Source organism: Ptychodera flava, chromosome 14 (genome assembly GCF_041260155.1).
Source record: "Ptychodera flava strain L36383 chromosome 14, AS_Pfla_20210202, whole genome shotgun sequence".
In the NCBI taxonomy this organism is placed as follows: domain Eukaryota; kingdom Metazoa; phylum Hemichordata; class Enteropneusta; family Ptychoderidae; genus Ptychodera; species Ptychodera flava.
The window spans coordinates 28,912,611-28,984,699 of NC_091941.1; the positions used below are offsets into that span (position 1 = coordinate 28,912,611).

The 72,089-nt window shown below is 38.0% G+C and overlaps 4 protein-coding genes across 6 annotated transcripts; all 4 read right to left on the minus strand.

The window, feature by feature from the left end:
- Positions 1-1,530: 1,530 nt before the first annotated feature.
- Positions 1,531-18,929, minus strand: LOC139150067 (cornifelin homolog A-like). Of its 2 annotated transcripts, XM_070722220.1 has the most exons (6): positions 18,537-18,929; positions 12,558-12,728; positions 8,666-8,764; positions 7,221-7,284; positions 6,305-6,444; positions 1,531-4,399 (listed from the first exon to the last, which is right to left on the minus strand). In XM_070722220.1, the coding sequence occupies exons 2-6, from the start codon at positions 12,657-12,659 to the stop codon at positions 4,295-4,297; spliced, it is 510 nt and encodes a 169-aa protein (XP_070578321.1). In that variant the 5' UTR covers positions 12,660-12,728; positions 18,537-18,929; the 3' UTR covers positions 1,531-4,294. The 2 variants fall into 2 exon arrangements, with proteins under 2 accessions (XP_070578321.1, XP_070578322.1); XM_070722221.1 differs by lacking the exon at positions 8,666-8,764 and having other exon boundaries at positions 18,537-18,662.
- Positions 18,930-22,146: 3,217 nt separating this feature from the next.
- LOC139150068 (cornifelin homolog A-like) lies at positions 22,147-29,632 on the minus strand. The gene is made up of 5 exons (XM_070722222.1): positions 29,549-29,632; positions 24,929-25,059; positions 24,684-24,744; positions 23,715-23,854; positions 22,147-22,713 (listed from the first exon to the last, which is right to left on the minus strand). Exons 2-5 carry the CDS (start codon positions 25,004-25,006, stop codon positions 22,600-22,602), a joined length of 393 nt encoding a protein of 130 aa, XP_070578323.1. The 5' UTR covers positions 25,007-25,059; positions 29,549-29,632; the 3' UTR covers positions 22,147-22,599.
- A 3,979-nt stretch (positions 29,633-33,611) lies between these two features.
- On the minus strand, positions 33,612-50,093 carry LOC139150069 (sodium-dependent multivitamin transporter-like). Of its 2 annotated transcripts, XM_070722224.1 has the most exons (17): positions 49,980-50,093; positions 48,900-49,100; positions 46,604-46,841; positions 45,109-45,328; positions 43,877-43,991; positions 43,238-43,305; positions 41,956-42,110; positions 41,443-41,580; positions 40,947-41,032; positions 40,727-40,774; positions 39,913-39,980; positions 39,257-39,345; positions 38,618-38,760; positions 36,917-37,070; positions 36,162-36,267; positions 35,019-35,158; positions 33,612-34,853 (listed from the first exon to the last, which is right to left on the minus strand). In XM_070722224.1, the coding sequence occupies exons 3-17, from the start codon at positions 46,738-46,740 to the stop codon at positions 34,688-34,690; spliced, it is 1,833 nt and encodes a 610-aa protein (XP_070578325.1). In that variant the 5' UTR covers positions 46,741-46,841; positions 48,900-49,100; positions 49,980-50,093; the 3' UTR covers positions 33,612-34,687. The 2 variants fall into 2 exon arrangements, with proteins under 2 accessions (XP_070578325.1, XP_070578326.1); XM_070722225.1 differs by lacking the exon at positions 49,980-50,093 and having other exon boundaries at positions 48,910-49,046.
- A 13,224-nt stretch (positions 50,094-63,317) lies between these two features.
- LOC139150070 (uncharacterized) lies at positions 63,318-70,068 on the minus strand. Its single transcript, XM_070722226.1, has 5 exons — positions 69,429-70,068; positions 68,786-68,898; positions 67,613-67,788; positions 66,453-66,573; positions 63,318-64,383 (listed from the first exon to the last, which is right to left on the minus strand). The coding sequence occupies exons 1-5, from the start codon at positions 69,922-69,924 to the stop codon at positions 63,994-63,996; spliced, it is 1,296 nt and encodes a 431-aa protein (XP_070578327.1). The 5' UTR covers positions 69,925-70,068; the 3' UTR covers positions 63,318-63,993.
- Positions 70,069-72,089: the final 2,021 nt, after the last annotated feature.

The following is a 72,089-nucleotide window of genomic DNA, read 5'->3' on the forward strand; positions in this document are numbered from 1 at the left end:
GGAGGGGGGATACCGCCTTCTAGACCTCCCCCCGCGACCGCTTGTGCGGTCGCATGTGGTGCTTTCGCACCACATCTTCGCCCTCTTGTAAAAAAATCCTACGGAGAACACTGCATGTCATCACAGTAATGGAACCTCTTTCCGACAGAGACCTGTACCACAGGGTTTAATCAGGGTCTGAACAGGGCCTGTCGCAGCAGCAATCCATTTTACTGAATAGATATTTAACTTTCCCAATTTTTATTTAGGAGGGAGGGTTCACTCAAAATTTCTGTAGTAGAGAGGCGGTTACTCAAACACGTCATGGTTGGCAGGGGGGTTACTCGAAATTTTGGAGTTTCTAAAGCAATTCCTCCGACCCCCCCCCCCCCCCCCCAGGCCGTAACTGCCGGATATCGTTCGATAATAAGCGCGGGGACATTTCCAAAAATATCTCACAAAGTCCCAAACGACATAGATGTATGATAAGGTCAATAACTTCCGGAAAATATTATAACGGTGGCATTTTACATAATACTTTCGGAAATGACCAGAGTTTAAATTTCTTGTCAATATCTCTAGTATTTTCGCGTAGTCGTCGAGGGACATGATAGTATCCTCTGTGTTGTGTGTTCCGACTGGCATGACTACTTTAAATTTGTTAGGCACCCGTTAAGATCACCAAAATTAGATTCTACCGGAATCCACAATCGAAGTAAAGTGTTTTCGACACACAGAAAATTGAAGTTTTCCTGGCACAGCATCTTCTGGAGCATGGAGAATGATGATAAACGAATCTCGAATCAAGTTTCGAAAACAATCGTCACAGACATTAGAAAAAGGACATGTTGCTTTTCTTTCAAGATCATGTATCCAACAGTCAAACATTGCCGATTGGTTCTCGTTTTCATATAACAGAAGGAGACACGACTTTCAAGAGTGTGTCACACAAAAGACTGTAAAATCTCACAGGTTACGGTCACGACGTAGACAGAAAGATTCTGTCGTGTGCGGGCGCCCCATAACCTGCACAAAAATTATGCAGATTATGCCCATGCACGACAAATCTTTCCCACGACGAGTCACCATCCAACGTTAATTTTCATTCACAGTGTGCTTTTGAAACGGTACTGTAATGTCTGTGTGCCCGATCGGGCCAAATCGCCATCCTGTAATTTTTTTTATCTAAACACGGCAGGTCTATAATTTTGTCTTGCAAGATCCGAAGTCGAAAGTTGGACATTCCGACGACTCGCGGAGAACTTTGGTTTATTGTTTTAACTTTACAATCAGGACTGGCAGCATTGTTTTCAATCCTTAATCATCTCATTGAATTTCCGCATTTTGTTTGTAAATCGAGTGCGCCATAAAGGATGATGAAATGATGTATGATGATATAGTATATTTGTTTTATACACACTTACTTCCCATCATTTTGATGAGCAAAATTCTCATCAATGACAAAACTCATCAATAACTTAGTGCTCAAGGGGTTTAGTTACTTTACAGTTCAAAGGAAAGCGAAAGAAACAATACACTTTTCAGACCCAGTTGTAGTTCATAATCCGACATTTTATTCAGTAAGGCATTCTTAACAAGTTGAAGAAGTAGTCAACAATTAATTGGATGAATACACCGACTGTGCGAACAAAGACACGCCTGTAGTTGAAACGATTGTAAACTCTCTCACTGGTGTATTTGTTCTGTCCATACACAGCATGAGACTACAGTTTTGTAACTTGTACAGTGGCCAGACTTTTGTTACAGTGTTTTTGAAGTTGGTCATCTGGAGGACGTGTATAATTTATCACAGCGCCCTCTGTAGGCACACACGTACACCAGCGGGCCTAACTGTATGTCTCCAAGTCAAGTTTGCCATCCTTCCCAGCGTACAGGAATTTCGACAAGAAAAGGTGCTGTGGACGCTCAAAGAACATCGTCCTCTTATCACTCAGCACATAATGTGTTTTTGTTATTCATATAAAATACACCCTTGCTTCGAACACGGAATTCTATCATATGCGAGTCATATTGCAGTTCATATCACAGACGTTTGTTTATTCAGCTTGTTTTGTTGTTTTATTTTCCTTTTTTAATCCAGCCTGGGGAAAAAAAACTTTCAACGTGCTCAAGTTAACTAATGGTGAGACACAATTCATTTCTTGCTTTAAACATGCTCAGTAAGTTGATGAGACAAAATCGAGTTCCGAATAATTTGTTTGAGATTTCTGCTCAATTTTTCCCGAACTTGTGTACTGCAAGTACTAGTGCGGTTCTACTCAGTCTCTGAGTACCAACAGTAGGTTCTCAAGCCCTCAGAATTAACAAAACAACCCGCCTATAAACACAACCATGGCCGAAAGAGCGTGATTTTAATTGACCGGTAGAGATTAGTCTTCGATTTAAATACGTCGTTAAGATAATTATTAAATTAATTTAAATTTGACATAGTTTCATTTTGCTAATTCGTGTGCAAGTAAGTAGGCCCGCAGATTTTACTATTGTGTGTCAAAGTCAAGGCAAAGCAGCCACTACCCTTGACGTGAACGCACACTCTGGCCCAATTTTGTTTCTAATAATGTCAGACTTATGATATCTTCTGTGAGAATGGCAAATATCAATTCTTTCTCGATTTGATAAAAAATCAATAAGTCAAATAACACAAAATTGCGATACACTTAATTATTAAGGAACTAAAAACGCCTGAGATGGGGAAAATTTTCACTCAATTTAACAGATTTAAAATTGACAAATCGTTAGACGGAATGCGAATTGTTATGTATGAATCGTTAATATTCTGAACTAGTCTTAAAATTCAGGAAATTCAAAATCAGTTTCACGATGACTGTACAACCACTGACATCCCAAAACTATAGCCCTGACTGCATCATATGGTTTATGACCAATAAGATATAACCTTCCGAGCACGCTGCACATCAACAGGGTTCGGGCCGAGTAGCCGATAAAGAGCGCCTCCATGCCCACGGTGGCAGCTGATGAGACATTTCATCACTCTCGTCTTTCTTCATATTTACAGAGATAAATACTTAACAAGTAAGGAGCTTATTTATGGTATAAAATCTGGACGTGAGCCTAGCAAACCCAATGGATTATATCGTATATACCATTCATGTACTTAAGACGAGTTAAATTCATACAAGTTTGTTCCTAATTGTCTTGAACTAGAGAAACACAAACCCCCTAGATCATACAATGGTGTATGTACGCAATCATCTGAGGATTATTTAACAAACTTTTTAAGTGAATACTACACGACTACTGGAAATATTTGTAAAGTGTAAATAGAGAGTTATGTGACGTCACGATTACCGATGAACTTTGACTTTGGTCAAGGACGCAATGAGGGCAGACAGCAGCCTGCCATTATCACGTTTTGGATTTTTTTGACAACGATGCATAGCAACGGTGACATTGATAACATCGAAAGAATGCATGGTGCGCTTGCCCAGGGAAGAAAAGAATGAGTGTTGACAAAGAACGAAAATGAGCAATCTTTAGTAAAACAGCTGCGGGTATGACTAATGGAAGGAGTTTTGGAATAAAACAAATTATTAGTTAATAAATTAATAATTGCCTCTATATGGTAGATTTGTATGTATGTATGTATGTATGTATGTATGTATGTATGTATGTATGTATGTATGTATGTATGTATGTATGTATGTATGTATGTATGTGTATGCGTATAAAGTATGCGACTGGGGTTACATCAAGATGTATATTAAATATCAAGATGGATGAACTCAAGACAAACTTTGCCGGAAAAAACACAGGTAACGCTATCGATATGACAAGCGGTGACATTGACATGCTTATTTTGCGTCTGACGATTGCTGCAGCTTGGTGATTTTACACTAGTGTCCACAAAACTGAGCCTCTGTGAAAGTCGCACTGATTGCTATCGCTGACTGTTATAATTGTTTGTATCTCAATCTTATGAAGAAATGTGTCCTTATAGGTTCTGTTCACAGTAATTGCACTACATTTAAATACTATGGAATAAAAATGACCATTATTTGTACCAAAGACTTAGAATAAATAAAGCTTGCATATCAAATGACGTAGAAATATAACTTATAGCTCATTCTTTTTAGCAAATTGTTTCCAAAGTCTTAAAATTAGAAATGCGCCACCAGCGGCAATATGGGCGTTTTTTGTAACGGTCACAAGCCCAACGTTGGTGGCGTCGACTGAAATTTGGCGAGAGGAGGTATATTGCATATTTATTTAATAACGTCTTAAAAGAGTTCTCGAAGTGGTGATAATACTAACAGCGATCACTTGTGGGACTAGTTCAATCCGTCAGTTGGTTTTCAATGTAATCCAGCTCACGGGCCATTTGACAGGCGGCGCAGGGACCACAACAAGTCGAGTAGAAGACATCCTGGAATACATCACCCTGGAAACAATCAGTAATATAATAACACAACATGTATGGTATACTATAACGGTTGCACAAGCATTGATGTCACTACAAATGCATGTTCCGTGGGCTGTTACGCAGCGTCTATCCTAGACTATTTTGGTTGTGATCGGAATGGGTTTCCGTGTCCGCTGTGCAAGGACACTGAAATGTGTATTTCCATGCAGGTAGTGTCGTCTGACTCATCTCAGGCAGTAAACGCACACTCTCTCCTCAAGTGATGTACGGTTAGGACCGGGGAGATGGTTGTAACTAAAGAAATAAACTCAACAGAAACAAAATAAAAAAAACAAACAGCAATAGTGATAACATATACAATGTTAACGACGTCGCCTGTGTGCTTCACAACACAACGACACGCAATGCATCCTGGTACTCTTTATATTATACATGCAAAATCACATATTTTAAACACTGACAGAAAATTTGGGAAAATTCGATGAACAATCGATATAAACAAGTTTATTATATATTTACGATTATTTGACTCTCCTAACTATTGATTGATGTGACTAAAAGAACTATTCTAAATTCAGTTTGTTGACCATTGTCTGAAGACTCGACTTAGTATTCAAAATGCACCGTGGTGGTTCTCGCCGAAGTCGTCACGCTAGAGAGATATGACGAATTCATTATCGTGGAGTTTGACACGTAAACATATTTCAGAGACTGGGAACTTTGCAATTGTTGTTTTTCCCCCCAAAATGTCGACCCGGACTTTCGATAGTAAAAATATAATTCCATATTAGACAAACAACAATGCGATGACAGAGGCATCGCCATCTGTCACAGACAGAGAGACATAATCAACGTCTACGCACATGTATAATTTATTGTTGTTGCACGTTGCGAAATCAGGTTGTCCAGATCGGTCTGAACACGAACGACGAAGCAGTACTGAGGTTCGTTTTCTCGGCGAAGTCAAAGACATAGACGTAGTACATAACATGTTGTCTTGGATTCAATGAGTCATCGTTCGAACGGCTCTCTTTTTACCGATAACGACCTCACTCTCACTTCGATATACCCTAAATATCGTCATATAATTTTTTTTAGGTCAACCTTGACGAATGACTGGCTTATGCCTGGATTATTTGTGAAATTTTAATGATTGGGTTTTATGTTGATGCTGGCAATTGTGCACCCGCCATCATTTCATCAATTTAACATGCACAGATGGGACGGTTTTGGTTATATTGAAGTCTTTTTGCTGGCTACAATGACAAAGTACTATCCCGTTCTAGTGAGGTCACTTTTTGCTTAATTTTCAGGCCAGGATATTTCACCCTGTATGCATCTTCGTTATATCAACATAAATTCTAGATGATATTCAACACTCGGTATTCCTTTCACATTCCTATTAATTGTAATCCTGAGAGACATTCAAGTGAACACGTTATATTACTCATCCATCATAATAATCATTAAAATGCCCATGTTGGGCCGGATCAGTAAGTCTGTCTACAACGGCTGCTTGCTTGCTACTCGTAAAGGTTACGTATTTAAAGATCTGGAATATCCAAAGGGGAGGGAATATATGCCTTCCAATACACACGTTTTTGAATTGCAGTGTGCATCAGTTTCCGTGTAGCGATGGATTAACGTCTTATTCTCTGCTGTCCCGGCTAGCACAACCACAAAACATATCACTCTTTATTTCGATCTGTTGTGTCACTGCTTTGACAAATTTTCAGCATTTTTTACTGTACGTCTATATAGGCGTGGTTTCTCAATTTACCCTTCACATTGCACGGCAAAGAATCCGAGACATGCATTTAATGTACAATCTTCCGTGAAAACACGCATACAAAGACATGACATTTCACAATGACAAATGCTTCGGGGAAACTATAATGCAGACAGACAGACTGACAAACTTGCCTGTATCTTATGCTGCAATCTCATCTTTGTTCTGAGTCCCGTCAGCCCACAGGGCCACCAGAAACCTGCGCAGAAGGGTTCATCCAGCCTGGCTGACACTTCGCACAGGAAACAGGGCAAGAAACAACAGCCGCACATACCTGTTGCAAAAGTATTCACACAGTCAAATATACATAATTCATGTTCTTGCCGCATAGACTGTGTATCGAGGATTGGCAGCTGAACTATCAGGATAATAATACTTAGAAAACTCTCCGTTGAACAAGACCTTTACAAGCTGTAGTATACTATTTCTCTTGCACTTGCGAGAAGCATTCTTAAATATTTAGTCTATGTAAGTAGGTATGCATGTAAGTATGTATGTATGTTTGTATGTATGTATGTATGTATGTATGTATGTATGTATGTATGTATGTATGTATGTATGTATGTATGTATCTACGCATCTATCTATCTATCTATCTATCTATCTATCTATCTATCTATCTATCTATCTATCTATCTATCTATCATCTATCTATCTATCTATCTATCTATCTATCTATCTATCTATCTATCTATCTATCTATCTATCTATCTATCTATCTATCTATGTACGTATGTATGTATCTGTGCGTATGTCTTATTGGTGGAATACTTCAATGTGTTCATAGTGAAAGGAGAACAGAAAACTGCTATAGCACGATTGACAAGCGCTTGAAACTAATAATGTAAGTACTGTAATGTCTGTGAATATTAATGAACCGGGCGGCCATATGGGCGTACATCAAAAAGCAAAAGAGTGAGCGACAGATATTATATGACATTCTAACATGCATGCAACAAAACACAGACATCACTCGTGAGAGAAAACACACTTAATATTTAAGATTACAAGAGGAAAAAAAATCTATAGCTATGCCTCTTAAATGCTTACAACTTCTTGGCTCTCCAGCACAGTGCCAAATGTCGGTTGTCCATTCTCGCGGATGTTTGTGTTTCTGCAAGACAACGATGGAAGTACATTTGAATATCTTACGTAGGTAGGTTACACAGACCCTGGAGTTTCACGGCAGGGTCTATGGTAGAAGTTGTATCATTTCTGAGATACAGGGCATACTTTGATATTTTTGTACATTATGTGGATGTTCGTCATTTTTAAACATTGCTTTGCGCAGCAATTGTTTCTAGTATTAAGTAGATAGGACTGCGATTAAACTGAAGAAGCAGATATGTCACTATTCAGCTTTCAAGTATATGCGAGCGTTTCTTATTCAGGCTTATATTTTAGGCTTATGAGCAACGTTGTCTTTTATGTAAATGATTAAGTCAGTGATAATGCATAAAGTTAAGCACACGGCATATGAGAAGTTGTGTAGGGGAATTATTTGAAGCAGACTATATGTTGCTCTAGAATGATGCCAAATCAACAGAAACCTTGATGGAGAATCAAGAAATCATGAAATTAATCATGTAAATCTAGATCGATGAACAAGTTTTATCAGATCATATCTTCTTTGTTCGATTTCTCATTGAAAGGGACAGAATGGCAGAGATGATGATCGAATTAAACGAAGAGAAAATGGTGATAGGTTTTGTTATAAGGTCAAGATTAGTTTCAGGCGGGCATTAAATGGTTTCGCCAAAGAAGGCAGGCGTCGCGCTTGACAAGCTGATCATACATAGTACCACATGGTTGACAACATGCCCAAGTTACGATGACGTCACCACCTATTATGATGACGTTCTGCTCTAAGCGACAAACGTCCACAGCACCTGACATTCTACTCTACGTTTACAGCAAATGAACAGAAAAAAAATAACCGATGCCACTTAACTACGGAAGAGAGAAAACGAGAAATTAAAAAATATTCATGTACTGACCGGGTATTTTGACGTATCGTACACAGTCACTCACACCCGACCCGGCTGAAATGCTGTTCCGTGTTCATATATCCATGCTATCATGATTGCCAGGTCACACAATGTACATGCATGCAAATTAATATGATGTGCTACATGATCATGTGAAAACACAAGAAACTTCACGATTCGAGTCAAACTCCATGCAGATCAAACCAGTGAATGAAAAAAGCAAAGGAAAGTACAAAATAAATGGAGGAAAGTCACACCGTTACGAACAGAATATGTTTGTGAAAAAAACCAATACTTTAATGATACTTGTGTCAATACTTTATTGAAAGATATTTACTTACGACCTTTTAAGACAATGCATGAGTGGAATGATATACTTGACAAATGAAAAATGAAACAAAAAAATCATTTTTCTACTCAACTATTTTCACAACAAAAACAAAATTTCAACTATTGGTGTACGTCTAAACGGCACGGTCAAGTGACTCGATGCAACAAAAAACCTACACAGATCACTTTGCTTTCCTTTGCATTTTTCGTCCCGTGTAAAAGTTTGGCAATATTTCTGGTCTCTGCTTTTGAATCACCTTCAAACTTCAACAGCAGCTGGAATTGACCGGAAAAAAAGAAAAAAACGGAAACAAAATTGAAATATTTTTCTATTTTCTCGATTGTTCGTAATTTTCTAATCAGTTGTTCATTTCACGGTTGTCAACCATGTGATATGTGTTCTCCGTACTACAGGTCACACCAAGGTCTTAACAACAATGGGCTCCAACTGATTAGGTTTATTGTAAGCACTTTTGTCACGGAACGACATATTATTAAGAATTTTTGTAAGACTCTCATTCGCGAAATAAAGGCCAAGAACATGAAAGGCAATCGGTTTAAAATGTATTGAGTCATAATTCTATTCTACCTGTTAGTGAATACGCACATCTATGGTTTAAATTGGGAAATGGGAACGTTTTTTAAATATTATTATTTGATGGATATTTTCGTGCTGTTAAATTATTTGATGGATATTTTCGTGCTGTTAAATTATTTGATGGATATTTTCGTGCTGTTAAATTATTATTTGATGGATATTTTCGTGCTGTTAAATGATTGGTTAGTTGTGGACTACTCAGTCTGACAAGGTTATTCTTGCACGTCGTTAGATTGTTAGTTATTTCAAGTTAGCGGATATTGGTAGGAGTGAATAATGTTCACAGGGGTTGATTAGGGGCATCGGTAGGGATAGGTGTTCACAGGGTTGAAAGACCAAGCCTAAGTACTCATTAAAAGACGATGTTATCGTCTACAAAAAAGACAGATTCCCTTAGTTACATATGCACACGTCAGTCAGCGTCTTAAAAGGGTGACACAGTGCTGAAAAATACAGAACGTGGATTGCACAGTTCAAATCTTCCAATCATCATGCAGATTGCTCGTCTGTGTGAATTTAGACAATGGTCCAGCTTAGCCCAGAAAACTGAAGAAAGGTATACAGGCGTGAAACACAAGTTCTGATCACACAGCTCTGTATGTCACGCCTACGCCGAATCCGTGAAATAGCGAAACGGTAAAGATGACGACAGAACGTTGATTCCTCGTGCCAGAAAACACGCTAAAATAAAACCAAGTTCAAAGTAGAAAATAGAAGAAGTACAAGAGTGATGTGTTATTGTACAGCTTGCCTTATAATGGCTCCACGCTGTACATGTAAGTATACTATGCTGTATAACAGACAACCATTCGGTGTGTGGGATACACAAAGAGGAAAACATTTGTATGGTGTTCAATATACAGATCAATGAAAAATACAAACTCAAACAATAATCCATCTCGTTCTACATCTATTTTGTATCCAGTGACACCATTTTGGTAAAAGTGCCTTTCACCAAGGGTACTGAATGAAATGCTGCTTTTTAACTTAATTTGTCGACAAAATATAACTTTAAAAGGTAAAATATGATTGGATGTAAATTTCAAATTCATCTTTAAACTCCAAGTCCTTCAGAGGTCAGGGAGCATCCGTGAAAAATACTTGTTGCCCTCGTGAACGCCGACGACATCGCGTCTTCATCGTAAACGCCGTTGTCATCGCAACGGTTTATGGTCATCTCTGACTCCGATCTGAATGGAATGGCAATGGACGCACACAGCAGCTGCCATCGTGATCAGGCATTTCGTTGCGGCTTATTCCCCCGTTATGTAGGCGTAACCATTCAAGCGAGCTCTGGATACACCCAATCGACGAAGGAGATTTTAATGGGCAGTACATTAAAAAGACGTGACAGAAATATGGAAATCGAAACCCGCATTAGTCATCTTCAGTAGACCTTCAGGGTCACAAGCAATGCTTTAAAATTGACTGACCCCGGGTCGGCTTTTATTTGATAATTGAAATCCAGATAAATAGCAAATATGAAACTGTATTCTCCCGACGCGATCACGGGATGTTTGTCACGCGGGCTGAAAACGTCTTTAGGACCGCTTTACCAATTCGGTCTTGGAAACCCATAGCGGCACTAGCTTACCCTCGTTATTCGTTCTGTAAATGTAGTGAACGCACGTAGTGATAAAATCGTTTATTACTATACAGTAATCCACTCAATATATAATCCTACACATGTTGGTAAAACGTGCACTTTATGAGACATACCGTATCTATGCATACGTGTTTTTGACGTAATACCATTTAATGTTTGTGAGTTTATATCCGGATTTCAAAATGTTAATAATTTTGCGATTTCATAAGAAAGATACATCGTGTTGCAGAAACTGAAGCGAAATTTTGTAGTACAAAGAATACTCGTCATTGACAGCATCGCCAGATTTACAATTTGGTCTCAAGTTCCGGAAGTTTCGCAATATTTTTACCAGGTATTAAATAAACAAAGAATGCAGCTTGTCAGTTCACCTGTATAGCTTTCGCATATATACATACATAATTAATTGACTGATCGGATTGTGGCGGAGAGCAAGGCGATTATATCCGATGCATACAAATGGTGGATTGATCCTGAGAGCGAGAGCCAAGGATTTTATTATTTTGGAAGATCATATTTCTATCTCTCTGTTATGTTTACACCAGTAGTATCCTTTTTATCCCTTTGCATAATTTATGTTGTCAATCGCACCAGGTTTACAATCATCATGTAATTATGCCATCGAGTAAAAATGCTGTTTGGTCTAAATCGTGCTTCCGATACAGCTTTGTCGACGGGCCTCTCAACGTACCCGAAGAACATTCAAATAGGAAGCGAAAAATCGATCCGTCTTCTGAATGGCGCTGACGGACAACTGCGAAGCTGTGACTCATCCATTAACGTCGATTTCATTTCCACTGGGGAAGGGGGGGGGCGCTTATGGGTCTCTTGTGCACTCGATGATTAATTAGGTAGGTGCAATGTTTCAAGGAAGTCAGAGATTCGTAACGATGCAGTGTTTTTGATATTCCACTCGGTGAAATACCTCTTGGGGTAAAAGCGCGACCTTTGACTCTATGCTGTCACTTTTTTTCTTGTTTTTGTGCCCGAACACCCATGCATCATCATGTTTTTATGTCCCAACTGGTTTAAAACTTATGCATCATATTCGGGCTGGCATTGTTATCACGGAAAATTCTAGGCTGGCGTGATGCAAGATATGATCTATTGACTTGAGATTTCAGAATTGACTCGGAGATTATGCGACCGTGTTTTAGGTAGTAGAACCTCGGAATATCAGTGTATAGTTGATTGAGTGCCTATCTTGAATAGATGATCAGAATCTGATTGAATATAGTATCTATTTGAGAACGCCAATCAAAATTGATACGTGTGAAATCTATTTTTTCACCATTTACGCGAGACTATACTGTTGAGTTAAAATCAACAAAGGGAAGAACAAATAAACTATATTCTTCATTGAGACCTATATTTACTGAAAGTAACCAAGAAACGTGAGGCCGGTCAGTAAATATCAAAAAGATGAACTGCGTGAAAAATTCAATCGACGCTTCTACATCGCCCTAACTAGGCCCCGCGTCTCAATCGACAAAAACTAGACTATCGCCGTTTAATTTCATTCATTTCCATCACGCATGCGATGGGCCTGCCTGTCAGCAGACAACCCATGCGGACCGGTCATATCACATGCAGCTAGGATGCCGTCTTTCCCACCAACCGGACTGTCCTGCAAACTTGCATCTTAGTATATGCAGTCAGTAAGCATTCCTGATTGCAGCAGGGATATGCATTTTTCATAACACCATCACCGTCCAAAACAAGGATTTTACGAGAAGTGCATGTGTTTCACACAGTTCCCTGCCGAACCTCCATGCACTCTGACGTTGAAAGATAGGGCAGCTCCCATGGATTATTAAGATAAATGCAGCGTGCATTTCACAAGCCCATGCGATTATTTGACTCACCTCTGCTTCGCTCCCTACCGGACTCTCCGGGATAGGGCTGTGGCTGGCCCGTCTTGGTTGCTCCGTTTGGGGCGTAGGGGTCTTGTCGGTGTATTTCTCCATTGTAAATATGAATTGAAGGCTTTTTATCGTCGCACTGTGCCTAATCTACAGCCACCAACACAGAGTATCCTAGAAGATTGAACAGAATGTAAAGAAAGGAACACGAATACATTCTGTTTGAAATGATGTAGGATTTTGATGACGTCGACGTACGTCCCAACCCTATGAAAAGACTAGCATCTTACGGGTAAAAGTGGTCTTTTGATCGCTAGATGCATGAAACTTAAGTAACAGATGTCATTAATTTGTACGCTGACTAATTTGTGATATATATATATATATATATATATATATATATATATATATATATATATATATATATATATATATATATATATATATATATAATGTGTTGTGTACTATCTGTGTAAATATGTGTGAGCAATGTTCGGATTAGTAAACTGTAAATTGTCACGTTTCGTTGTTCCTCAAGATTGTGGCGTGATAGCAAGACTGCTCACAAGTGACGTTTCTTAATACGTCATTTTCTGCATGCGCAATTAAAATGAGTTCTGTCACGATCTTGTATTGGCTGTTATTTCGAGTCCCCGTAGATGCTGTTTTGATTTCGGAACCATCAACAAAAAATTCATCTCACATACAAATTAAAATCTAATGAGATGGCCTACGTGTCAACGTTTTGCAAACTGCCTGTCCTTGATAACGATTGTTTTTGTTGGTCTGTTGCGAAGTCAGGAACAGCGATGGGAGAGTGCACTCGCTCGTATCTCCGATATTAAATATGCAAAGCTAACGATAGCTGCCGCCATTTATTTCCTGACCTTTTCCTTGAAATGTTAACGAAAATTAATTATACAGTGATCAAATATCCACCGATTTTCTTTGACCTTATGCGTGATAGTCGTGTCGCCATGACAACGCACAATATCCCAGAATCCTGATCCTTAGCTGTCCCATGTCCATACATTTCTTGTCCAAGCGATCCATATCAACGCATTCCAATAAATTTAAATTCTACCGCTGAACCTGAGTTTGATTTTAAAGACTTTGACCGAAATTAAACACTTTTAAAATCCTACCTGTGATGCACAGTGAAACAAAAAAAACCCCCAAACTTTCTATTGTTCTTTTTCTGTTAATGAATTAATTAATTAACCGATAAATTTAATTTAATTTGTTTATATATCTATCTTTCTATGTATTCATATGATATTAAATGACGCAGAAACACTTTTTTAGTGTTGGTAAATACGGGGAAGTATCATATGATCTACCTACCAACACACACATACATACATACATACATATATACATACATACATACATACTCAGGGGACGTTGGAAAATTAATACTTCCGTTCATCAAAGCCTTCCTGTTTGAAGAAGTGAAGAAATTCGCTTCGTTGTTTTCGTTATTTGACATTTGCCAACCGTACATATATCTGTGAACATGAACTAGGGGACTTACTGATGTTACAAGTCCAAGGCCGTTGACTGGACGATATTTCGTTTGAATTGAATTGCTAGTGAATGCGAGCTACACATGAAAGGTCACAACGTGTGTGACAAAATTCATGCGAAATTTACGCTTCGAAATTTACAGCACAGTGGCGATGTGACCTCTCGATGACTTCTCTCTATCCAAATTAAATAACCCCGGTGCAGATGAGTGGTGTAATCCTATCAAAACACGTCGAGGATTGACAACAAACTATATTTATAATTTTGGTTCAAATGGTACAAGCTCGGACACGAAAATGAAACCACGCTACACACCAATCCGGCGACTACACGTTTGTGTGTGCAACGGTAGTGCGAACGTATCTCAAGAAATCGCCTCAGCAATTTATCATATTCCGTGGTCGGATTTTCTCTGCGCCGTAATTTATGCCAGAATGAGTCAAGAAGCTGGCCTCTCTTGCTTCGCATTACGCTAAGATCTACGAGTCCCCTGACAAAAGAAAGCAGTAGGGAACGCCTCCGTCAGCCCACGTTTCTGTCGTGCTCATCATGATTGCACAGTCAATATAGAAGAGATGTTATACATCATCAGCGTAATGGTGGGAACAGCAAGACTTCACAATATACTCAACCGTCGTTGCATAATGGCCCTTCAACTTACTGATTTAGATCATATCAACCGATAACTGCCCATCGGCAGCGGGGACAAGCACAGATTATCTCTCGGAAAACGCACATATTTCTGTTTGGGGAAGAGAATTGTGAGGAAGCGCGTTTATTTTTTTTTCTAGGTTACACTAAGAGGGAGTGACATCCGTAGCAGACACGGATGGCAGCTCCCAATCGCTGGATAAGGAGGATTTCTCGGAAAGATGATCATGATCTGAAATATTCATGAAAGCCTCTGAATGAAGCCAACGATTCAGAATCGATAACAAGTATTTAGCCGAGGAATACGCCTGCATCAATCACGAAGTCTATTGGAGGACAGATTTTTTTTCTGCGCGGACAGTAATTTCAAATAAACATTAGTATTTGTCAATCCAATCTCTCGGTTGCAATTTCCATTGCAATTCGAGGTCAAAACTCATCCGACTATTGCTTAACATAGCTTTAAGAGCAATCCGCTTTCCTATTGTTTTCCGAAAAATAAATGAACTGCGGCTAGATTATCATCAATGCCAATTTGTAAACATACCTTTCTCAATACTGAAAATTAGACGTAAATTTTATCAATTTCTGACTTGCTAAGGGACGGACCATTAGATCTTGGGAGGGGGGTGGTCAAAAACAGAAAAAAAAAATTTTCAGAGCAAAAAGTTAGGAAAAAAAAATCTTCAAACTAGTTTGCAAAATAAAAAAAAATAAATCAGAAGACAAAGGCGTAAAAAAAAAATCTGCAAAAGTCTTTAAAATTTTGAATTTTTTTTAGATTTTACCGACAGAAAGCAACTTTCTGTATTTTTTAGTACATCCTCCAGGCACATTTTTAATTGTAATTTATACATTTAGAGTGACTTTATCCCTTATACTGGAAGTTATGATTATCTTAGCTTTTCAGGACTTTTGTATTCTGATCACTTGAAAATTATGAAATTATAGAGCCTGTTTTCTACTTGTTTCCTGCGTACAAACCAAGCAGGTACACTAGGTAAAACATTGAAACTATGGTATGGTTGTCAAGACAGAAAGTTGTATTTGCCTTTTAAGATCAAGGTAAACAGATGCAGGCTACATCAGTTTCATTTTTTTCACAGCATTTTATTGCAATGATGAATGCAAGAATGGCTGAACAAGTAGAAACACGTCAATAATGATAAAACAACATATCAAGTCATTATGTATTATTTTGCTTTTAAAAAGGCATTTTCAATTCTTTTTTCTCAAAAAACAGCCTCAAAAAACAACAGCAACACATGTTTTAACATTCAACAATACACTACGTTAAATGCCATCTATCCAACAAATCCCAACACAAAAACACACAAAAGGGTTGAACTTTGAAAGTTTCTCGATAGCAAATACTGAATAAATCTGCATGAATAATCGTTTTTGTGTAGCAAATTTCAAAGAAATTGGACAAGCCCTTTCAGAGAATACAGATTTTTTGACCATGAATGGCATAAATTGCCCTAAAAAGACAAATATTGAAATTTCAACACATCTATACACATCCAATCAATTTGGACATGCTGTTACAGCGAAATAGATGTTTTGATCAAAAAAGTGCATCAATTGCTCTAAAAACACAAATATGCAAATTTAACTATATTATTTAGCTTATTTTAGCTTCTCAGCTTGTCAAAATCAATTGTAAATCATGAGATATGCATGATGTTTGGTGGGGTGAATGTAGGCATTTCACACGCAGTAGAAAGGGAAGACAGGAAACCAAAATAGTCAATTTTCAAAACTATAGGAAGCTACTGAGGAGCAAGAAGACCATGTTTCAGAGGAAGATGTGTTATCCGAAAAAAATGCTCCCAAAGTGCCACCAAATAACACCATTTTTATCTCTATTTTTCAAAGTTCCAACAGCAGGAGGGGGAAACCCCCCTCCCGACCACCCCCCGCAAAAATACTCCCCAAGTGCCACCAAATAACACCATTTTAATCTCTATTTTTCAAAAGCTCCAACGGCAGGAGGGGGACACCCCCTCCTGACCTCCCCCGCAAAAATACTCCCCAAGTGCCACCAAATAACACCATTTTAATCTCTATTTTTCAAAAGCTCCAACAGCAGCAAGGGGACACCCCTCTCCTGACCTCCCCCCCCCCCGTGACCGCTTCGTGGCCGCTTGTGGTGCTTGGCACCACATCTTTGCCCTCTTTATCTTCAGACAGCGACGAACTGAAAAAAAATTATAAATCTGAAAATTTACTCTGAAAAAAAAAATTTGCACAGCTAATCTCAATTGGAAAAAAAAAAATCAGAAATTTACAATAGTAAAAAAAAAATTTTCACAATTTCATTGTGACCACCCCCCCTCCCAAGGTCTAATGGTCCATCCCTAAGTGACAGATTTAACGTTATTGTTGTCCACGTATCAAAACCGTGCTCTGGGCTCAATGAATCGATATGGGCTGACATTCACACGTAATAAAACAATTCGGCGTTGACTTAATACAAGCCAGCTAGTTAAGTCCCACTCGTATCGATTTCTAGTGTTGTTCATCAAAAATACACCAGAATCCAGAGTATAGATGATGCCTTATTTTCATGATAAGTCATTAAGACGCGGTGCACAGCAATAATTGTACTATTTATTACATTATAAAGGAGCTTTCGTCGCCATAAAATTATCATGTCAAATGAGCACCAGTCTTCAGTCAACATGAATAAAATTGACAGGAAATTAGTCTTTCTTACAGTCAAATAATAGAATATTTAAGCAGTAAACATTAGAAATAAGGCCAGGCTATCGATACAGCCGCGTCTGTCTGTTATTTAAGGACGCCTTACGCGTAGCATGTAAAATGTGGGTTTTAAAGGCAGCTTGTCGGCGTTCTGGTTTTATGTTATATAAGGTAGCAGATACCACCAGCAAGAAGCCCATTTTTTTGCCGTAAATATAACCGTTGTGAGCTGTGACCTCATGGCGTCGTCACAATTCTAAAGATCAGCTATTTTGCTCACGGCATGCGCAGCTCGTAGCATGAGAGGAGCGTCATAGTGCGAAAAAAAGGCGAAATCGCGCCCGTTTCATTGCTGATTGATGATCGACAGAGCTCGGAGATCAATTTTGAGCCCAATTTTTTTTATACTAGATGGTTTCATGTTGAAGGTGATTTACAATTAATGCGTTAAAAAACAACATTGTACCCTAACACGCATATATCATCCCGAAACGAACATCGCTCCATGTTGCGGCACACACCTGCGCTGACGCGACGGAGTAACTGTTTTGTGTTGCGAAGGGAAGAATGGAGATTATTCTTCAAGAATAAGAACTCAGTTATGTATTCCCTAAATGCCAATTTCAAAATTATTAAAGGTTTGGCAATGCCTCTTTCCTCTTCAAAGGGAGACAGATATACCTCTTTTTACGAAAAGGAAATTTTATCGTAATTATGTAATTTTGTATAATTTTAAAATGCAAACGGGGACGGTGTGTCTGATGGTGTCAACCGTCGCGTTCCCCAAATCGAGCTTCGCTTTTACCCTGACATGTTTATATCACCCGCTTTACGTAAGACAGATGTTCCCTTGATTTTCAAAGTCACCGAATGGCCTACTCATCACAATGATCAATTGAGGTACACGACGGATGTTTTGATGGGACGAACGCACGGGCTATACAGCCGAATCGACCGCAGAGAAAATGCAACTGCTGGGCCAGTCCGCTTGAAATCGAGCGGAACATTACGTTTCTTGTTGAAAGAGCCCTCCAGGTTTGAAATTTCACTAGATCTGTGAATTACGTCGTGTCAGTGAAAAAAATAAATGAACATTACCTTTTCACATCGCAGTAGAGTGGACAACCTCCCGCCGCGATTATGACCTCTCCCGGTACGAATGACAGCAGCGTGCCGTATGACGCGCGGCGCCCCCATTAGACGAAACTACTGGGCAGGCAATTTTTCATGAATGCATTAGCATGAATATTCATAACGCGTTCAGAGGATGGAGAGCACTGTGCGATCACAGCAGCCGCAACAACCATACACTCAAGAAGATATATTGTATGTTCTGAAGTTATAACTGATGTTTCTGAAATACATTCTCTTGGCCTTTGCTTTCTCTTTCCATTTAAACTGATTTAAATATTCGAATTGAGAACACGGCGCAGGTAAATTGGGGAACAAATTTAAAACGTGTCCTAACATATGACAAAACACTCCGGTAAACACATTAATATTACGTTTGCAATTATGCAAATTGTCGACAGATCAATATGTCAGTTATTTTGAATACGATAACAACACCATTCCTATTAGACCTTGACGACTTTACGTCACTGCCAAATGCCTTCGTAAAAATGTTAGGTCTCTCCTTTGGCTTCCCCTAAAAGACTTTAGCAAACAGGCTTCTATAAAAAACACACTCGGCAGATTACAAATTAATCAGCAGTAACATTACCGTCGTTTTGCAAGTTTACACATTAACTATACATGTAGGTGATAGATTTATTAGCCTTATCTATTATTAACTGCATTCAAAATATGAGACACTGACAATGCGTGAAATGTGAGCCACTGTTTTTCATAGTTTTCCCAAGGACGCGGTTAATGAATTACACCGGGATGAGAGCGTTCGGTCATCGCCTGTAGCAGTGAATGGTGGCGCTGCCAAGGCGATGTAATTATACGGGGTGTTCGTACAAGCATGGATGTCATAGTATAAGCATGATCAAAGATGATTTTTTTACTGGGTTGAAGGCCATGATGCCATTTTGCGAACTGTCTCTGTACATGCATTTAGAAGGTATTAATCCACGTGACTGACCTTGATGTAAATTGATGTACGTTGCGTTATTTCTTGTCATGTAAGTGGAAGAATGGTTATTGTTCTACTCTAAAAAGCATGTCCTCATGCTTAGCGCTCAACTCGCCTAAAAGCCTTTGTTTGCTCTGTGTGTGTTTATGTAATTTATGTCCATTGCTACTGTTGAAACTGAATTCTAATCCGGACTAGAATTCATTTGTCAACAATAACATCGGATATATACACGGCTCTGTTTGCAAGGTCCTAGATAGTGCATTGTGTATTTCATTTCTGAACAAGAAAAAGAACATGTACTTCAAGTTTTGTTTACAAATAAAATGAAAGTATTATAAAAGACAAAATTATTATTATTATATTATTATTATTATTATTATTATTATTGCTGCTGCTGTTGTTGTTGTTGTTCCTCTTAAATAAAAAGTATAAATAAATAAATAAAATGAATAAATACACATATATGAAATTAGCCACTATCTATATCTTATTTCAAACATAAATCTACGTACAAGAGAATGGTGATTTAAAGCACATTTGTCATGGTGTACAAGAAATTTGATCACTGAATGGCACCTGAAAGTGTCATTCTTTTTATGTGGTAGTTAATATTGCAAATAATGAACAATATATTTCCATTACAAAACTATATATAACGGTGCATTTATGTATCTTTGAAAACTGATATAAATGTACTTCACTATAATATGGTGATCAAGAGAGCGATCGTGTACAAAAAGTTTGATTTTGGAATTTCACTCAAACAGTGATGATTTCACTATAGTTGTCTATGGGACAAACTATGAACAATTTTTTCCCATTAAAAATAGCTATATCTGTTCCATAGCTTTGAAAACTGATGTGAAGTACTTTACTAAAACATAGTGAGTCTACCAGGCAAACTATGAAAAATCAATATAAAACCAGCTATATCTGTTAAAATTGATTTATTTGCCTGAACGTCTTTTATCCAGCCCGTTGTGTTACCTTTTCAGTACCCCGATGACAGTCAACTGTTGCTCTCATTTCCCATTTCCACACTTTGACAGTCAGCATTACAGCGTTCACAAGCACAAACGATAAATGATCACCAGTCATTGAAATACAGCTGTTTCATTGGATAAGCTCAGAAAACTTGTTTATGAAAGAATTGTTTTCGGCGTGTTCAAAGTGATTTATCGCTATGATTTGCATTGAGTAAAAAGTTGGAGGCAAACCAACCCCCCCTTATGATACTCTGGAATTTTCAAGGACTCACTTGAACACTAGTTTTTTCCGTCCCCCCCCCGCCATTAATAATGTTCATTTCCTTAGATTGCAAAACGTTGACGAAGAGAAATCAAACGTTTTTGGTCTAGTTGTATTTCGGTCGTTGGGGGCGCAATGGCAGCAGACTTATACTGACCGGCTGTGGAAATGGAATCACTCATCGTCATTTGTGAAATATTTCATGAAAAAAATAAAATGATAGTAATTTTGGCTTGTTTCATACCCTTATTGCTGATCGATCCATGCCATGGACAGTGAAAGAATTAACTTTTACATATACATGTAATTGAATTAACGAAATCAGATCACCAAAATACTTTTGATTCAGTGCTAAATTTCGAATGTCTTTCAATTATTCAAAGAAAGCGAAAAACTTAAGTTTCGATCTTATAAACGTCCAAATATAAAAAACGCTCACCATAGTATCTGGTTGTATAGAAAGCTTGAAATTCTCCTGATCGAACCCTGATTTTCTTTTACTAACAAAATCTTCCCCGTTCATAAATATTCTCTGTTAAAAATCATAACACATAATAATTTGCATTTACTTTGTCCTTGGCAAAGCCATTTAAGATTTGTTCACTCCACATGAAGTACATTCTTCCCACACGTAAGTTGTATGTTGTATTCTCCACATGAAGGACGCTACAAGTTTTTTTTCTCGCAAACATAAGCCAGCTGAATTTCATTACTTGATCCATGTGCCATAAACTCTGACGCATATAATCAATATATTGGTGAAAGGTCGAATTGTCAAAATAAAGGGCGTTACACTAACCATGAACGATAACTGTGTCAAATTATTTCATCGACTATCAAATGCTTACCGGCGTGTCGTCTGCCGCGCTTCACAGTGGATTTTTAAATGTATGGTAGGGTCTGTCGCATGTGTGTACGACACCGTAAACGCTAACGTATCTCACTGGTATCACTTTCTTGAGAAAATTGTTCCAGTCAGTCGTCGAGAAACATAGAAACATTTTCTGGTGACCTGCAGACTCATAAAAACCAAACGTCGCGTTCCGACAAAATTTACAGCAGAAACAGTTCATTTTCTTTGACGATCCAGAAGGGAGCACCCAGCGAACCAGATGCTTGTACAATTTATTATTATCTGTGCAGACAAATCCCTACCCTGTTGCCGTACGGAACTATAAAATTGCAGGGTGTTTTATGTCATGTTTAAGAATTTCGTAATATTTGTCGCACAAAGCATAACGTGGAAATGTCCAAATGGAATTTTGTAATAAAATCAAAAGATTGAAATATAGATCACAAAAAATTTATGCTGTAACACGTCATTGTACTTGTACTACATTATGTCGAGCTTGTCAAATATCATACATGTTTGCGGTGTTTTTGCTTATATACTTTTTATTGAAACACAGATAGAGGGTGTCGTACAGTGATTGCGTGTGCCCTTTTCATTTCTGTCGAAATAAGGCAAAGGGTTTACTTATTTCATAGCCACACATTTTCCATGTCTGTCGATTATACTTTGCGGCGCTGGTGTTGAAATACGGTCCCAAGTGCTCGGTTACGAAGTCTTCAATGTAACGAAGAGTTAGTCATCATACGTCATTCGTGCGAATGGGTTGCATACGCTCAATATCGAGTCGAGAAAGGCAAAACTCGTCGTTTGTTCATGAAGTTTAAATCCTGGAGAGGCTGGGGATACATTTTGACGAACTGTGTCGTCTGTGTCAGTGTTTTCGTGTTCTCAGAAACGTTATTCAGATAAATCCGTCCCGGTGTCGGGCTGTCGGAAATGATGTCACGCCCGTGTCCAAACTGTGGATTTCTTGACAATCAAAGACTATCGTAGTACTTCTGGGTGTCGATATAGTCGAGCTCTCTGGACAGCTGACACGCAACACACGGTCCGCAACAAATGGACAAAATGACGTCTCTCAGAATATTCCCCTGCGTTGGAGATTGTGTAAGAGGAAAGAAACATGGTTGCTACATACTTTACCTATTGAATATCGTTCAAAACAGTTTATCATAAGAGCAAGGCCAGGATGGACACACATTTACAGCATTTTGAATGAGTCTCATGTACTAGACAATTATTGTGTAAAATCTGGATCTTTCCCCAATTGGCTGGTCCCGGGCCGTTAAGGTAGAATGCGCCTCGGAGACAAAGTCTTATACTACTTTCCGGTCTTCTGCCGATGGGGGCTTACTTTGAAGCTCTTGGAGTAAAGTAAAGATTTTACCGTCTTAGCTTTTGTGAAAATCAAAACTTTAATTGTTTTCCCTTTAGAGTTAAGATAGAAATGACGGCAATTTTGAAATTCGAATATCTATAAATGTTAAGTAATATCTTTGTCTCGAACCAAAATTTGCGAGGTGACCCCTGATTTTTTTTCTTGATTTGGTAAGAATATGTGGAAATTTTTGAGAACAAGTTTGAATCTTTAGGATTCGAGGCACCTACGTTTTACCTTAATAGTCGGACTGGAGTCAGAAAAATTGTCCAAGCTAGCAAGCGATGGCAGCAGCGACTACACAGAGACCGTACAGAGAAAATAGGATGGGAGGCGAGGGATTGTGCAGAAAACAGAAGTTCTTAGAAATGTTCGATACAAACATTTATTTTGCGCCTTTTGTGGATAGGCATGGGAATGAATGGCACGGGTATTCTTGAACACTTGAACGGTCCCTGATGATCGGTAACCGTCAGAAAGACTAACTTATAGACGGGACTGACGCAGAAATATAGCTAGGAAAATATACAGGGAGATCAAATATTTGCAATGTAATGACTTATAAATTGCCATATGTGAACTGCATGAAGTAGCTTATCAGATTATCAAGTACATCATACACGGGTCGATAACATTAAACGGGTGTAATTATATCGAACCTGGAAAGAGCTAATTTGTATGTTGACAATGGCATCGATGAGTGTGAGCACTTGCCTCAATTTTCTGGTCATATCTCATTTTGCCCCTCAGCGAAGACAAGCCGCAAGGCCAGCAAGAGCCCACGCACGGAGGTTCGCCCATTCTCTGCGCAAGCTCGCATTGGAAGCACGGGAAGAAGAAACAGCCACACAGACCTGTTTGTTAATAAAACGATAAAGAATGAAAGAAAAACAGGACTGAGACGACTTTAATTCATATTGACATGGACAGTCAAGCGCCCTAACACAGACTGAGGTGTTAACCTTATTGCAAACGATTTGGTCATCTGTAATGGTTGAATACATTTTATAGCTAGGTGAAGAGAATATCAATCAATTTTTACGTTTTACACGGTATTTTCTACGGGCGAATTACAATCCTCAGTGTAGCATGGATGTCGTACAGGGCCCGAAATATCTAGAGTAGGCTTTGAGTGACGTAATTGCAAAACAATCAATGATTGGTGAATATAATCTCTTAAAATGTACGCTAACAACGTTTTGCAGGTAATATCATAGTAATAAGCCCCTCGTCAACAAACAGCAGTGGGACGACGTACGACTACTGTTCGCAACAGACAGTTTGAGGCTATTCCCCAGTAAAACCCAGAGTGAAGGTGGAGACAGAGTTGCGACAGTACTGTACATTGTCTTCTTTCTTTTCTGGGTCCTTCCTTCATGATTTTCTTGTTTAATAGTTTGTAGACTTTCAAAAAGTAAACTGACATCTCAGAAGTAAACTTTGCGCCTAACGTACGGTGAAACATCCGGGAGCGTGAATTAACAAGGATATGCAACCTCGAAGAACGATGTAAATACAACGGTGTAAATTTACATACGACAGAAATACGAAAACTATTGCTCTGAAATTCGTTCTTCTTGCAATTATCCCCACCTAAATAACTTACAAAATGCTACTATTAATTACTAGCTGAGGGACATCGCTATGACCGACCAGTCTGGTTATTGATAAAATCATACTCACAAGACCGCATTTCACTGACACAATAGAATACGTCGCTGTTCCAATTTTGGAGGCTTTCATCCTGAGAAGGAAATCAATACACAGTCAGTTTAGGAAATAGATATGTGCCATCACATATTCATGGTAATTTTTTTGAGAGACATTGGCGTTTTCAAATGATAATATGTCTGTGGATTGTGTTGGGATGTCTGAGATAGTCCAAGGGCAAATGGCTCGTGGCTTATTATGTTTGAAAGTGAACTCACCCCGTTGGGTTCGTCTCGATTTCTCAGCGACACGTCTTCCGATTTATGTGGTTGATGCGTGGTGGCGCCCTTCTCCATCGTTTCATGGGGAAGATGATGTCGAGTGGGCCGGCAGGTTCTCCTCAGTCAGTCTGCGACGTAAGTAGATAATAAATTAAACTGCGAAGAGTTGTGGATATATAATATCACAGCCACTGTGATAAGAAAAGATCCGTACAAGCTGACGGGGTTGAAATCTCAACACGGATATGCGGTCATAAATGCTGAAAACAAATACACAAGTTCTGGTGTTGAGAACACACGCGTATTTGATAGCTGTGGAAAACACTCTCTGAATGCCCTATTGATTGCACCTATAGTAATGAAGGTGTCCATGAACAGGGCAAAATTCCCGAAGTGGATAATCGTACTAACAGCCTGTAATATTTCACTAATCGGTTATAAACAGCTCAGTAGCCAAACACGAGTCTCGTATAATGCGTCCCCCAGTTCGTAGAACTTGTGATAGATTGAATGTCGCTGAAAGAGTTTTATTTGAATATTGCATGAACATTGGTAATGGATAGCGACATTACCGAATGGTAATCATTGGCGCAAGTGCCTTGACTATTTCAGCATATGGCTTATGTGGCTGGAGTTAGAAGTTTCAAATCACATATCTGTACCGAGCAATAATGTGAGGATCCTTGACGCTTTGTCTCCGAGATGTAGGCACCCTTCGGTAAAACAAAGTGATTGATCATGTGAATTACAATTGAACATGTTTACTGCTATAATTATACTATTTTCGCAGAAATAACATTTCTATTGTCACGTTTTCTCTTCTCCTGGTATCCGATATACGTGTTAGGGTATAGCTGGCAGATTCATTTGACACGCATGGTAAGTCAAGAGACTGACTGGGCCGAGGAACGTCATTCACTTGGTTTCATAAAACGAGAAAGTTCACGGGTCATTGCGTGGAGACACGTCGTCGGGGGACCCGAAAATTGTCTTCTACGCAACACTTTCAATGCACACTGAATATACTATACCGTGTACCACGCACTTAGCCTTGCCCCATAGCTTTAGTTTGTGATTCTGCAATTTTCCTCAAAGGTAGTGGTTGTCAATCAAATGAAAGGGTATGGGATAAAATGAGCACTTCAGAAATTACATTTTTTGTATTCTGACATCCCTCACACCTTGAAAGATAAAAGCAACGTGCGATGTTCGTGATGCCACCATAGCATAGGGTAGTAAAATATAACACCGTCAAAGGTCAATTCTTGCGACACAACAAATGCAATTGCCCAGTTAAAACAAGAATGTTGGGGTCTGTAGACATCTGGTTTGTTTATTTTATATTACGCGAGATGTCAATTACAGATCTGCATATTCAACATACTCAAAATCGTGATCGACAAAACATTTCTTCATCCCAATGCAAACAGTATGCTGACGAGTTCACGACCTCTCTGGCCATGGGGTACGATGGGGTCCGAACTTTTTACTCAGCTACGTCCTAATAAAGTTGGCTCATTTTACCGATATTTCAAATTTCGGCACTAAGGACTGGCCAATTTTGGAAGAGAGTTAGGAGTGAAAATTCAAGAGAAATTTCGAAGGAATTTTTTTTGGAATCTTTACTTGCCGAACCAAGTGTTCCTGTCTAATAACCATTTTCATATTATGTCTCTTAATCGATCTTATAACCGATTCTTTGCGTGTCGACAAAGCGATCATATGACCAATTCTTTGCATATCTAGACAGTGATTATCTTTACAGGACAACACAGGAGTGAAAAAATGTTCATTTGATCAGTATTATTCGCTTACAAAGTGGAGCTGAGAGTCACTTTATGTGTGCCATATGTAAACGCTTAAATATGCCAAAATTTACATCAATATTATATACAGTTCAGCGTATTTCACTGCAACAAACATCCTGCCAATGCAACACACAGTTTTGTTTTAGAAAATGTCAACTTGTAAATTACGAATCCTCTCTCATCTGTCAGTGGAAATTATGGTGAGAAACTGTAAAAATTCTGATTTTTTGGTGACTATGGAGAATTCAAAGCGCTGTCAAATACGTTTGTGTAAACAAAAAGACACTTTGTTCATTTGAACATATTTCATCAGAAGAACGTGTATATTTTAACAGGCAAGAGTTGAGAGTTCTGCCACTCTAACCCTTTCGCAACAATGGTTCGGCCAAAACTCATCGTTATCAATAGTGATTGTGGACCCGTCTACTACAAATGGGGGTTGACCAGGTACTGGCTTCACTAAACACTTGCAAACTGTACCATCTGAGCGATATTTTCAGTCGAAACATCCCCGCACTATTTAAATTTATTGCCGTTCTAACGCTTTCTCAATTACCCCACAAAAACATTGTCACAGCCGATGAGGCTCTAAGTCATGGCTAAAAGGACGAAAGCTCCCTTTTAGGGACGAACCTTTAAATCTTGGGACGGCCAGGATGATGCTGACATGGAAATTTTTCGCGTTCCAAAATTTAATAAAGTACATTTTTTTCTGATTTCACAAAGCTAGCATAGTTTTTGTTTCCCGAATTTACAATTTTTTGTCAGACGACCATGATGTGAATATTTGTTTCAAAAAGTAGCATTTATTTACATCATAAAGTGTCGAGCAAAGTTTGCTCTGCTGAAATTTTCCATATTTGACCACCCCCTTGTAAGATCTGATGCTCCAGCTCATAGCAAGATACATGAGAGAAAAGTCGCGATAAATTGCGGTGCTATGTAGTCGAAAAGAGTGAGAAGAGACACCATCTTGTACTCTCATAAATATGTCATCGTGAACACCATTCCAATTTAAATAGGCCACGAAATGCAATAAATCTGCGCACAACAGTGAACCCGGTACTGATTTATCATGGTGTCTGTATAGCCTTTATTCTGTTTGACACTAGCTCTAGTCGTGTACTTACTTTATTAAGATACAGCCCCCAGAACCAACATACATGCATTTTTGAAATTCAAAGTAGTGAACTCTGCATGCAGACAAATGAACTTCGGTCGTTGTTTAACATTTCACTTCTACTGCGCAATCGCAGAGAATGGCTGACGACATCGCAGTGCACTTGTTGAACCGCGAGTTCAATCGGTTTTACATAGTGAAGCCTTTGAAATATTACTAACAGCTTTTGCTGTCACGAATGGCGCACTTACATCACGGCAGGCTAAGAAATGGTTCGTAAACATTATTTATGGAATCTCAATCGCGCGTTAATGTGTTCCCTGAAGACAGGCGTCCTTTGTTTCGTTGCCAACATTGTGCAACACTACAATTTTGTAGGTATTCCATTGCGGGCCTTCCAACTTTCTCCGCCGCCGCTGCTTCAACGTAGCTCACACATGTAAAAAATATAAAGCAAGTTGAATTATTGCGCGGTCGAGTACGCTGCAGACATCACAGCCTTCATTCCGTATGCATTGATCGAGCCGATTTTAAAAGAGCGTTATTTTTCACATCGATGTGCCGAGCCATAAAGTATACAGACGCCGAAATAGCTTCACGTCAACGCCATAGACTAACAACAACATCGGTCTGGAATGCTAACCTGAAAAATGCTCGCGCTCTTATTGCCCCTAAAACCCGTACTAAGTACGTCTGTGCGGTGATCATCACCACAAGTCAATTTGCTGAACGTTGAAATAGTCTTATTTTTAAGCTAGCCCGTTAATCGTTTGCCTGCAGCGCCTATTGAACGCTACGTGTCACCCTGACAGATCACCCTGAAAAGGTCGTGACATGTGAAATTTAAGTGCATCTTTGAGAAAGCGGCAATATTAGCCAGTGGTGACTTTACAAACAAATTTGTTCCTTTCCCTTTTTCTTCGCAGCGCATGTATATATCTTCATCCGTCATCATGATCTCGTCCATCGTCCATAGAATTGAGCATACAAATATCGCATGGGAATACGTTGGGGAACAACAGCAAACGTCGGGAGGTCGTTTAATCGAAAGCTAATATCTCTAGGTTTATAGATCGTTTGAAAACGTCGGGCAATCGTCAGAGGGGATGATGATATAGAAACGACACTTTATTGATCGATATCTTTAGAACTGAGCTCATGTTTGCCAATATTTTCGTCGCAATGACATTAGACGATGTACCGTGTGAGCAACGGGGCATGGTTGATAAACACAAGGAAACGTTAACAGCAGGTTATTGTACAAAGGATGCAATTTTCAGTCTCTCTGCAGTGTAACTCTTCGTTTGTAATACGTAACGATTTTGATTTCTTTTTTCTCCGCTCTGTGCGAAATTCAAACAATCATCCTGGCAATATATTTTTGCAAGGCTTTCCTTCAGCAGATATGAATGATGAATCTATAGTATTACAGACAATGTCCGACGGTGGTCGTCGATCATAGCGAGTAATCAAAGTCAAGTACACAGGGATATGGTCATGGAACGGACCAGCACGATAGCGAACCCATGTCAACGGCATACTCTAGATATCGAGGGCAATGATCGACTCGTAAGTTCAGACAAAAGTGGCTGCACAATGCTTAGACAATTGCTTATATCATGATCCCACAGCGTTATGGATATATCCATACTTACAATAAGTTATTCTATCATGTGTTTTGTTTCTTACCTTATTCAGAATACGGTAGTCCCAGTCTTAAACCGCGTTTCTGTGAGATTGTGTGGAACACACGGGGTTAAACTCCCCAGACTGGCCGACTATTTCATCGTTAGGCAGTGGACCCTCTGGCTTTGTTTCTATTTTTTATATATACATGTAACAGAAACAGTCAGATGGCACTGTTGCTGCCGAGGATCGAATGATTTTCAAAACAAACGGAAATTGACAGCTGTACTGACCTATAATGTAGCACATCCGGAGACAAATACAGAGATTTAGATTCAACTGCCGATCACATGCTAAGAATAGAACTCCGAAAAAAAAATTATCACTGGTAGAGAAAAAGAAACAGTTTTAATCCGTGGGCTAGAGGGGTCTACGTGCACCCCCTCCCCCACAGGATAACAAACCTGTATTTTTCAGAAGCCTTGGGACCCCTAGAATACGAAATGGAAATTTAACAGAAAAAATATAGGGACCCAATAGCTGTTATGGTCATGTTTTGAAGGGTACCGCAAAATCACCATTTTCCAACCCAAATGCATTTTCGTCCAATCTGTCTTCTTGTAAGTCATGTGCTGAGCTTATTTTTTAACATAACCTCACTTGTTTGGTATCATTAGAAAGGGAATTTATTCTTCTTTAAGATAACATTGTACTATGCAATATCCTCTACAGTTTTTGTGAAAAATGACCAAAACGTACCCCATACCCCAAAATTTAACATTGCAAATTACAGTAAATCTCAAATTCTACCAATTTTTTAAGTTTTTTAAGTTTTTTAAGCTTGGCATAATAAAAATGCAATGCTTTGTGTGAAATCTGTTTTATTTGATACAGGGATATGTCAGAAATATGAAATAGACTTGTAACAGAAAAAATATTTGGACTCTACAGCTGTAACAGTCATATTTTGAAGGGTACCGCAAAATCACAGTGTTGCAGATTTGCACGCATTTTTGTTAAACCTGTCTTCCTATAAGTCATTTGCTGAGCTTGTTTTTGAATATAACCTCACTTTTTAGGTATAATAAGAAAGATAATTTACTAATCTTTAAAATGACATATTGTAACATGCAATATCTAGTATAGTGTTCATGATATATGACAAAAACTTACCCCATACCCAAAAGATTACATTGAAAATTGCATTCAAAGCTAAAATCAAATTCTACACATTTTTTTTAGCCAGACACAAAAAATCTGGCCGTTTTTGCGATTAAATCTGTTTTATTTGGTACAGGGACATGTAAGAAATATGAAATAGACTTGTAACAGAAAAATATTGGGACTCTACAGCTGTAACAGTCATATTTTGAAGGGTACCGCAAAACCACAAACAAAAACAAAAATGCATGCAAATCTGCAACACTGTGGTTTTGCGGTACCCTTCAAAATATGACTGTTACAGCTGTAGAGTCCCTATATTTTTTCTGTTACAAGTCTATTTCACATTTCTTACATGTCCCTGTACCGAATAAAACAGATTCAATAGCAAAATAGGACAGATTTTATATGTGTAGGTTAAAAAATTTGTAGAATTCGGTTTTAGCTATGACTGCAATTTTCAATGTAAACTTTGGGGTATGGGGTAAGTTTTGGTCATATATCATGAAAACTGTAGCAGATAATGCATGTTACAATATGTTATTATAAAGATTAGTTAATTATCTTTCTAATGATATCTAACAAGTGAGGTTATATTCAAAAACAAGCTCAGCAGATGACCTATAGGAAGACAGATATAACAAAAATGCATGCAAATCTGCATCACTGTGGTTTTGAGGTACCCTTCAAAATATGACTGTTACAGCTGTAGAGTCCCAATATTTTTTCCGTTAAAAGTCTATTTCATATTTCTGACATGTTCCTGTACCAAATAAAATAGATTTAATCGCAATAAACGGCCAAATTTTTTTGTGTCTAACCAAAAATATTGTAGAATTTGATTTTAGCTATGACTGCAATTTTCAATGTAAACTTTGGTGTATGGGGTAAGTTTTGGTCATATATCATGAAAACTGTAGCAGATATTGCATGTTACAATATGTTATTTTTAAGATTAATTAATTATCTTTCTAATGATATCTAACAAGTGAGGTTATATTTAAAAACAAGCTCAGCAGATGACCTATAGGAAGACAGGTTTAACAAAAATTCATGCAAATCTGCATCACTGTGGTTTTGAGGTACCCTTCAAAATATGACTGTTACAGCTGTAGAGTCCCAATATTTTTTCTGTTACAAGTCTATTTCATATTTCTGACATGTCCCTGTACCAAATAAAACAGATTTAATAGCAAAATAGGACAGATTTTATATGTGTAGGGCTAAAAAATTTGTAGAATTTGGTTTTAGCTATGACTGCAATTTTCAATGTAAACTTAGGGGTATGGGGTAAGTTTTTGTCATATATCATAAAAAGTATACAAGATATTGCATGTTACAATATCTCATTTTAAAGATTAGTAAATTATCTTTCTAATTATACCTAACAAATGAGGTTATATTCAAAAACAAGCTCAGCAGATGACTTATAAGAAGACAGATATTTTGTTACGTGCAGAGAAAACGAACAAAAGGGTGAACTCAGCAGTTTCCGTTTAAACAAAATTTATTATGAAAATAAAACTAATTGCTAAGTCAGGGATAGAGTACAAGCTTTAAAAGTGTACAGACTACTTATCTCAGCTGGGACGGCAAAGCTCCAGTCTCAGAGTTGTAACAGTCAGTCGAATGAATGAACAGTCCTTTGGCTTGCAGGCTTGAAGCTGCACAAAGTCCACAGTATAAATCCAGCGTTGGCAGTGAAGGTCTTGAAAAGTCTTGAGAATGACTACTGCTGGAGTTTCGAAACACTTATAGTAACACACAAGAAACACGATCCCAAAAGTCTGACTGGAAGCTGTGCACGTCCCTTTTATACCCATGTGCTTACAAAAGGGCATATAAGAATAATCTAGAACTTTTATTGACATGCTAATTACTGTTCTAAAATTATCTCTCTTACACAACTAATTAAATTTCCAGAACATTCTGAACATGACTAATTAAATTCAAGGTTGTGAGGTCATTAAGGGCAGTGACCTTGAGAATGTTCTAGACTACTTGAACTCAGGTCATGATGAGTGTGGGGGGAAATGACCTACATAACAATAACAAAAATGCATGCAAATCTGCAACACTGTGATTTTGCGGTACCCTTCAAAATATGACTGTTACAGCTGTAGAGTCCCAATATTTTTTCTGTCACAAGTCTATTTCACATTTCTTACATGTCCCTGTATCAAATAAAACAGATTTCACACAAAGCATTGCATTTTTTATTATGCAAAGCTAAAAAATTTAAAATTTACTGTAATTTGCAATGTTAAATTTTGGGGTATGGGGTACGTTTTGGTCATATTTCACAAAAACTGTAGAGGATATTGCATAGTACAATGTTATCTTAAAGAAGAATAAATTCCCTTTCTAATGATACCAAACAAGTGAGGTTATGTTAAAAAATAAGCTCAGCACATGACTTACAAGAAGACAGATTTGATGAAAATGCATTTGGGTTGGAAAATGGTGATTTTCGGTACCCTTCAAAACATGACCATAACAGCTATTGCGTCCCTATATTTTTTCTGTTAAAATTCCTTTTCGTATCTAGGGATCCCAAGGCTTTTGAAAAATACAGGTTTGTTATCCTGTGGGGGGTGGGGGGGTGCACGTAGACCCCCTCTAGCCCATGGCCTATTTTTAGTAGTTAACCCCATCTGGCTATAAGGATAGTGCAGTATTTGACGACGACAATAATTATGATGGAGGAAAATCACTCGTACTGCTCAGTGTTTCAATCAAAGAGTGACGAAAAATAACTTGCTGCAAGACGTCTAAGACGCAACTTACCTGCCTCATATTACGAATGTATATTATGTGTGATTCAATCATGTCTCAAGATGTATTCAATTGGGGTGTTTCCTTGCATTTAAGACTGGACAACACTGGTGCTTAGAACTTTTGGATCAAAGTACGGATATGCATGTGTTGTCAGTATGAAATTTCCTATGAAAAAACATATTATACATCACATTCAGAAATACAAAATATTTATTATCTTTCATACTGCGCAAAAACAGTAAAACAATTTTTTCTGTCCTTCTTAAATTGAAAATGACCATCGAAAAAAAATGTATTCACTAAGTAGTGAACTTAATCGTATGATTAAAAATAATTCTCCACTTTAATGTTAAAATAGAAACAAGCAACAACTACATGTATACGAGTCGGACCTGGATAAATCTCAGAAATATTAGCTTAATCGCTTCGAACGTCTCTGGATACCAAACCTTATGAACAATGGCCCATTGCAGATATCAAATTCCATGACCAGCTTTTGTGCAATTTTGAAGGGTTACAGATCCGTCTCCATAAAAGCCATGCAAACGGTGCTATGTAAATACACTCATCTAACCATGGTTCATGCACGGCTTACATATGGTGCATCCAAATGAGGTAACGATCTAATAGTCTTTTACCACCTTGGTTTGAGCTTGGTTTGAGCCAATTTCATAGTTTTCTATGGTAATCTTGGACCTCTAGAGAGGGAAATGGGGTGAAAAGCTTATAGTGCTAAAACGTGTACTCGTTACTATCCTAAGAATGACAAGGTCCCAGTCTCAAATTTTGAATCAAATTTTAAACGTAACCACCACCGATGGCTATACTGCCTGTAGGACTTTTAAAACTACCTTCGTGTGACCATATCAAAATATGGGCTGGTTAAAAGGATACTATATTTTGTTTGCTTTTTCTGTTTTTAATCGACCGACTCAAGTTGCCGTAGGTCTTGTCATGGGAAACAAAATAAAAAGAAGTTACCTTAAGACCACTGCACACGATATATATTTTGTTTAATAGGCTTGTAGATATTTTACTATAACATTTATCTCATGTTACTGGAGCAAAAATAACCAATGAAATGCTTATTTGCATATCATTCGTATACGTAAAACCTGTTATTCCAGAGATAGTATGCGGCTGAGCCTCGTTAACCCGTGTAACTCATTTGCTATATTGGTGGCATTTGAGTCATAAAAAAACATGCAGAGACACGACAAAACTGGAGTGTTTACTTATAAATTGTTATAAAATGACATAGTTTTACTCTGTAAATCTCGTCACTTTACGCAAGGCTATGTCGTCACATTTCGCGTCGTGGTGCTGTCTATCACTACCACCGGTGTTCACAGCTTTTTGATGACGTAACAGCAGATCGTCTTCCCCTATTTCATATTTAGGCAGGCTGCTGTGCAGTCTCTCTTTAGGTCTGTAAACAAAATTGAAAGTATAGAATGAACCGTTTCTTTGAAATCTCTGTACGCATATATGTGATCATTGAAATTGTTAATATTGTGATGGTTTTCATGTTTTCATGACGGTACATAGTAAGTGCACGAAACGATTTAATATCGACTACTATTTTTTCGCCTACCTCAGAAATGTCAGTAGTAGCTTTGGGTCGACTTTCTGCTGCCGAAGTGATGGACGGACACATCGTGCAATTTCGCTCACTACGATACCCACAGTGATGGTGATTAGCCACGTCAACACTACGTACCAGGCGAATGAAAGCTGTTTTTAGAAACAAAATAAAACAAATATACAGAAATACTAGTGCCACAGTGTATATTGTTTACCTGATAGAGAGTACCATAGCTTCGCTGTCTCTCGCGATTTTAAATTTGTATCGTTTACGCTTACAGCATGGATTCGAAACACACAGTCAAAAGTTAGTTCCAATTTTGAACTTAGGCTATTAGGCTCATATGCTTACGCAAGAAAATTCCCTTCTAAACGGGGAACGTCTTTGCAATTATCTTTGTTTTTTATGTGAAACCTTTGACCCTTTGTTTTATTCGTAAAGAAGACTGCACCCAGCGTCCTTCAGACGCACCGTAAATTTTCAAGCTTTAATGGCCCATAAACTGCAAACCTTTGTTATTTGTTGAACTCAAAATAAATTTAATTTTCTGAGATTTACAAAAATGTAATCATAAAGCAATATAACATTTTACTATTACAACAACGTCATGTGTGAATGAATAGTTAAGTTGATTCAGTTTATTTTAGGTTTCCCGCCATTTTTCTAACTGGTCATATCGCAACTTCAAAGAAAAATGAGAATAAATGTAGAGAATATTTAGTGCCATTGGCTAGCATTATTGACACGATGTTGTTTTCATTGAGATTTCAATGATTGCAATGTATAACGCCTGCCATTTTGGTGCGAATTTGTACGAAGGCAACCATATATACGTGGGCCACACGTTTATTATTGCTTAAATTTGCACATGAAGTCAAAATCAATCTTTGACAATACTCATATACACACCCCTCGGTGGGTATATTTCAGTTTGAAAGTCAAAAATCATAAAAATAATGCGAAAAGGTACAGTTCAATCGTTACAGTAACATTTTTCAATTTGAAACATGAAACTCACGGACTCATCTTTTAAAAAAACACGGACCATTTACAATAAGAAGAAATTTTGCAGGTGAAAGCTGTTATGGCGTGTCGGGTATGAATTAAGAATCACTTCACAAGTTTAGTCTCTGACTTTGTTTTTATAATTACCTTGTAAATCGTCAGAGGAGCGATACTGCCTTCTCGAGCAAGGACAGCACCGATGCCAATCCACAAGCCTATTGCAGTGCTGACAATGGTGCCGATGAAAGTACCTCTGAAGTGAAGCAAAATCGGGGTAAGGTCTTCCTAACCGACTTCTAAAATTGTACGGTAAAACTATCCCCAACTCCGATTTAATTGATTGTCCCATATTGTTCTCTTGTTGTCAGTGTTTTGGGGAAAAATGATGCCCTGCAAAGTATCGGGTACTGCGGCATTCTGTATTAGTGATAGTTCAATTACATTGATAACATGTTCTGTTGTCGCAAGTCTTTTATTTGACCAAACTTGAGCTGATAATGCTGAGTTTATCCAACATGCAACACAACGGAAGATAAAAAAGAATAATGCTACTTTATTCGCGTACACTTCCTGTAATATACCTTTTCTTTCGATGCATTTGTCCAGTAACTTTTTTGGTGGTGATGGACTTGACATGAACACAATTTTTGAAGTATTCGAACATAAAACAATGTTGTACAGGTTAAGTCTTCAACATTACAAGGTATTGACCAGACTATGTGTTTCCTACAGCTAAAACAGCTTGTTCCCATTTGCTCACCAAGGCAAAGTTACACAGACCTCGGGATGACCTCAGTCAGGTTTGTCACGGTGCAAATTGTACGTGTCGGTATCTCGGTAGCTGAGTTCAACAGACAACGATGGAAGAGATGTATAAATGTGCTATCATGTTTTGTACTCACATTGTATTTGCTCTAGGATAAGCCATGCCGAGGGTGAAGGCTCCGAAGACCGGACCATTCGTTACGCTGATCATTGTATTGGTAATGACAACAAAAGTTCCAAGATAAGGAATGCCAAACCCTAGTCCAGTACTGATCAAGCCGAACACGACACCTGAATGCATGCAAAAAACCAGGAATGGGTTAACTCCACAAAGAACGTGAAATACTCGTAAATGTGTGAGTCTTCACTGTCTGGCATCGAAAGGCTCTTATTTTAAACATTCTTTGCATTAGAAAGTTCTCTTATCACAAGGTTCTTCATTCGCAGCTATCCTATCTTCTGAAATTTACAGTCATAAGTTCACTGCTATTGAATTGTTAAGTGCACGGAATGTAGCGGAAATGGCTTACATACGAAACAAGACGATTGGAAATATTTTGGGATAATAGGATATTGTAGTAACATTGGTTTATTCAGTAAATTTAAGCTCATCTACTCTTCTGTTTTTGCAATTCACATGTTTTTAAGGGTAATCTGTAATATTGTAACTTTCAGCTATAGGGTACCCGACACTTTTGATAAATTTGCACAATAAATAGATTTCTACCATTTCAAAATGACAGATCCTATTGTTTTCTTTGAAATTGTCATTATTGTTTTGTCCATTCCCCAAGTTTTGGTAATTTGAGAAAATAGAGGGTCATTTCCAAGGTGGCCTTGAACAATAGAGAGTCATGTCCAAGGTGGCCCTGAAAAATAGAGGGTCATGTCCAAGGTGGCCCTGAAAAATAGAGGGTAATGTCCAAGGTGGCCTTGAAAAATAGAGGGTCATGTTCAAGGTGGCCTTGAAAAATAGAGGGTAATGTCCAAGGTGGCCCTGAAAAATAGACGGTCATGTTCAAGGTGGCCTTGAAAAATAGAGGGTCATGTTCAAGGTGGCCTTGAAAATATAAGGTAGTGTTGTCATGAACAATTTTTAGACATTTTCAACTTTTCAATTTCAAAATATCTTTTTGATACAAATATTTCACCAGCTACTTGAACTCCTTGTATTTTTTAAGTAGATAGAATAAAAAAATACAATTTTAACTATTTTACTTTGCCTTATTGAGGTACTAACTTCAAAAGTATGAAATACCTTAGTTTCCTGAACATCTACCACACAATGAAAATGACAGTTTAGCAAAATAGGAGAGTTTACAATGTACTATCAGCAGTCAAACAAAGTAGTGGTTATAACTGTTCGAAAATCGCAATTTGACAACCGTGATATATCAAAAACAGGAAAAGGATCAAAATTTGTAAGATTCAAAACATTCTGCAGAATTATATGATAAGTACAGTTTGCAATTTTTTTGTTTATTTCACTGTATTTACATTTGCAAAAAAAGCAAATTTGACTAGATTTAGTAAAACGCAGTTAACTTAACTTTGTTGCCAAGTAGATTGAACAAAATTAAGAAATTTACCTTAGTCTGTAGCAACAAATTATGGTCTAGTGCCTTATTTTTCAAATATTTTTGACAAACTTTTCAAAATCCTATAAACCCAAAATATTTCCAATCGTGTTAAACTGGAATAACTTTTTATGTCGAAAACGCGAGCCTACATAATTTTAGACTTTGCCGTGCTAGTTGTCATGTACGTCAGTTATTTAAATTATTTTGGTACTGATATCCACAAGCCATCATCGATCCACGGGCTAATGGTATACTCACTCAGTATTTTCGAAATAAGTATGTCCCTCCTGTCGTTTTCATCGTGAACTCCTCCGTGTGTATTGGCTCGCCATTGCCGCCATGGTATCAACACATCTCTCAACACGACAGCAATCAGCGCATTCAGACCAGATGAGATCGAACTGCACAGGGAAAAGACAAACGGAACGGGTGTGCAGACATACGATTTGAGCGAACTAAACTATTGCTTCCTAAATGCAAATGACGGTTGCTCGGCTTTGTCATTTCATTGACTGATTATGTCTCATCTTATTTAAGTAAAATCAAGATATGCGTGATTACGATCGGCTGTGTGTAGTATCTCTTCGCAATCTCTCATAACAAATAGCGAAATGTTAAGGTCGGCATTACCATGCAGTTTAGGTAGGGTAAAACTGTTTTGCAATTGTTGTTTATCCCATAGGTACAGACGCGTCTATCAGAGCGAAGAGCAATGTGACACTGGTAGCTTCTCGGCGTGCATGTTGTGGGTTTCAAGACTGATCAAGAGTCCCTTTGTTAGTAAACTTTTGGGACATCCCCTCCCCCAAAAGAAGATTAATCCCAAATCTACGCAACATTTTCAAGAGAGCTCCATGCAGAATCTAGCAATGATATTTTTATTATTTTCAATTTTACCTCAACGCTCCTGCGAACAGACATGACACGAACAAGCCTTGGAGACCCGGGATATGTCCAAGTTTTGCGCTCACGAAGTATACCAAAATCTAAACATTTTGGAAAAAAGAAACGCTAATATCATTTGATTATCATAGGTCTATGTAAACGTTATGAATATGTCAGATTCACTACAAGATGAAGGCTAATATTTTATATAATAATTCAGGCACTCCTGTTGCTGCGCCAGGATAAACACTCAACTGAACCGGATACTGTTAATATTTTCGGGAAAAAGACTCTTTTATGATCATGAGAAAGATTCAGAAAAAATGGTCATAGTAATCGACTGTTTGTTTCATAATACTTATACGCTACATTATCACACGCCTCAATTTACATCCTCGGTGTAATCAAATAATTCAAAACACGAGTTTGATAATCAAAAAGCATGTGATTTAATCGTTGCAGCTCCACCATGAAGCGGCGTGCCTTCCAATTGCTCTCGGGCAGAATTCCGATGATGGGGCAGTTTCAACATAGCAGTCCCGGGGATACTATGCATCAATGATATATTCGTCTGCAAAGATGTGAGACACGAGAACTTCAGCGCCGCTTGGTGGGATTTTGGCATTGGATGCAGTTAGGGCGGGGGAAAACGAGAAAGAAAGGCAAACCTGATCCGGGCGAGCGTATTTGGGTTCATAATTGTGACCAGCCTGTTTTCCGAGTTCCAGTTCTAGGTCTGCAAACAACGTTAAAGAAATGGTTGGTACGAAATTCATTGCAAAATACTTAAAGGATAATAATATGCGGCGGCAGCTACGGAATATGTAGTGACGTATCAAATTTGAGTACATCTCCTATATTTCAAAAAGTTCAAAGTGTGTAAAATATACATAACACGATCCATGATTGTTTGAACCTACCATGGAGATTAGCATACCAAACGTGAAGATGCATTTTTGAGAAAGGCTGGTTTATAATCATCTACAGTCCCTAATTAACGATAAAATCTTCCATGGGCGTTTCAATTTTCAATCGATGTAATAGTCTAATTATAAGTCATCTGGATTAACTTAAAACATGAAGCTTCCAACAGAGATTACATCGACTGCTCTAAGCATGACAGGATTAGGATTCGTTTAATCAAAGTGTATTAATGCGCAGTCTCTCAGTGCGCATATCGAGAGATAGTGAATGACTTTCAATGGAGATTATTCAAGTACCTCGGATTGTCAGCGTACTAAATATGACATTGGTAATAAAACATTGTTTCAATGGTTTTAAAATTCAATAGAAAACAAGCCTACGATGTGAACATTTTGGTATGCACTACTTTGTACCACGTTAGGAAAGTTGTACCATTTCAAACTGATTGTCAGCGTCGACTTGTGAAATAAACCGGTAGCTATAAGCGACTGGTACCCAATGTTTGCAATGGGGCTGCATAAAATACTCCTACATGTAAAATATTTAAAACCTATTTACCTGGTGAAAATGTGGCATTAATCGCTGGAGCGAGTGCCATCATGCCGTCTGGAAAAGAACAAAGAGACTGGCAATTCATACAGTCAGGCCTAATACTGTTACACACTATACTGTTGTAAATGAATGGGTGAATGAATCGGCCATGCGTGGAAAATGCACACGACAATACACTATTAATAGATAAATGGATGAAACAAATAATTCGATGGTGTATACTCACTGTCGTAGTAAGCGAACAGTACCAGTCCAATCAGAAACAAAATCCAAAACATGACTATCATGTACGGTATCGTCAATAATAGTGTCCTGAAACATGGTGGAATTGAAAACTCCTTTTTAAATTATTTAGAAAATTGTTGGCATTCTACACTGCCGGTCAGGTATTGTAAATTGGATATTGAGAAGATGGTACCGACTGAAAACATCAAGCTATACGGGAGTCGTTGGGACAAAAATTTTGTTGTATTTCACATGAAGGAAGGAAATCCTTAAAGCTTGTCTTGATTATTACATAAATACCTGCCTCGGTTATCATTCTCTCCTTATGTTTATTTGCACATTTAATTCTCGTTATTGATTTTCGTTTCTCGTAAGAGCCTGTTAGTTGCACAAACTTTAATCTTCCGTGTCTTGTTCACGTCTCGTCCACATAATTATACGACATTTGCCGAATGATAAAATGACAGCTGTTTTTGGGCGAAGAAAGCCGTTCTTACCCCTGAGCTTGACGCAGAGATTTCGCCGATAAAAGCCGTTGCACGGAGCCTTGCTGTACGACATTCTGCATGGAGTATACCGTCTGCCCAATCACGATCGACCAGAACGATAAACGAAGGGTCGGATCGGGATCAAACCTGTGGTGGCGGCAGACAGGAATGGAGGCTAAAATTTTTCAATCACATTGTTCATGGTATGTTATAAAAAAACTCTTTGTATTATAAACAGCAGTCCATAAAAGGTGAAGGCCATTTATTGAAAACAGAACATCCATAAGTTCAAACAATCGACCTTGCCCTAATAGTGTTAAGAACACCCTGAAAACCAAAGAGAAAATTACGATTTTCTAGTATCTATTAACAACTTGAAATGCACCATATGAGATAGTGGGTAACTATGTAGCTGCTGTGTACATTTACTGCAAAAGTTTTTCTAGAGTTATTAACGTTTGGCTATTCGTTATTTTAACTACACTAAATATAGACTAAATATAGATTAAATATCTAACGTACTCGAAGAAATTAAGTTTGCCGTGTTTGTGGTTGTACTCCCAAACAGCTGACATGCCCCCTGCTTCAAGGGTGCCAAGGATGAGGACGACGACAACGCAAACAATCATGACGAAACATTGAAAGACATCTGCCCATATGACGGCTGCCATACCACCCTGCAAGGAAGAAATGGAGCATGCGAAATCAATTATCATGATACTGCTGAAATTAACAGGACATAGTACGCGGATGAGATACAGATGGATACTTTTGTCTAAAACAATAGGGGCAGTGTGAACCGGTCTACTTGCCACGGATCACGTACATCACCGTCCCTCCACCCATGGGGCGTACATGTTTCGGGCGGGTGGGTATTCATATGCGTGACCCGAAACCATAATGCCCATTGACAAAACTTTCCACAGTGGGGGATCCCGGGGTAACGAAAAGTAAAGTATGGTTACTAATCTTTTCATGACCGACGATGGAGGTCACGCCAAAAAAGAAATGTTCCTTCCCTGGAACAAAAGTCTACCATCTGTACACAAAGCGTCCATGATCCACAGCAATTCGCTTTGGATTGGTCTGCGTATAGTAATGTCAAGGATGAAAGCTCTGATAATACCAGATCAACCGACCGGCGCGAATGCATTCATTCGAAAGTTGCCTCAAATAAGGGTGAATAGTGGCACAGCGGACCGGACAGAAATCGGTTAATTTCAATAAGTAATTTTCAAAACACGTATAGAACTTAAATGTGCACTTTTATGTATGTACTGACCAGTATTTACTGGCAATGGCAATGCCTTGAAAAAATTTCTCTCGAGTTATTTAAGACTCGGACACTCTGCCAGTTAATGGTAACACACGTGAAATGTGGGTCAAGAAATTTGCCATGACATGAAGATTTTGCACCGTTCGTGCTAACTAAATCGTCGAGGTCCGCGTCGAGGAACTCGTTGAAACAAACTTGCACAAAGTTCCTCATATCCAAGGCAAATAAAGTTGGCCAGCATTTGTATTTTGATTCCATACACCGCAGTTGGCTATGTCACTTTGAAATTTTGGACTACGAACTTTTGAAGCATTGATCCATAGTTTTTGTTAGTTTGATTGTACTGGCAATTTTCTTGTGGCATAGTAGCTGTCTATTTTCTAAAATTATTGCAACTATATTGCATTTGCAGAGTAAACGTCCTCTATATGAATGTTTGTGCAACTCATAGTCACTCTGTCTTGACAGTGATGGCTTTCTCAAGCTGCAAAGAAGATGAAGCTGTTAGATATTCATAGATTTACTTACCAGTGTTGTGTAGAAGGTGCACACGATGCCAGTGATGATGATGGTGACCCAATAATCTATCCCCTGCACTAATGCAAATGAAAATAACATTTGAAACAATCTGGCGACGAAAAGAACAATTGTTGAGATTTCAACGTCTATTCTTGTTTCAACGACGAGTATCGTAGTCAACCCGTAATTATCAGATTCATGGAACAATTTTACTGTGCACCTGAGTGCAAGTAAACCCCTCTGAATTAAATAGCAAAAAATCACTTTAACTGCATGGCTTTACCGAAGTAAGGTGGCGGCATGAAAATGGGCACGTTTCTTATGTGTAAATAAAAAGGAAATAACTGAATCTTTTCAATTACCTTAAACATGATAAAAATATCTACAAAATATCCTTCAATATGATTTAAATTTGTCATTTAACACCAATTCTTACACTTCCCGCGATACACATGGACTAAGCAAGAGATTTTGAAAGTGATCTAAAGACAGTGAACATTTATCATATCTTAATAATTTAGCCAGTGCTACAATTACGTGTTCTGCGAACGGCACTAGTGACGTCATCACTTGAGGTCATACCACTTCTTTAACATTTATTTATTTAATTAATTAATTTATTTATTTATGTTAATGTGATTCAGTTACCTTGGAAAGCAATTGCAGGTCCGATCATGACTGTACCCATATACAGAGTGATGAGTGTGATGAATAGCAAAGCGGTCGTTATCCTCAAGATGAAGTGGAATCGTAGACTCATGTACTTGAATGAAAGTCAGAAGAAGACATTGTAAATCGGTTCAAAAATTATGGATGACACTCCTTGAAAGGTGGTGTATTTAGCTTGTATTCAATAGCCATTCCATTCAAGGGAATAATAATATTTCAGGATTTCTGCTTAATCCACGTATATGTATCGACTATTGAAACCTGTCAGGTTTTTGTGCTACCCTTATTCTCAATTTTACTGGACCACCTAACATCATAAGTTGGCTCATAGACTATGTATGTGTTCGTCAAAGACGGCCTTGAACGATGGTGACAAGAATATGATGACGTCCTCTGCTGAGTAGAACCGCTCATAATCACATATAAAATCAACACACAGGACGATTCAGATAAAATTGTCAATTCTAAACAATTATCTGTTGTAAAGTTTAATAGTCTCAAAATCAAGCTGAAGATGTACTTTGGTTGTAGCCTGCACCTAAACATCTCTCTCTCTCTCTCTCTCTCTCTCTCTCTCTCTCTCTCTCTCTCTCTCTCTCTCTCTCCTTTCCATCAGCACGGAAAACGACAAGTCGAAGAACATGGAAATCATGAAAAATAGAAGTGTTGTGATTCTCTCCGATGAAGAATATCAAACCTAAAGTTGTCAAGAAATGATGCATGCTCTCATTTGACTTGCTCGTTCGGTCCAATCGCGGATTCCTTAAATAGAAACTTTTAATGATGGTGATCCGGTAACTCAAATGTTAACGATGTTAACGGTGCTGGCACATGTGTGTCAGAAACACACTGAAGAGATTTGTACCTCGATATACAACCCTCGAAAAAAAGAACCAGACTTTGTCCCCTCAGAAAAAATAATAATTCAGCTGATCTTACTTGCCAACTAAGAATATCACTTGAAGTCAAGTATGAGTCTGAAACGCCAACCTTATCACCGAGTACCTCGAAACTGAGTCTGTCATTTTTTGCAGAATATTTAGGGCTTAGATTTTCAACATAGGTAGACCTTGAAATATTACTATTTCACTGGATTCACTGGGAAATAACAAATAGGTGAAAATTGATATCTCGATATTATTAAGCTTAGCTAACGTCAAGTTTGCCCAGTCTGTCCCGGTCCGTCTCTTATACTGTCCGTGGTGACCTACCTCGTATATGCTGATGATGTTCAGCTCCCGGATGACGGGGATGAACGTCCACGCCATTATACAGCCCCCGACGACAGTTCCTATCAGACCTAGCGAAAACTGAATACCGTGGACATAGATTTCGGCGGGAAACCCCAGCACGGCCACGGCAGACAAGTAGGACACGAAATACGACGTGGCGATCGGAAAGCAACCCATGCTGCGGTTAGCCACCAGATATCTGAGATTTCACGAGTCGATAGGAAACGTAAACGTGAAAGTAATGATTGTTACAGTGTACATATATTAAGTCCGTCAATCAATGTCAACCTTGATTGATGGTTTCGCTTCTAAGAATAAAACTTCTCAACGGATAACTTTTACAATAGACCCTAAAAGTGATTTTACGCAACAGCTAACGCTGAAAGGTACCATACTATGCAAGATGACAAGATTTACACTTGATTAAAGGTGCTCTCTGAAGAGGCTTGATGTCTGGTGTGATACGATAACAATTTAAAAGCATTCCAATATCTGGATATTATCTGTATATAAAAGATTGAAAAGTTTGGAGTTTGTAGCCTTCACAGAAGTTCCGTAAATTTGAAATAATATTAAATAATGTGGGTTTTTTTATCTGAAAGAGTTTAAATTCCAGACCGTTACTATGTCGAATTCACCGATTGAAGAGTAATTTAATGAAGTATCTATTCTTTACGGTTTGTCAAGCAGAGGCGCAATAAGTTTGTTTAGAGTGAGAAATTGAATTAATTATCATCTTCTCTGAGCAAGACTAACTGACCATCAATAGCAAGCGATGGCGCTACCTGTATACATCCAGGTAAAACGTCTTGAAATTCCCTTGAACTTATTTAACCCAAGGCTTGGCGGCATTTTATACACTCCTTTTTTGTCAGTTTGCCAAGAAAATTAAGTCTTAACTACAATGCTATGGTGTAAATTTATTAAAAAGCGACGTTGCGAAGAGAAAGGCTTTAAAAATAGTAGTTCGCGTAAAGTTAGAATGCACCTTGGAGACAGATATTCGGGGTCTCAAACTTTCAAAATACACCTTTTGTCTACCACTTGTGGGGCTCTTCTTGAAGCTCTTGGAGTAGGTTTAGTTTTCACTGCCTTTACTTTTGTGAAAATCGGAAATTTTGTTTTTTCAACTAAATTAACTGACATGAAAATGCAAAATATCTTTCACTAATAAAACATAATTGTCTGATCAATATACATAGCAAGTTTCCATATACTTTTTTAGAAGATCCTTCTAGAAAACACAAGAACGGCAGTCATTCTGAATTTCAACTGTCGATAAACTTGAATATTCGGTATTTTTTTGTCAAGTAGGAAATAGTGAAACGTAACCCTCTGGTTTTTAGTCTTCATTTCGAAAGGGAAAGATTTAATGTTTCTTTGCGCAAAGTTTGAGCAAAAGTTTAGAAATTTCATTTCAAGACCAGTACTACCTTAAGGAAAGTACATATAATTTGTTGTTCGTTCTACTTACTGAGAAGTTGTCTTCTGTCCTCCCTTAGCAACGGCATGATAGACACCTGTAGCTGCGGAAACGGCCAACATAACGGCAAATAATACCCAATCGAACGCTCCAAACAGAATGATATCGTTGTTAGCACTAGCAGCCATGTTGAAACTTAGATCTATCGAACTTTGCTATTTCTTTCTTATCTTGCTTCAGTAAACATCTGTTGTTTATGATATCAACGTAAATAGTGGACCTTGGTGCCCTAAACAACGAATACAAACAAACGATTTTTCACTGATATTCTCTTTTTTGGTAATCTTTCTCGCTAGCATGAACTTCGTTGTCAACTGATCTAGTAAGCTTATCAAGTTTTATTTGAGGGGCCACACGTATAGCTACGTAAATATAAGTATCTAGCTTCCGTGTTTGGGCCTCGGACTTAACGCTGAGAAGATTGTGCGCGAATAACGAGAGTGGTTACTTAAACTTTGGGCTTGCAAAAGAGGATTACCTTTAAAAGTAGAGTGACGGGTATTGAAACCGTACAAATCTCTGTAAATTACATGATGTGTGTAGTTTTCAACTTTGAGAAGCGTTTTTTGTGGCGCCCTTCACTCGCAGTCTTATACACACATACAGCACAATTATAGCCGATTAAGCCACAGTAAATCATGTACAAAATAACCTTCCATCTGTCCCAAAATGGCACAACAATTTGCCGGCACATACTTGAGACAAGCCATTATATTGTGCACATTCAAAACGTATAACTCTTCCTCGATATGAGAATGACCTAGCTTAATTACTCTACGTTTTCACTGTTTTAATATTGCACTATAAAGAGAATGAAATAGTGTCTGTGAACAAGCTATAGTTATAATGCATTTAATTTCCAAAGTTGGCTCGATTTCTAATGTTGTGTGAAACCTAATGTCATTTTAATAAAATGCCGCTTATTAAGTAATTTCAGTTTATTTCTGAACTTGTATGGCCAGCGACCAAAACGTTCAAACTGTAACATTCAGATCGCTAAACAAATACAAGAATTGCATCCAGAAAAAAACATACATATTAACAAACAATAGCTGAAAAAATAGATGCGGTCATGTGCATATATTTTATTAGTTGATGTACACAACTTTATGCGGTAAAAATGTCGACAACATGACCTGGACTTTGAAGTGATATTTCTCACTTTTGTTTCACTTTGTGTTGCCTTGACCTACTCCGCTGAAAATGAGGCTTTCTTCGATTGATTTTGGAACGGTGCCAAAGAGCAACTCGGAGAATAGTAACGAGATGTGCAACATGCGGAAGAGAAAGAAGTTGCCCGATAAAAGTGGATTTATTTACAACCTGTATGGTGAATACCGCATTTGTGAATATAATAAAACTCTGAACTTAAATGTCTTGTACATAGCATTCCGGGGGGGGGTGGGGGGTGGCATTTAACCAGTATAAAGCTAATTTGAAGTGATATTTACGCAGTGAGATGGGCTATTGCTTCTCCCTTATATTATTCAAAATCGCTTTGCAGGAAGCACGTTACAGCTATGCTCGTATGGACGACAGTGAATTAACTAGTTTAGGAAACAGCGGGTATATCTACTACCTTTACGTTTGCATGTCGAACGCACAGGACAACATATACGTTTACCGCCAGTTTAAGAACCCGTAAAATCATTTTCACAATAAAGAGAAATTGACATTGAGGAGAATGATCAACATCGCACTGTGCCATAAAGGTTTACGCATTTTCTTTTTCATTACTTTACACATACTTAGATACACATTTGGGCCTAAGTGTTCGATTAAAGGTCGTTTGTGTGAAACGACCTTTATATATCTGCTTATATATTTGTCTTTCTAAAGTGGCATGCCTGCTCAATCGTGGAGGTAAAGACTTGCGAAAATGGACGTTCACTATTCTCTCGTCTGTATTAATTTCGGAAATGGAAGTTGGCGTTTCATAGGACGGAATATGTCGCAGAAGTCTTACCGGAGCAAGGATATGATATGATGTAGAGTTTATATGCCGTTCGGTATTCTGAAAACCCTGCATTGGTAGTTTAATGCGAGCGACTCTCCTGTACCGTGCAACGGGTCATGCATAACTTTATAACTTGCCGACGAAGGGTAACGTCTCATGACATAACAGAGCGATGATTCAAGAAATCACGGCGATTCCTCCACCCAGGAGGGACTATGATGAAACACGCACGTCGACAAACAAACAAATACGACGAGCAAAAAAGCAAAGAAATTGAAAGCACACGTTTGCATACCATGTATTATATTTTGTCCTGTAGAAAAAACCTACCTATACGTACAGTACAGTCCGACAAATCACAAAATATCTTCTGTTATTAGGTCGTACACCAACCTCTTCACGCCAATACGCGCCACGCAGCCTACCGTGAAACGGCACTGGAAGAGATCACTGCACTGATACACAAACTGTTTCCTAAACTGTCGAAATTCCTTGACTCTCAAACGCAGTGAACATGCATAAACGGAACACCTGTGAACAGACAATAAATTTTGCAAGCCTTTTATCACCCAATCACGGTCTCGTGACGAAAGCAGTATAGGTCGTCATAAATTAAAGCAACGACAATTTGTTTTGTATTCGAGGGGACTGGGGGATTTGAATTTCTCACCCCTCAGTAATCTCGGATATGCTGCATCCCTCACCCTAGTCAATCCCTCATGTATACAATAATATGAATTCCCACTCCCTCAACCATCCCGTGCAAACCATGCATTGGTATATTAGTTAGTGATATCACCTTTTTCACGTGTACCCTAAAAATAAACTTACATTAAGATATAAATAAACTCAGTTACAATATCCGTAAAGCATTTCAAGTAAACGTTTTTTAAGATGGTGGTCTAAAATACGTAAAGAAACACGTGACTCTCAATCAGAAAAAAAGTATGGAGTGCCATGCCACCGTGACTAAAGTTGAACACGAGGACACGTATGCACGAAATGCACAAAGACATATGAATCTGGGCCGGAGACATGCAGCCGATACGCACATAGTTCGTTCATCGATTGGCTGAGGTAAACTCAAGAAACAAATTTTCAGGATAATGCACTAAGAATGGAGAAATTTATAGATTTTTAAGCAAATGTCACATTTTCAACACGCTATTTATGAATTTTCAGCAGGAAAAGGGTCACATACATCCAATGACTTTACTTGTTTGCGTCATTACATGTTTCACCCGACCTGTGGAAAATACTTGTGGCAACTTGCGAGTTCAGCTGCAGGCTACTACCCCCAAACAGATTCTATAGATTGCAATGCAATTCCTATCCATGTCACAGAGCTTAAATTCCCATCATCAAGGACTGATAGGTTGAAAAAATTCACACAAGTGTACGCGCACTTACCATTCGACCGAGGTCATCTCGCTGTGAACATGGTTGTAAATCTTACATTTCTGAAGAACTTCAAAAGATCGCTTAGAATATTCTATAGCCAGTACCAATCAAGACTGGGCACTCCCTACAATCTATATAATACATGTATACAAGTTGATTGTTGCCCGTGTAATGCCCAATACTACTGACCGACCTTGCAATGTCTGAACAAACCAAAGGCCCAGAAAGGAAGACAAGAATTCAACTTCTTTCTGTTAATAGGCACAAACAATTGTAGCTGGAGGTCGATTTGGCAAGTACATGCTAATATCGATCTTGACTTTTGGGTGTATGTGTCGTGTGTTGATTTCCAGGGCTGAAATCATTTTCAACTGAATGAACAAATCTTGCTGGTCAATGACAAACAAACAAACTGTACACTGTACAGCTCGTGCCAAGTTCGGCGTCGTCCAAACTAGCTATGATGTGGAAAATATCAAATAACTCCCTGGAGTTTGCACTTACACTTGGCTATCTCGTAAATATAGATTTTGTGCTCTAGAGTTTTGAAATGTGCCGTTAGAGTCTTCTTTGTTTATACATAGTTGTCCGGTGTTATCTCGATCTCAAGAATGTGATTGTGTACACTATAGGCGTGAATGGTCAAAAGGTAAATGACGAGGTTACGGTACTTAAGGTGGCGTTGCACTCAACGAACATGCTTTTTCGAGAGCAACATTTTTCATCGTAGATGACAACAACCCCCCCACCACCACCACCACCACCACACACCACACACACCATATCTTTTCAAAAAGCAGAGAACCTAAAGTTTAGTACGGGAACAAACGTTTACTCGAAGGATGAAGGGCTACTAATCTAATTCTTGAAAGACACAGTAAAGGACTATCATTTTAAAAAGCAAAGTTAAAATGACTCTTATTCTAAATTTAATAACTTTATTTCCAAACACAGTTGTTGTCACGGGTGTTGTGATATATAAACATTTCACAAAATTTGACCCAGCCAGAGCGGAGTTATATGTTTCAGAAATATTGAAACAGAACGAAACCAGAAACTTGGGTGATTTTTATATATTTGCATTTTTGCAAACATCTTTCTAACCCAACTAACGATTGCTTGTCATGCTAAAAGGTAAACCCTACCAAACTTTTCACAAATTTTGGTACTGAAAATTGATTGAATCTTTGCAAAAATGGGATTAAGCATTTGTTTAAACTTCACCGGCACAGCGATCCAGTGCGATTCGGCGATAATATGCCTAGGGTGCGAGGTGTGTTGCCGTAATTGTAATGATTTATTTGCATTTTATTGTGGCATTAAGTCAACACTTCGAGTGTCCAAATCACAACCACAGCAAGGACTCGGTATATGATCGTACTAATACCTCATTGAATTTAATTTTAGTGCCTGGCATTCCATTTTATCGCCCAGATCGTTGAGTATTCAATTGGCCTGGACTGTGGCCAATACGATGACAGAGGTAATACAAATACTGTAACATCGACTGCGTGGCACTTGTAAGTAAATTTACTGCTATGCCATGATAAGAAACCAGGATTGTCGTGCAACCCAAAGAACTGCCCTTTCGTAGTTATCTCAAGTGTATACAAAATCTACCAACTCATTACAGCGTGATCTCCGCTTAGAACACTGCACCAAGCAAACCAAGCTTCGCCATTCCCCTCATGAAGGGCTGACCATGTAAAATCACTGACCTTTACAGTTTACAACCTTGTATTAGCAATATTTGGGCACCTCTAATTTGCCGACTGGGGCATTTTTAATCTGAATTTGAAAATTGAGATGAAGGAATAAGAGAATTTGACCAATTTCTGTTTCTTGTTTTGTCTGTGCACGGCTTTTACAGTGTGGCCTTGAAAGGACTGATCAGCGTTTGTTGTGAGGCCAGAGTTGTAAATCACGGAGGAACCTGTGGAAGGACATAGCGTAAAGTAAATCTATTATATCGAGTATCACTCTGAACAAATATTGCACGAACTCGTGAGGATAAAAGTCCATGAGCCAGATAGGTTATTGGTACCATTTGGGTGGGCAAATTCCACCATACATTTTCTGAAAGCCCGAAATCTGAACTTTCTGAAAATTTTTGGTGGACAGGTCGCAGAAGTAGCTTTTTGTCTCAAAAGTCGTTGTCATGGCAACAATACTTACAATCTTAAAAGCTAAGAATTTTAGATAAAACTGATTTTCTAGAGAACGGTAAAAGATATTTACGTGATTTCAAGACAGACACTGGTACCTCACATCATGGCCTTTCAATTGACCCATGACCTTGAACATTCTGGGTCAAGGTCAATAGGTCATGCCCATAACATCTCAGAATTTCGATAAAATAGAGCATTTTTCATAAATACTTTTCTGCTACATTAACATAAAATATGATAGAAACTCAAAAACTTGTTCAGACATAGCCACAGATGTGTGCTCTTTTAAAATTTGTATGTTATGTATCAGGGATGTTGTTGGTAGTAAGTAATTACCAAGGCAACCATCAGTGTGTTTTCAGTTATACATGTACTCTATGAGCCAGGCCCCAATTATGGTCAATTGGTACTATTTTGGGCAAGCAGAGGGCAATCTCACACTTTATATATTTCTGAAAGTTGAAACTCTGAATTTTCTAAAAAGTTTTGGTAGCTTAGTAATGGGTGAAAACCGTTGCCATAGAAACAAACATCTGAATTATTTAGAAAGTACAATTGTGTACAAAAGTGGATATCCTGCCTTATGAAAATGTTCATACCAAAATTGATAACATAAATAGGATATGTTACACATTCTAACTTTCACTCAAGATGTGACAAGGTCAAGCGTACATGACCAAATGAGGTCAAAGTTCAAAACATGGAAAGTTTGCATTTCATGTGGCTATGCACAGAAATAGTGTCTCTTTCGTTGTGCACTTTTTGACATTTTCAAGCAAGGTGCACTCTTGTCAGCAAAGATGCACTCTTTTCTTTTATAAACGATGCATGTGGCTTCTACCGGTATTAAATTTGACCACATTGTCTGATGCTCTTTTCAAACCAAGGTCAAGGTCAATGAAAGAACAAGGTTAAACATAGAATAAAATGGTGATTTCTATGGTGTTACGTATATGTTTTTACACGGAAAGAGTATTTTATGGTACCAGTTTATATTAAACATCATAATTATCAATGATAAGCAATATCAACAAGCTTATATTTAGCTAACAGCCTACAGCTATTAGCTATAGCTATACGTATTGGCCAATAATGTATTTCTTCAGAATTTTCATACTACTGTAAACAAACATGTGCCATTTTAATGTTTTTTCGAACGTTTACGTAAATGCAAAATCATTAGTGACATGACATCTGAACTTTAACGTGATAAGTTGAACAACGTACTGAGCCTCAGTACTTATACCTTTATATGCGTGGCCCGCACCTGATCTAACAAAGAAATAGACCAGTCAGAAATAAGTTTTTAATGCTGCTGGACATCAGCCGTAAATATATCAACGATAGATAACAAAATGAAATGTGTCTGATAGAGCTAATAATAAAACTACTGTTTAAAACGGCTTGATCAAAAGTAAAAAGCACTAAATAAAACAAATATATTAACGTTCATCTTTGATTTACTAATTACAAATGACCAACGACCAATGTTATGTTGACTTTCTGTGATCCACTACGTTTTCCCTGGCATGGGTTTTATCAAAATACAGTACCAGTAATTCTTACGTACATTAGTCAACCACCACTAACACACTGTAAAGCATTTCATAAGAAAGTAGTAATATCTAGGTAACAATCTTTACATTGATCCTCATTATTATTTTCTTCTCCATCATCATCATCATCATCATCATCATCATCATCATCAGTAACCTAGCTGTTCTTCAAAGTAAACAGTATTTCCATATGTCAGGAGATTATATATACCGGAGTATACCTTATTCCGTTTACCAGACATTGACATGGCGGAAATTTGCACTATTTTGAACATTTACATGCCTCAAACTCTAACAACAAGGTCCTGGTATGCCCCTTATCGATTTGATTGACAAACGACGGTCTTCAATAACCCAACCATGCCCTTCATGAAAATTTAGTATATATGGATGACAAGCAAGGCTTCCTTTCCAGACAGCAGTCTGATAGTTTGCACGCAAAGCATTCATGTAAAGGCAATCCTCACAAGGTGGTAGTATATGACGTACTGATTTATGTACAAAAGGTGAAAATTGCCCAAAATCACATTTTTCATGCCACACCACCTTAAAGAGGTCATCAGACGTCTAAACGGTATTCTGGTGCTGTGAGGTAACAGCAGCAGAATACCGTATAGGCGTCGGCGTACCCTACATCTGATTTTAATCAGATTCATCAGACAACCCGTTGCTGCCCCAGTTGCGCCAGTGGTTTTCGGATCGACGTATTTCCTATAATTACATGTATAGGGCTCCTCGGGTACTTAACGCGGATTACTAAAAATGGACGCTCATCATGAAAATCGACGCCGAACAAGTAAGACAAAGGAATGCTTCTGAAAATGTATCAAGAGAAAATTATTAAATTAAGCGATCTAGATCTGCGTGTGTATGCTACTCAGCTGTAGAAAGTCTTAATTTTGAAATTGGCGAAGGTTTAGACATTTAATATCTAATTTTACGGAACCAGCGGACAATGTAACCAGGGCAGCCTGTTGCTGACTGCATATCAACGCATTATATCATCGATATCAAGACATCAACTGTCAACCAAGCGCTTGAACAAACTAACTGCGCATCGACGTAATGCTTATCAGATATTTATCAAATTTCCGGTAACGTTGTATTAGATTTGTCGCTTTGGGTCAATTTTGACGGGGGCAGCTAGCTGGCAAGGTACGCGTACCCATTCCGGACAAGTGGTACCAAAAGTATTTCGTGGTTCAAGATTACCCCAGTGCTTTTGTCATTTTTTGCTATATCCCTTTGACCTGGTAAATTTCTCAGTTACCTTGAATGATAATGATTATTGGACCTGTTTTGATGTCTGTTGTTTAGTAAATTTAAAAATAAACTTCAGAACCACTTGCATGGCTTCATCTCCTAACGGAAGCCTGAGTGGACAGGCTACACAATTTTTTCTGTTACCTAAAATGTGGCCAGATGTCACGCCCTGCTGTCAAAAGTCAGTGGAAACCCCTGAACAGTAATAGTTCTGTTATTCAGATTCTGGAAAAAATCCTAGCGTTAGTAATGTGCCCAAAAATAAAGACAGCTAGGGTGGGGTTTTTTTAACTATTGTCCTGGGAAATATACTATTTTGAGATGAGAAATAATGCCTGTCCATACAATTTAAAGAACAAAAAAAGAAAACTTCGGCGTACTTTTTAAAAGAAAACTTGGCAGAAACGTTAAACGACATATATCGCGAAGGAAGGAAATATTTTCTTCTTGGGCGAATCTTCGTCGGAACATATTCGACGGGTTTGGAAATGACGTAAATGGCTGCAGCGGAATCAGATTCACTGACAGCTGAACGATAACGACCTAACGTCGTGTGGACGGCAATGAACGACTCCGGACATTTACGACCATACAATCGAATTCCATTTTCCAAATATTTTGTTGCACGGTATCGGCTCTTTCCTTGACCAATATTCTTTCCTTGACCAATTTTCATTTATGTAGGGAAAAATTACTGAACTCTACAAGTATCTCCATCACAGCGTTGTATCTGAACTGAACTCCATCTTGTCACTTGTTTACGCCCCTGGCTGTCCTTCAGTCTTACAAGATGTGTTCATATTAGCCATTATATCGAATATTTGTCGAATATTATAACAACGAAGCATAAGCTACAACAAATTTTCCAGCTACTGTCGCCAATCACGACAAGGTAATGTTGGTAAAGGAATACCAGCTATCAAACACAAGCTCAGACTGTGCATTCTGTAAAATCAAGGGTTTTTGTAGCAGACCCAGGCAAGCCTATGTAAGCCTGAGCTGGCCTGGGGCAAGCCTGTGGCCTGCCCGAGGCTTGCCTTTTGTTGCGTTAGTTCTGTCGGGTACTGTATAGCAGCTGCGGTGGCAGTGTGCTTCTGCTGCTACAATACCCCTCGACGTTATAGCCATCATCCTTTCTACAGCATTTTCCCAAAGACTTATGTTTGGCCTCAAGTCTACTGCTTGATGTAGGGGTTCTCGTGTTTAGACCCTGTATTATATATTTTGTTCTTTCACAAATTATACATCTTTTTCTGATAGACTCCAGTATTTGCATTTGTAGCATCCCTTTGTGACACCCTAGACTCAGATTGCAGTTAATAGTAGATTGAACTGAATTTTCACATTCAAGTCTACTAAGTGTTTTCTTGTGGGAACACTTTTTCTCCGCGGTCTAGATTATACAATATGTAATACAGTTTAAAATTTGCGAATTTTGGTTTCTTTGAACAAACCTTTCCAAAAATTGAGTTCCCCGAGCTTATTAAGATGTGAGTCATAGCTAGCACCTTAAATGATACGTGGACGTAATATTTGCACATTTTTCGCCCGCTTGTTTTGATTAACATCCTCTGAAACATCCATTACGTTAGATTTAACAAAATTTTTCACAAACTCAATCAAGACAATGATATTGCGTGAAAAAAGAAATGCCACTTAATCTTTTTTACTTTATTGAAATATATATTAAATTAAAGATTATTTAGGAGGTGACTAATTGTATTTTAATCACCAAAGGGTAAATGAATTTCCATGTTTGAAAAAATAAGTGAGTATATGACCACAAAACAATCAAATAGGGTACAACAAATGAATAGTACTCCCTTGGAGTACTAGTGAAGTTTAATTTCAAGATGTTTGATTTTATTACTTACACAACTCACTTTTCCAGTTTTATGAGAAATATCGCATGAAGCTGAATTATTTTATATGTTGATGATTTCTTTGTTACTTAATTACTCGGATATTATATGCGCATGATATGTGTATTGTACATGCCTAGACAAAATTCAAAACTTTCAACAAAAGGCGAATAGATAGATTCAAAAAAGGCGAACTGAAGTTGCAATTCTACTTGCTGTAGCAACATGTGTAACATTGAAGCCGACAGTCATTAAATCAGCGCAACTAACTGGACCAAGATATTCACGACACAGCGATCATTTTTCAGAAATTAAGGTGGTTACGCAGTTATTACCTCCGCTGTCAGTGTGACGTGGAGCATATCAGATAGGTGGATTGTCCGTCGTCATCCGTCATCTATCAACAATTGTTTTATTCTCTGAAACTGCTGGTCTAATTGCTTTGTTCAAATCATGGTGAAATTTACATATTTGTATTTTCGGGCATTTCTTCCTTTTTATCAACTTTGAAATGTGTTATGTGGGTTCCTAGGGACAACCTGAGTGAGGTTTATTCAAGTTGAGAAGAAAAGTTTTTTTGGGCCTTTTTCATTTTTGTTTGAAAAACAATTTTCTCACAATTACCTTTAAACGTTCCTAGGTATTACTTCAGTTTCTTCAAATTTTGCTAATACTTGCATATTTATGGTAGAGATGAAAAACAAGAGCCCATTACTATATAATAGTAATACATGCATTTGCAAGGATGTCCTTATTCAGTGTTCCTAAAATCAACATAAGCAGGTGTATCAGTATTACAAAGTTTATTTACAAACAAAACCTGACCTTTTTTATTTTTAAGCAATACATAACAGCAGAAGTCTATCGGCTGCTAGGCCTCTTGTTAAAGCTTTTCCCATGTGACCTAAGCTCCGCCCCAGTCGAAAATAACAACCAAAAGCATTTATCTGGAGATACAGGGTAGCTCAACATGAAATCCGGAAAAAAGTTATAGTATATCGGTATCTCTTGAGATCAGACTACTTGTATACTCGTTGACAAGCTTATAACCATCTCCCACTAACTACGTTGGTCCGACACAGATACTCATTTTTGATAAGTGAACATGTTACTTCAATCATGAAAACAAAAACATAAAAATTTGCCAAATTTTGTTTAAAAGGCGGCTTTGTTCCCCACTTGAGTCAAATGGAAGCAAATTGACAAAATTTGGGGTCTGGCTCATAGGCTACATGCATAACTGAAAACACACATATGGTTGCCTTGGTAATTACTCACTAACGACATCATCCCTGATACAAAACATACTAATTTCAAAGAGCACACATCTGTGGCTATTGTTGAGCAAGTTTTTGAGTTTCTATTATATGTTATGTACACGTAGCATAGAAGTATTTGTGAAAAATGCTTGATTTTACAGAAATTCTGAGATGTTATGGGCATGACCTATTGACCTTGACCCAGAAGGTTCAAGGTCATGGGGTCAACTGAAAGGCCATAATGTGAGGTACCAGTATGTGTCATGAAATCATGTAAATATCTTTTGCTGTTCACTAAATAGTCAGTTTTGTATAGTATTCTTAACTTTTAAGATTTTTAGTATGGTTGCCATAACAACAACTTTTGAGACAGAAAGCTACTTCTGAGACATGTCCACCAAAGATTTTCAGAAAGTTCAGATTTCGGGCTTTCAGAAAATGTATGGGGGAATTTGCCCACCCAAATGGTACCAATCGACCAATTTTGGGGGTCTGGCTCATGGACTAAAAGGACCGTTCGAGGCCTTACAGTTATATTGTGAGGAGGTTGGCCGGAGGAAATCGGAGTGGTCCGTCATGTAAAGTGTTACCCCTCTGTAAAATGTAACCTTCTCTCATTCCCCTACTCCGATCCGAAAATTTGAATGATAAATCTACAGACTTTGATATATACAATGCATAATAACTTTACTTAATACTGATACAGTGATTCAGAACTTTCGCACGCTGTTCACGATCGTCTCACATTGGATATATATCTTCTTTCACCGTCTATATCACTTCCATTGTCACTGATTGTAGATTCACTGTTTACTTCAATCAATTTACATTGTTTCAACCAATTTTTACGGACAGTTCTTTATAGAAGAAGATAAAGTGAATAAAATGACTATGAAATTAAATTCAGTGAAAATAAACTTCTCTACGGAGATGTTTGTCAATTTTCTTCGTCTATAGATAATTCAGATTGAACAATGAGAATATTTCCACATGCTGGTACAAGCACATTAAGAATTTGTGTTTAGCTTAAAATTAGCAAATGTAAAATATGATCCCCGAAGACAAGTTCGCAGAATGTGGCGTATCCCTCGTACTCATAGTCGGGTTTGTAAAGCATGATTCTCCCTAAACACCACCGGCCCACCCCTCTCATAATAAAAATCTCCCTTATACCCGAGACGAGGTGCGCACTGCGATAGCCTAATGCACATGATCGCACCATTGCTTTGAACAAATTCACTAGATCGGAAAACAACGGCCTCTTTGCGACGCCAGCTGGAAGCTTAACCACACGAGGATTTTTGAAAAGTATCACAAAGCAACGGGTGGCGAGAATAAGCAAATTGAATTATCCTCTTGTTGATGTATGCCTACGATGCAAAGACAATATGATTCTTCCATCTGACGTGGGTATAGGCGACGAGATGCTTAAAAGATTTGATTTCTTTGCTGAGTTTCAAATAAAAGGGGAACGATTTTGTATCATCGAACAAAGTCACTGGAACAACGGACCACTGGGGTCCACCCCCGGGGGGGTAACTCCCATAGATGGCTATACGGGGAGGGTCCGCGCGATTTTTTGTTGGTATGAGAAAGGGTCCGGTTTTAAACACAAACTGACATTTGTTAAAAAATCATGCTGTCAACACTGGAAACCCATGTATCTAGTATCTACATCCCAGATCTACCATCAAAAATTCCGATCAGTGCCTCCATCAACAAACAATGACCACAGGTGCTTAAATCCACCAGTGATCGTGAAGCCTCCTGTAAACGTACATGTACGTTTACAGGAGGCTTCGCGATCACTGGTTGATTTAAGCACCTGTGACAATGACAGTTGGAAGTGGACTGAGACGATCACACAGATTAAGAACAGTTCGACTGTTCTCAGACTGATTAGATTATTATATTGTATGGTATCAGAAAGGGTAGGTTTTTTGCTCAAAACTGGTATCACAACAGTTTGGGTTTCCATGTTCGTGAGGAGCCCCCCCCCCCCCCCCCCGTACTATTAGCCATGGAGTTACCCTCCGGGGTACCCCACCTCAGCAATACATACCATCCAATCTTTAAATGCAGTAAGAAATAGAGTAACAAGTTTCTTCTCGATATATCAAAACGATTGCAGATAAGTTTGATCCTCGTTTTCGATCTTGTACTGTATCACTACCCATTTTCTGCAAACTTGGGAACCCTTTCCAACAATTGTATATGCAAGTTAACGAAGTTGAGCGATTTTGTTCCAAAAAACAGCGTTTGAATTCGGAGGCAAGTTAATACTAAAATGAGAGCTTGATAAACCATACATTTTAGGGAGAGCGAGTATTCTTTAAGTTTCCGTCTAAAACACTACTTTCAAAGGAATTCAGTCTGAGAGATATAAGGGGATGAGTAAAATTAACGACCGGGGGTGGAAGAGAAAATGGGGACCACGAAAAAAATTAGTTTAAGAGGGCTTTGATAATTCGAGTTCCATGAGGGGGGCTTCTAACTTTTCACTTAATGCACATCATACTGATAAATCAATCTGAATCGGGCAGAATACAGTTCCTTCATAAACTAAATGTCAAAGGTTATTCGATGAAACAGCTGTGTTTCAATGCTTGACTATTGTAAACAGTTTGTGCTCGTAAACATTATAATAATGCTGACTTTCAGATGAAATTTTAATATCTTATATGTTGCACATCTGAATTCTTTTGTAAATTGATCCAATGCAAGTAACACCAGGCCACAATATATAAATGCACAGATATATCTAGTTTTGCATGGTAGGAAAACTCCATCTAGTTTTGTTTTTTGTGAGTTTTTTATTTGTGCAATAACAAATGAAATGTTTATTTTGTCTTGCACTTTAAAGACAAGTCATTGACAATGACATAGTCCCCGCTTGTAATTGGGAATTTGTTAGTGAAAGTGACTAAATCGAAATTGATATGATGAGCATGAAAAAAGAAATGAAGGTGCCAAGGCCCTGTCTGTGACTGAATGTGCCCATATTGGATTGGATGTCAAGTAAACATTAGCATGAATGGCATAGGTTAATGTCCTTTTACCAAGTTAACCAAAATAAGGTATGTCATGCCCTGGCTCTTGACAGGTCAAAATCCAACTAATCTGCAAGAAACTGGTCCAGGCATGTCTGAGTAATGGCTCTTGACATAAAAAAATCAGGAGCCCTGATACGAGCAAAACTGTCCCTGTGTCCAGTACAGAAGAGATGTCTTTCTTGACTATTAAATCTTTTTATGATAAACGTCTGCAGCAAGTTTCATCAGATTTAGTGCAGTCATTACGGATATAGATCACCAATTAAAAACATTCTTTCCCTGTTTAGAGGCCTGACTTTACTACAGAAAACAATGGGGTTGGTCCATACAATGGTGCTGAAAACATAGAGCCAATCTGGGCTGCCACTCTAATTACAAAAGGTCATTAAATAAGCCAATTGGTAATTAATCAACATGGTGTTGCTAAATGTTTTTGCATCCTATTATAACACAACAGATTATCACCTGTACAACATATCATAAAATTTGATGCAGTGCTCCTAGACATTCACCCTAACACCAAAAATTTATTATGTCACTATGTAAATTAGCAATTAATTTGAACAATACCTCTGAGTGTCATTGCATGCTTTTACAGCACTGTGAGATCAACATCTGTACCGAGTTTCATGAACTTTGATTCTGTATTTCTGGACATATCAAACTAATTAGGAAAACCAATTAAATATGCAAATTAGCAATCAATTAACATGATACTGACCAACATCTTTATTCTCTGTTGATGCAATATGAGCTCGACATCTGTATATGTTTCATAAAATTTGATGGAATATTTCTTGACAAATCAGCCTAATTATGGAAATTCATTAAATATGCAAATTAGCAGTTAATTGACCTGATACTGCTACATGCCTCAGCATGCTATTACAACACTATGAGATCAACATCTGTACCAAGTTTCATCAAAGTTGCTGCAGCATTTCTGGACTTATCACACTAATTATGAATGTTACACAAATATGCAAATTAGCAAATTAATCCTGAGAGATCAACATCTGTATCAAGTTTCATCAAATTTATTGCAGTATTTCATTAAACATGCAAATTAGCAATTAATTAATGTGATACTGCCAGATATCTTTGTATACTATTATAGGACTTAGTGCTAAAGATTTGTACCAAGTTTCATCAAATTTGCTGCAGTATTTTACAAAAATTACAAAAATTCCTCAAATATACAAATTAGAAATTAATTGTCGTGATTCTGCTAAATTTTTTTGCACACAATTACAGCATTGGCATATGAATATGTTTACCAACAAGTTTCATTAAATTGGAGTCAGTATTTCTTGACATACACATGTATTACCAACATTATTAAAATTCATTAAATATGCAAATAAATTAGCAATGAATTGAGACAATATTGACATATGTCATTGGGTGCTATTAGAGATCAGTGTCACCAACATGTGTACATAAAGTTTCATCAAATTTGGCGCAGTCTCTCCAGACAGAGAGCTCTTTTTCAAAAATCACTAATTATGCAAATAACACTAATTATGCATTCCACACCAAAAATAATGGACATAAATGTGTATGACATTGTGTTTTATCCTTGTACCAACTTTAAAAAAAAACACGCTTTGACCCACCGTAGAATATTTCCATTTATGCCATGTTACTTCATCTTTTCAAACAATCTGGGGTGTGGTTCTTTAAAAGTGCAAGGGAAACAGATTTGAAGTGTCTACCTAAATTTGAGTCTGATGAGTCTCTGCATGGAGACTAGCAATTGCGAAATGATTTTATTGCTTTGATTGAAAGGAAAGGTGCTGGTTTTACGGATGGTTTGAAGGAAACTACAGGGAAGACTTTTGTCAATAATGTCACCAATGTCTTGTTCTTACTGATGCCCCATCTTTCAAATATTGAATGCAGAGGCTTCAAGTTACCCGGTCTGTTTGGTGTTCACTTTCAAACAAAGACACCTTTCAGCAAAACCATAACAATCCATCAGAGCATAAACATTACCCAAGAAACTTGAAAGAAATGTGAAGAACTTGAGCACAAAAGACTGCTACTGTATACTGTTATGCTGTACCCATTCCTCAAACTGTCCAGATTTAAGTAATTTGATGAGGCTGTCAAGTTGCTGTGCAATGGTATTGACATGTGGACACTTTGGATGCACAAGAAAGAAATCTAAAACTAAAAAGAGAAAATCAAACGTGAAGAATGATGACTTTATTTTGATCCATTTGTCATGAAACTGCATACAGCGTGTCACACTACGACAGGAGTATTTGTGTTGTTTGAGAAAAATTGTCCTATAAAGGCAAACTGATTTTGTGTTACATTTTCTGTGTGTGTTTAATCGCTTACCCACGTATCTTTTAGGATTTTGAGTGGACGCAAAACAAAGAATTTACTTACTTTGGCCTAAACTACCCTTGACTGGCCATCTTATTCTCGCAAAGAACATGATGGTCGAAAATAACTTTCATCTATATCCAATGCATAGGAAAAGCAATAAGGCCACGTTTACTGTTACAAACACATCGGTAAATCTCACTAGACATGCAAATTTAAGTATACAACACATTGATCATACCCTGCAAGTATCCAACAAAACGTTCAGCCTGCTTTACTTTAAAATAAGGCCTTTTAATTTCTGTTGTTCGTGCAGGCAGACTTCATCAGCACACAACAGACCATCACTATTATGTTTTTACTGAGGATATTTTAGTTTGGCAGTGTTCATGTAAACTAACTTCTCCCTGTCCGTGTGAAATATCTCTATAACTTGAACTCTGGGGATTCATCGACTTGGTCAGTCCCTTTAGACAAGCATATTGTCTCACTCCATCCATAGAAGCACTTTCTGCATCTTGCAAACAACTACATGTCGTCATCAACTTCATCCAGTTCAAAGCCTTTGAACGTGATGAGTACAGCCCTGGCTGCTTTGTAAATAAGTGAGATAATGTCAGCATCATGTAAGGTTTTGCTTGGAAGTCTTTCATAGATTATATAAGATGGTCGAATAGATTTACTGATGGGACATTTGACCGTTTTCTCCAAAGCGTCATATGAGACGTGACACTTGACAAGAACCACGTGAACTTCCATCGCTGCATTCTCGGAAGAACGTACAGCATGGACAGACAGCTGGTACACAGTCTTGTAAATGCCGTTACCAAACGGCGTGTTGTGAGCATTGGCTAGTGCTGTACATGCTATCTGAGGCAAGACTTTGCTCAGGTGGATTGGTCTTGAATATATCTTATTCTGAAAAGAGATAAAAACATGTCAAATATCCTGGATCAAAGCATATGGTGCATGTCTTACTGAAAATGGAATCACCCATGGATAACTGCAGAGTTTGAATATTTATCCCTTATGAACATCTTTTAGATTAATTGTGGTACACATACATTCAGCTGATGATGTAAAAATCAAAGTGAGACCAAAGTGGGCTAGCTGTGACGATGAAAAAACAATACATGTAATAAAAATAGTTTTTTTTCTGGACCTTAACCAGTCCATAGCACCTAAAAATCAAATATGGAAATAACTGGAATAGGTACGTCTTGACATTTTTCACAAAAAATAAGAAAGTATCGTGCAAAATTCTACACTCTGCATAAAACACAAAATTAAATCACTCTCAGAAACCCATCAATATATTTTGAAATCTATTGTACCAGCAGTTCTGAAAAGTATATTTTCACAAAATGATCACAAAATTTGGTCCTATATTTACAAATTCAAATTTCTTCACCATTTGGATAGTGTTAATCAGGTCATCCCTAAAAAACCTAAAATCAAAATCAAGATTTATCAGACGTGTAATTCCTTGTTCTTGAGGAGAAAACTTTTGACAAAAAATGACCAAAAAAATTCTCCAAAATACAAATATGAAAATTTTATGCTAGTTTAAACAGATATTAAATGCACTGTTCCTTGCAACATATATCAAATTTTAGATTTTTTTTTCATAATTCTTCAAGCTGAATCTGTGAGATTCCAAACATTCCTTATACCAAAGCTAGTCACATTTGGTGCAATAATAGTTGAGATATGAGCTCCACAAATTTGGTCAAGAGATGGATGAATGGACAGACAGACAAAGACAGGCTGACAGTGATGACATTGGCCTTTCTAGTGTGCCTCTGGCACCTGCACAAGGGGGGTGGGGGTGGGGGCAAAAATTATAGCCACTAAGTAATCATGTCTTCTTTTCCTTTGGAGATATTGTATCTTCTAGGTAAATATTAAAGAAAGAATTCATGCTTTACCATAGAAATGACAAATCCATTTTCAATTTCAATACCTTTTGGGTAAGAGTTTGCCTCTGATGCTGAGTGGAGTCATTCAATGTACATTACGGGAAAGCTCCATTTACTTAGGAATACCCGACTTCCCTAGAGGATCAATTTCACAGACCTGCCTTTCCTACAATGGCACTACAATGGCACCAGCTGGATTAGATAAACATAACAATGGAACATTTACACCTTGGGGATTAAAAGTCTTCTGTTTGTCACCCGAGTTGGTCAGGCAAGGACCATGCAAGTTAATGCAGCCTTCCCCTAATGACAAACTCTACATCTTGTGTTTCTATCTGACTGTAGATGGGGATTTTCCCTTGAGGTGGTATTTGGAAACCGATAAACATTAACTTTTGCCCTAAACTTCCCTAAAAAACCTTTAAATTATCGTATTAATTCAAGAATAAAATCACGGGTCACCATGCAAATTCAGACGCAAATTACCGTAAATGTATATACGAAATTTGAACTGGCTGCCATCATTATATTAAGTCTGCGGGGACAATTCTTTTATTTTGAGAAAAAATGGTTGAGGAAAAACTTTAAATACCCCACAAGCTTCAAATATGACCGTCCTCTGGGTGCACTTTACCTTAACATTGAAATATAAACACAATAAATCATCTTAATTTAAAGCCCCAGTGCTGCTAACTTTCGATGGTTTTTTTCATTATTTTTATTTTATAAATCAATTGCAACTTCTTATTCTACTCCCCAAAGAATGTTGAAACACCCTCTATTTAGCCTGTCAACTTAGCATCTATATGTGTAAAATGCATGAATATTGTTTACATTTGACTTCTAGTCCGGACCAGAAGTCAGTTTTCAACAATAACAATGCACTTTACAACCATAGGGGCCGAGTTGACAAGCTGGATACTGTGTACATCAACATTCTTTGTGGAGAAGAACAAGGAATTATGGTTCACATACAAAATAAAAATGGTGAAATTATCATCAAAAGTTAGCAGCACTGGGGCTTTAAGATCAATTGTTATTTTATATTTAAACCAACTTCACACTTACGCCAGGAAAGGTAATGACTTGGAATACACCATCGCCATCACCAGACCAAACTTCAAGAGCACTTTGTACATTGATAGATTGACTGCATAGTGTAATCTGACACGCTGTTCCGTCCCTGTTTCTGAAAAAGTAGACACATATAAATACAAATATGAATACACTGGTAAATCTATCTACTGAATATATATGGCACTGTCTAACACTACAGGACAGCAAACTGAATTTTAAAGTCTTTAACTCATTTTGCTTGACAGTTCTGACACCAGTTTGAAGGGTCACAGAAGATGTAAGAGAGAGCGCCCTCATGCGACCATTTGATCAGAATACTTGAAGGCATATTTGAAAGTATCCTTCAGTGTACCATACAGGTCTTGAAGACACTAAACTAATTCATTAAATATGAAAAATACAATTTCAATTTAAGCATTTGATACTCGCAAGCCCAAATTATGTACTTCTCTAATACTTTCACTATCTCTGTATGGTTTTTTGAAGTAAACACTCTATATCCGATGATTGCACACCCTATTCTCCGATATTTTAGTTGTTGCTACTGATGCAAACATGGAGGATCCTCATGTTGACTACCAGGAAACACTCACAAGGTAAACACACAGTCCTGTTGTGAAAACATCTTTTACTTTACTAGCTGTTAACATGTTTGTTTCTTTGAAATACTAGATTGAGATATCAAAGGAGCTGAATAGACACAAATTTCAGGTTTGTATGTATAAAAACAAATCATACTTCATATTTTTATATTTATTTATTTATGTAATTATTACTTTTAATGTATCATTTAATTGCCTGCTGCCTCATATATGCTGGGTGCTGAGCGAGATTCAAGATGATAAATCTCACACAGCTCACCTACATTATCCCTGTTGTTTCATGTCATGTTCATATTTATTTCTGGGATTTAAGACTCCCTCCCAACCGAACCAAACATTGAGTAAGTGTTCTAACCCACAACAGCTGTTCCCTGCTTGCTTGAGATTATTCAGAGTTGAATGAACATAGCTCACAAAAACAAAATAGCTACCATTTCTTGTCAATTTTGAGATTCACATTTAACTTGGTCATCCCATTTACGTAAACAGGCCAACACTAAATGTTGGAATGACGTGCCATGAAATGGTTAAACTAAATGAACTACCTACTGAACCATTGGTGCACAGTTTGTTTCCAAGGCGGCAACTTCAGCGATGTCAGCCAGCAATTGGTTGAAGGAAACTTCACTTAACGTACCTCTTCTACATTCCTTCAGTGTATAAACCCATCTGAGGAGAGCACCCTTGTACTTTGAGTGATGCTTTTTGGCTGAAGGGCAATTGTCCTAGGAAATAGAAAAGATGGGAGCTTGTAAATCTGTGAATTTACACACACAATATCGATCATACCTGTTTTAAGGCAATCTATTGAGTTTCATCGTAGAGTAAGTTTTGATATCAGTGGCCAAGTCAATTAAGTGTTATATACAGCCCAATTATTGGATGATATATGACCTATGACCCCACATCTGCTGTATGTAAACACCAGGAAAATCCGACAGACTACTTTTTACAGGCTACTTCTCATGGTTTAAGTCATGAGATATGTGAAGACAGGTGCAGTGAATACTGCTAATTTATGGAATAATTCTGTTGAACAACAACATTTTCACTGAAGAAGATGACTATTTGTTCTGTATGCATGATACAATGTAATTATACAACTAATTTCATACATGGCTTTTTTTGAAACATTATATAATTTACTAAGCTCTTAAAATTTCAAAAGGTGAGTAATAGTAATGTTAGTAAAAAAAACATCAGGAATTATGTCGTCATTAATCATATGCTTCTGCATTGTCCTTGACCTATTGTATTTTGTTTGTAGACCAGAAAGATGGATGCCATGAAATTGGCAAATGTGTTTGTGATTGCACAAAATCTGCGTCTGTAAAAAAATATTTGAAATAATATCAACACTTTCAGCTACAGTCCTTTGAATACTTGTTTTAACAAAAAACTTGAGGCTCGATGGGAAGTCTTGAAACTATCTGACCGTGAAAAAGGATCTGAATTTCTGGGAGAACTGAGAGGATCATCTAACCCCCAAGCTCCATTATCAATCATTTAAGAATAAAGCCTTTGTGACACAGTACATACAGTCAATCTGTACACTGTTTGCAACTTCCCTTCTGTTAAGTGATGATGTCACAGCTGCACTGGAAATCTTGGCAATTAGAAGAAGTGCATATTTCTTTTCAAGAGTTTGAAAATGATTTCATCAGATTTAATACAACCAATGGCTCTGTATCAACTGAATGTAAAATTTTGGTTTGTACTCACTTGTTTCACTAAATCCCTGCACAAAGTCGGTATGTGAGCTGTCTGCATGTTATATTTAGAGGCAAACTCAACCAATAGGGAAAGGAATTCATCATGTTGAAGGTCTTCAGCAACTACAAACAAGCAAACACTCTAGAAGTGTGTGTTTTGAAATTTTTCTGTGATCATGGCGAGCATCGTGCTCAGCACAAAATCTATAATTTTCGGTAAAAGACAAAGCACATAGAGCAGAAGGGTACAAGGCCCTACAGAATCACAAAACGTTGGTAAAAAATACTAAAAAAGGTTGCTGTTTTTTGTTTGTTTGTGTGTCACATTTTTTACAGTCATCGAGATTCAATAAGGTTAATCTGGCAGCTTTTCACGGAAGAAAAAAAAAAAACACTATGGAAATATCCCCCTCCAATTCTTTTCTTATCTTAGGAAGGATATACAACACTTTTAAGTATGCTTACCCTAAAACTCATCCCAACCCTAATTCTAAACCCCTCCAAAAGTTGTATTTGATATTCTTCCTTCAAGGAAAGTCCAGGATTAAAGTGATTTCCAGGTATGAGGGGGCCTAAAGGATCTCTTGCCGAAATTCTGCCATTTCATGAGGCTAAAAATAGAGGTACTGTACACTTTCAATCATGGTACTCACTTTGACGTGGGAGTAAACGGCGATATTTTTGTAGATCTGTCAATTTGTTAGCAATGCGTGCTTCAAGTTCAAATCTGGCTGGGCAATAAGGCAAATAGTCATTGTCAGAAATACTGTCCGGACGACTGATCAACCAGTTGCTGATGACTTCGTTGACCGACAATTCACTGCAGTCCGTATCGAGTGCATGGCATTGAAAATGCAGTCTTTGCACGTGATGATCTTCCCAGTCTCCCGACGAAGGGAAGGTGACGTGATTATGATGCTCATGGTGACACTGTGCGGTGGGCAGACACTTTCCTAATTTATAGTCTGCACAGTTTGCATGTCGAGCACCATCACAAGGCATGGGCGCAGCTATGTTGGGAGGAACGTTAACGTCATCTGATTCTGCATCTGCAGTGACATAGTTGTCAGGTCGCTCGATGAGTTCTGACTCGCCGCCCAAAGTTTCGGTTGGTGAATCTCCGCCACCCTCCGCATCGAGTTCGTCCATTTCCTTGGCGAATAGGGTCTTCAGTAGACCTTTTACGACTCAATGCATAAATTCCGTGCTCGCTATTCTGTCTATTTTTCGATGACCACTGAGCTGCACCATTTTCCATGCATGAAGGCAGCACTAACACAAGCTGTGACCTATAACCTTTGGCACGTACAACGCCCTCTACAGTTTTACTTCTTTTATGTTCTTCTTGTGATTGAACGAAGGTGCCTATGTCTATGCCCAGCTCTAATATGCCCAGCTCAAATTTAAATACTGTGAAGTTGGAGTAGTTTTCTGCGATAAAAGGTTAATTGTAGTTATATTTAATGGGTTGGTCCTGCAAAAATCTGCCAAGTTAGTTTTTGAATGAGTTCACTTAAATGACTGTGAACTGTAGAATCAAGTAATGTGTTCCATAATATCACGTCAATGATGCACTATGTGAAAAAGTTACGTCAGATCTCTAGCCGGCAATGATGTTTAACTATTTTGAGCGAGTGTTATGGTTTGGTTACATCAGCTCAGAGTAAACATTCCATCTGTTACTTTGGTGTCATAAAGACCAGTCATAATATTATACATCTCAATTAAATCGCCATGTATAGCATGCAAAATCTGAGTGTTGGTAGATGTTACTTTTGAAGAGTTCCCCATAAGATGATTTCTTCATTCCTATTAAAAATCTTTTTGGCTCTACGTTGGACCTTTTCAATACAGTCAATGTCGTTTTTCTTGTACGGATTCCAAACACTACTGCAATACTCCAGGTAGTAACTTAAATGTCTCTGTGTCCAAAGTGTTGAAGGGTCTTTTTATCATATCCATACCCACTGATTTGTTTGCTTTCTTTACTTGGTTCTGTATTGTGGCTTTCAAAATTTAGGTTGTTATCAATCATTACACCAAAACTTTCTCATTTTCGACAACGTTTAATACAGCACGAGACCCATCCTGCCGGATAATAGTATATGGCTGTGGCTGGATACCTTTATCTTGTTGTGGATTAATAAAACTTTGTTTATCTGGATGAAATCTAAGTAGTCAGTTATTGCTCCATTGTACAAGGCTGTCGAGGTCATGTTGAATCAAACCTGAATCTTTGGTCCGGGTCATTTCCAAAATTGGCGACTTATTATGAAAATGTATTCCGGCTTTTAGCCAATCACCGACCAGATTACATCATTACGCGCCAAGTGTGATCGGCAGTTTTGGGCCGCTTATCAAGCCTCTGTCTTATGAAATTCGACGAATTTCGACTGTCAACATAATCCACGTGTTCTGCAGGAGGTCATGTCCAACAACGAGTCCGATGAGTGAAAAAATATTCGAAATATTAACAATTCATTTCTACCCCAGTTTATCGATTTCGCTAAAGTACTGAGAATCATTTTGTAGATGTTCGTCATCTCTATCAGAAATACTGTTTAAAGGTAATTTGTGTAGGTACGCGTATGGCGTTTTGCAAGAAGGAAGAGCAATGTCAGGGCTTTAAAATGATACCTATTTTGTAGTTGTCCTACGCAGACTAACAATGGTACGCGATTTAGAAAATGTGTTGACAGAGTGGCCACACAACTGTTCCGCATTTATGACAGAATGCGGTAGAATTTGTAATCGCTGCCATCTCCGATACAAATGGGGTTTTCTGAACGATCTGTGTGGGTGTACGATTTATATTTCGCAGGACTTCAGACCAGAGTCCAGGGATCTGAGTCAGACTAAAAATGGTACGCGATTTTGAAAATGTGTTTTGACAGACGTGGCCACACAACTTCGACATTAGGGAGCGTTCAGTTATAATGGCCGAGGGTGGGCCGTCAAGTTCTTCCTGCGCATCGGTCAAAATAAGTGAACCCATTGCACCCTAAAACTGATGACCCACCTTTGAAGATGACAAAAATTTCATGACCACCCCCCCCCCCCAAATCACTTGAGTAAAGCTGCACGCACTAACACCTCTGGGGCATGATAGAATCCCCCAAAAAAGATTCTCAGATTTTTTCAAATGACCCTCCTTACAAGCTCACAAGTTGTTAATGTTCGAATTTCCCCTTCTGACTTGCTATAATTTTGAAATTACCCCTAAGGTACCGTTCAGTTTTTACGGCCGGGGGGGGGCGGCAAAATCCAGGGGGGGTCATCATAATTTTGGAATCCGCAAAGGGGGGGTCATCGCT

Coding starts and splice junctions, on each gene's coding strand:
- LOC139150067 (XM_070722220.1), bottom strand. CDS start 12,659: ATGGAGAAATACACCGACAAGACCCCTACGCCCCAAACGGAGCAACCA. Junction 8,765..12,557: donor CGGTAGGGAGCGAAGCAGAG/GTGAGTCAAATA, acceptor GGTCAATTCCAG/CTGCTGTTGAAGTTTGAAGG. Junction 7,285..8,665: donor AGGAAAGCAAAGTGATCTGT/GTAGGTTTTTTG, acceptor GTTGTCTTGCAG/AAACACAAACATCCGCGAGA.
- LOC139150068 (XM_070722222.1), bottom strand. CDS start 25,006: ATGGAGAAGGGCGCCACCACGCATCAACCACATAAATCGGAAGACGTG. Junction 24,745..24,928: donor ATCGAGACGAACCCAACGGG/GTGAGTTCACTT, acceptor TTTCCTTCTCAG/GATGAAAGCCTCCAAAATTG. Junction 23,855..24,683: donor TGTCAGTGAAATGCGGTCTT/GTGAGTATGATT, acceptor ATTAACAAACAG/GTCTGTGTGGCTGTTTCTTC.
- LOC139150069 (XM_070722224.1), bottom strand. CDS start 46,740: ATGGCTGCTAGTGCTAACAACGATATCATTCTGTTTGGAGCGTTCGAT. Junction 41,033..41,442: donor TCTCTGCGTCAAGCTCAGGG/GTAAGAACGGCT, acceptor ACCATGTTTCAG/GACACTATTATTGACGATAC. Junction 39,981..40,726: donor TAATGCCACATTTTCACCAG/GTAAATAGGTTT, acceptor CGTTGTTTGCAG/ACCTAGAACTGGAACTCGGA.
- LOC139150070 (XM_070722226.1), bottom strand. CDS start 69,924: ATGGACGAACTCGATGCGGAGGGTGGCGGAGATTCACCAACCGAAACT. Junction 66,574..67,612: donor AACTGTGCACCAATGGTTCA/GTAGGTAGTTCA, acceptor CTACTTTTTCAG/AAACAGGGACGGAACAGCGT. Junction 64,384..66,452: donor AAGTCATTACCTTTCCTGGC/GTAAGTGTGAAG, acceptor ATCTCTTTTCAG/AATAAGATATATTCAAGACC.